The 72,089-nt window shown below is 36.7% G+C and overlaps 1 protein-coding gene and 1 long non-coding RNA gene across 2 annotated transcripts in view; one reads left to right on the forward strand and one right to left on the reverse strand.

Moving 5' to 3' along the window:
* Positions 1 to 8,268, forward strand: part of KLF11 (KLF transcription factor 11) — a 14,913-nt gene extending 6,645 nt beyond the window's left edge. The window contains exons 3-4 of the mRNA XM_051976110.1: positions 975 to 1,983; positions 5,492 to 8,268. Of these exons, the coding sequence (XP_051832070.1) occupies positions 975 to 1,983; positions 5,492 to 5,793 (1,311 nt within the window). The 3' untranslated portion in view covers positions 5,794 to 8,268. The remainder of the gene's footprint in view (positions 1 to 974; positions 1,984 to 5,491) is intronic.
* A 21,699-nt stretch (positions 8,269 to 29,967) lies between these two features.
* Positions 29,968 to 58,453, reverse strand: LOC127548624 (uncharacterized). The gene is made up of 3 exons (XR_007950443.1): positions 57,160 to 58,453; positions 36,472 to 36,521; positions 29,968 to 32,723 (listed from the first exon to the last, which is right to left on the reverse strand). It is a non-coding gene; the product is annotated as an uncharacterized LOC127548624 (long non-coding RNA).
* Between the last annotated feature and the right edge of the window lie 13,636 nt (positions 58,454 to 72,089).

Raw genomic sequence — 72,089 nt, forward strand, 5'->3', positions numbered from 1 at the left:
ATTCCAGGGATGTCCCTTCTGTACTTTCTGAAATAACTATTGAATAGCTTGGTAGCTCAACTTGTGCTAGTGAGAAGAGACTAAAGGATTAGGGTTATCCTTTTCTTTATACATAATGTGTATTTTAACTGGGATCTTCTGGAAATAATACTCTTTTTTTGTTTTAATTCTATTATTGATTGTGATGGTGGGAATTTAATTTAAACATTTTCTAAGATGTACAGCTCTTTCCAGAAGTGAGATTGGCCTTAAGTCCTTGAATTGGAGAGAAGTGCTGAAAGATTCAGCAGAAGCAGAAGCATAGGAATTGATGCCTCAGTAGTTGCTAGGACAAAAGCTATATGATAATGCTGAGAAACCTTTAAACTTGTACTGAGTGCAGAATAACAGGGAATTGATAGAAATCAGGGAATGGAAAAGTGACATAGGATGACCATTTTTCTGGAGAATTTAGTACCTCCGGTGTAATCATGTCTGTCTCAGAATATTGATGGAGTGAGGCTGCAATTGGAATTCAGTTTTTAAAGAATCTAAATGTAACAGATGTCATGAATTATAAATTCAATTGAAAAAATTACATTGATTCACTGTGTAAATCTGAATTTCCATTTTCTAAGAAAAGGGAACTGGTATTTCCTGCACTTATTTAAACCTGTTAAACTGGGAAAAGAGAATGGATACTATCTAAGTGGAAGACATTTGGAGAAGGAAGGGCTTTTGTAACAGTTCTTCCCATCCATGCTACTGTAAGATTGTGAGGGGGTTTATGCATCAAGACCTCTTTTTACTGAAATTTGTCAACTTGTTCTGATTTCTTTATACCATATGCTTTGTAGAATATTTAGATTATTTTGTTGACCTTTTAAATATATAGGGGAATTGTATTCTAAATGTATACCCTTTAAAATCAACCCAAAATCTCTATGATAGCCTTTTCATACTTTTGTCTTATCTGTTGTTTCTTTTCTTTACAGTGCATGACTCCCCCTCACAGTCCAGATCTTCTTGAACCATCTGCTTCATTGCTTCTTCCCTCCCACGTCACTGCTTCCCAAACAAAGGCAGGCCCAGCCAACACATCGATCTATTCGGCTCCTTCTGCAAACACAGCCTCTGTTTTGGTAGCCAAATTGTCAAGAATGAAGATGGAGTTAGGGCTGCCCAGTCAGAAGGCAGAGGTGCCAGAACCAGCTTCTCTTCAGCCCTACAAAGCCATGGTAACCAGTGTGATCCGGCACACTGGAGACAGTTCTGCTTCCTCTCACATTCCTGCAACCCAAGGAGAAATGGAAGGCATTTCAGGCAACAGAAATTCCATAGGCCTGAAGGAAACTCACCACTCAGGAATTTCGGAAGCTTTTCAAGCCTTGCACCTCGAAAGTGGTTTAAACCGTGTTAATTTAATCCCTTGTCCACCTCGTTTACAAAATTCTGGTTCTTCTCTTCCGGATAAAGGACTACAGGGGGTGTGGCCCATTGCAACACAGACCTGCACACCAAAGAATTGTGATAGTGATGCCCCAAGGAAAGCTGCCTCTTTTATTTCTGTTCCTGTTCCTGTCCATCCTCCCTCTGTCCTCTGCCAAATGATCCCTGTGACTGGTCAAAGTGGTGGAATGGTTTCAGCTTTCTTGAAGTCCTCTTCCCAGACAAACCCAGCACCCATCAAGCCCATTTTACCCCAAACTGCTCCAGTCTCTCAGCCTGTCCTGATGGGAACATCGGTGCCTCAAGGAGCTGTTATGCTGGTCTTTCCCCAGGCTGCTCTCCCACAACCGGCATCTTGCCAACCAAATGTCATGACTCTAGGAAATACCAAGTTACTCCCTCTTGCCCCTGCACCAGTCTTCATCACTCCTAGTCAAAATTGTGTCCCTTCAATAGATTTTTCCCGAAGAAGAAACTATGTGTGTAACTTTCCAGGATGCCGGAAAACTTACTTCAAAAGTTCGCACCTCAAGGCCCATCTTCGTACTCACACTGGTGCGTATGTATTTTAAAAATGTTCACTGCTATCTAAATTTCAGGTCAAATGGTTAGGAAATTGCCCTAAATTTATTTTGATGGGAAAATGTGAACATATAGGAGAATGCTATATAACTTGTGTCTGACTTGTAGGTCTTGTGGGAATATATGATACTGAAAAATGATACTGAGGCAGTAGGGCATTCTGATTTAATTTTGTTAACCATTAGTAGCCGGATAAAAGCATAGAGTATAGATCTGAGGTTCTTAACCTGGAATCTATATATCCCTAAGAGGACCACGGAAAGATTTCTAGGACTCCATGAATTTGGTTAGGAAAAAATTAAATTTTCATTTTTACTAAACTCCAATTGAAACACTTAGCATATTATTCAATTATTTAAAAACATTATTCTGTAACCAAGTCCATTTGGCATCACCAATTAGCCAAAGAGGGCTCTGTGATAAAACAATTGTTAGAAGTATGGATTAGACTGATGCCTGAAGTTCCTTCCAAATCATTTTTTATTAATGTTCCTAGGAGTTAGCAATTTTCAAAGTGGTACCAAATACCATTATTGTTGTTATTATTATTTTAATATAAATTCACCATATATTAAATGCCTAGTTTGAGTATAGCACTGTGCTTGGTGTTGGGAGAGAGAAAAATATATAAAAGATACAGGTCCCTACTCTCCGTGGAGCTCATTATAATTGATGATTCAGAATGTTTCAGATTCTCAAGGCTCTCATTATGATAGTTTTAGTACGGGAGTAGCTCCAATTGATAGGAATAGTGAACAGATTTTTTTTTTTTTTTAATATACTTGATATATAGCACATGAAATGCTGTTTTTTTCTTCCAATTAACTTATTGCCATCTTGTGAATATTTTGCATTTTAGAAAGCGTACTCTTTGCAAAAACAGCCTATGTCCAAGAACCAAAAAAAAAAAAAAAAAAAATTTAACAAAAATAAGGTAAAATGTCATTGATTTGGACATGAGCAGGAAAATCAGTCAAAATTAGACTTTTAAAAGGGCAGTGTAATTTTGTAATTTCATCATGTATATTTCATAGATCAGAGTTATTGGTGATTATCACTATGAAAGTACCAAGCCAAGCCCATAAATTGATTTTTATAAATAGATACAGCTAAAATGTTTAGGTGCAAATTCCTCTAAAAAATTTTGTGTAAGTAAATTCCTTCTGAGATGGTACCAAAATTCACCTCAGCTCAGCTTCTGTCTGAATGAACCCCACTGAATATGGAATTTATGATAATGAGGATTTGTTATACATGAAACCAGCATTCATCAGTGGCAGCAAGAAAGTGACAGAGGGTAGGAAGGAAATAACAATAAGCCCTCCTCTTGCTCTCTTCAACTTAATTAAAAACCTCTCCTTTGGAGCATATGCTTACATAGGAAAGTTCCACATCCCAATTAATGGTCCAACTGTTCAAATCATAATACTGCATTGGTAAATTTTTCACTTAAATTATTTCAAAAGCACATTGTGTTCAGTTTGATAATTGTATTGAATACCAAGTTTTTCATAAGAAATTAAAACTTTGATTAAGAATAAATATTTTAGGGGCAGCTAGATGATGCAGTGGATAGAGCACCAGCCTTGAAATCGGGAGGACCTGAGTGCAAGTCTGGCCTCAGACACTTAACACTTCCTAGTTTGTGTGACCTTGGGCAAGTCATTTAACCCCAATTGCCTCAGCAAAAAAAAGGACTAAATATTTTATGTTATAAGGATTTACAAGATTAGAAACTTCACAGCAGAAAGACATTTTGGGGATGATCTATTCTAGTTCTTCATTTTACAGATGGGATTGATCTATTCCAGCGTGCTCAATATTGTCCTACCCCACCTAACATAAAAATAATAAAGCAAAAAAGAGACTTCTCACAGTAATCAGACAGCAAGTCCAGCTGCTTAAAGCAGAATTAGTAAATTTATTCATTTTCAATATGAATGAGCTTACTATTTTAACAGAGCCTTGGACTTAGAGTTGGAAAAGTTGAATTGTTTTGCTGTTAAGTTTTTTGTTACATCTTCTGGTCTCAGTTTCCTCCATTGTAAAAGGAGGTTGGTGGACTAGGGTAATCTCTAATATTCTTTTCAACTTTACAGTTAATAGCTTGGAACTGCGTCCCTGGTCTTTCATTCCTTTGGACATTCTCTATGCCTCTTATCTGAGGTACATAATTAAAGATACCGATTGAATAGCATTGGAGGACAGAAATTTTCCTGGGGGCATTTAAGCTAACTTAACTACAGGAGACTATTGTCTCCTTCTCCTGACTAGGTCTTAAAGACTGGAGGAAAACTTGGAAAAGTTCCTTAAAAGACTTTTTTGTTTTTTGTTGTGCTGTTGCAGTCTTGTCTAATACTTCATGTCCTCATTTGAAGTTTTCTTAACTAAGATATTGAAGCAGTTGGCCATTTCCTTCTCCAGCTTATTTGACAGACTAGGAAACCTGAAGCAAACAGTGAAATAATTTCCCCTTGGTCACGTGGCTAGTATCTGAGGCCAGACTTGATCTCAGGGAAATTGGTCCTCTTGCCTTTTAGGCCAGTGCTCCATTGTGACATCTTGTAGCGCTATTATAGATTTTAGCTGTTTTAAATGTAGTTTTACTGATCTCAGTGTCAGTTTTGCCAAAATTTGAAACTTTGGAATCTCAGAAACATAAAAAGTCTTGTTTTATGTTCAGACAACATTCTCAATCAACCAGCAAGCATTTATTGAGCATTTTTTGTTTAAGGAATGAAACAGGAGCATAAATAAATTCTTGCTTTCAAGGTGTTTCCAGTATATTTGAAGACACAAGATATAGTAACAGTATAAAAGATAACATACAAACAAGAAACAACAAAAACTAGTCAGAAAGACTTGTCTTCCCACGTTCAAATCCGGCCTCTGACACTTATTAGCTGTGTAACTCTGGGCAACTCATTTTAACTCTGCTTACCTCAGTTTCATTATTTATAAAATGAGCTGAAGAAGAAAATGATAAACTACTATTATGTTTGTCAAGAAAACCCTATATTGGGGTTGTGAGAAGTCAAGATAAGGCTAAGATGACCCAACAAAAAGAAAGAATAGTACTAGGATTAGGCAACTAAGGGATAGGGTAGATAGAATAATAGACTTGGAGTCCTGAATTCTGTTTTTGCTATTTACTAGCTGTGTGAATCATTACCTAAGTGGGCAAATTGTTTTAACTTCTCAGCCTCGGTTTCCTCAACTGTGAAACAAAGATGATAATAACCTTCCAGGGTGGTTGTGAGGGTCAAATGAGAGAATGTTTTTAAGGTGCTTTATAAATCTTACACTGCTGTTTAATTGCTAAATATTCTTCTTATTCTCCCCATTTCTGTTGGATAGCTGAGGGGAATTTGTATGTTATAACATAAAAAGCTAGATGTTGTCCTGTTCAAAGGGTTTAATGCTTTCTTTTTTCTTTTTTCTTTTTAACTTGTAATTTTCCCCCTTTCCTTTCTATTCTTAGGAGAGAAGCCTTTCAACTGCAGCTGGGCAGGTTGTGATAAAAAATTTGCTCGCTCAGATGAACTTTCTCGACACCGAAGAACTCATACAGGAGAAAAGAAATTTGTGTGCCCTGTATGTGCTCGGCGTTTTATGCGAAGTGATCACTTGACAAAACATGCCCGACGTCACATGGCTGCCAAGAAGATCCCAAACTGGCAGGCCGAAGTGGGCAAATTAAACAGAATTGCTTCATCAGAGAAGCCTGGAAATACTGGTGTATCTCTGAGCCCATTAGTCCCCCTGCCATCATGCTCTGCCTAAGGAATCATTCAGGACATAATCTGTGTCTGATATTTCCAGAAGGCCTTTTATTCAGAACGCTTACTATAATGACTAAAACACAGAATTGACATTTTTTCCTGGGTTTGGGGGCAGTTTCTGATGAAAGCATCTTGTTAACACTTTTTTTTCTTTAATTGAGGCCCTGTTCACTATTACTCTTTTGTAGTTTGAGAAACTTGGGGGGGGTTGTTTGTTTTTAAAGGAAAGTGTTCAAAAAATTGATAATCTGAATCACCAGCATTGAAAGAAAAAAACATCTTAACCATGAAGTTTACAGAATCTTGACTCACTTAACCTTTGTATTCATAATTTTTTTTACAAAATGTTACAGGGTACTAATTTTTATACTAGTGTTTCTATAAAGGTATTTATATCATAATTACTTTGCAAGCTGTTTTTTATTAATAATGAAAAACATTTTTTATAATTATCCAGCTTGGTAAATTTGGAACATCATCCAGGCAAAAGAAATCATTAGTTATAGTTCGTCCTCTTTAAGCCTAAGAATTGTTAAGACCTGTAAATAATTGACTGAGGGCCTTTTAAAGAAAAAAAATTGCAATTACCTTTTCAAAACATTTCAAAAGTTTGTCTACTCATTTAAAGTAGATATCCTGAGCAACAAATATGGTTTGGGAATCTAAAATGTCAGGGGACCAAGACCTGCCAGTTTCATACAGAGTAGCCTATGTGCTGTTGAGTAAAAATCTGCCTCATACTTTAAATTTTCTTCATATGAGACAGTTACTTTTATATTGAGATTGCAAACCATTCCCACTTTCTTACCTCTCAGATCTGAAAGGTGTGAAATCACTCATTTAAACACTTTGAATTTGATTCTCTCGATGGGTGGCCTTAGCATTTTTGTGTGTCTTGTGTAAATTGACCTTTTCTAGTAAATTGAAGTGACCCATTGAATGATTTTTTTCCTTTCTGTTCACCAAAGAACTTTCCTTTAAACGTGAAATACGTGTGTCAATTGGCCAACTTTGATTCTTTAATTTCCTTACACATGAGGAGTAGAAAACAATATTGTAAATGTCAGTTATAAAAATAATTTATTATTCAACAGCTTTTGTAATTGGCTTGGGAAAATGAAAATGGTTTTTTGGAAGCAGCAAAGAAAAAGGTTTATAAATGGGAAGATAGGAAGGAGAAGATAGAGGTTAGTTGACTGTTTCCTTTGCAATTCACTGCTTACCATTTGTTAAATTTTTTTTTTTTTTTTTTTTTTTTTTTGTGGAGAGGGGGCACATATGTTTTCCAGAGCCTGGAGGAATTACTCTGTTTTGTCCATCAAGGCACAAAATCTTTTTTGTTAAGCATTGCACTGTAGTTCTAGACAATTAGACAATAGGGATTGCATTGTATGTTGCACTACTACTATAATTTAGGAAGCTTATGTATTTAGATTTTTACATATGAGCATAGTTATTGGCAGTTTACCTTTATAAAAATTATGGTAAATTGAAATGTTAATTTTTGTGTTACAAAGTTTTGTGCCTAGCTTTTTTGATGTTAAGGCCGTTATTCAATGATATTCAGCTATTCCAACCCCATCTACTCACCCCCTCACTATCATTAGTGATCTTTATACTACCTAATGTCACTATATTATTTAACCTGTATGTAAGTGATGTGATTGGAATTTACCTATTAGACTGTTTTGATACAGTTGTAGAGGTTTTGATACAGTTATAAAAGTACCAATTTCATATGTTTTTATTTTTTTTAATTTTTTCTCCCCCAACCCTTCACTTCCAAATCTACTACAGTAGCACCAGCTAGCTACTAAGTCAGCATCTAAAATTTCTTGACTGTCTATTCTCTTTAAGGCTCCCGATTTGTGTATTTTTCCTAATAGGACATACAAAATTATGAGTCTTATTATTAATACCCCAGAGTATGGATGGATTCAAGGGAATTAATTTTTCATTGGTTGAAATTTTCAGATTGTTTCATTACCCTGAGAAAAAGGACTTAATGGTTGACTCTTTAAGACATACACACAAATTTTAGTTGTGCTGAAAGTGGTTTTTTGTAGCTATGCTTTCATTCTTGAATTAAGCTGGAAAAGCTATAGAAGTACCCTTAGTAAAATTTCTTGGTTCTCTTATTTCTTTTGTCCCTTTTTGAATATATAGGGTTGGGAAGCAAGTCCCTCATGAAGAGAAGTTAATCCATGAATCAGAACTTTTTGTTATTTTTTCTAGGTTCAGAGGCCTTCATCTGAAATCTCTGGGTATTATGGATTGAGAATGATGAGGCAAATTTTCCCTGTGCACTTTATTGCCTGAGTAATTTCTCTTGATTTTTTGAGCCTTTTTTTTACGTTCCAAGAATAAAATGTAAAATGTTTCATAATTGTTTTTATAACAGATTTTTCAAACTATTATTTAATGAAACTGTAATGTAACTTTTTCCTTTGAATCATATAAAACTTTTGAATTGCAAGTTGTATGTTTTCTTTTTATTATGTAGGATCAATATTTTACATTCAGTATTTGTCATAGGAAAAAACTTCAAATTCCTCTGTGACTTTGAATCCCAATATAGACCCTTCACAAAAACAAAGATTTTGGAATCTTGTTTTGCTTAGTATCTTTTAGCATCTCTGGAAGCTTCATCCTGATGAAAAAAAATATATGAGCAAAGTTGTTTCTGTATTGGGAAACCCAGAAATCTTCCTAACTTTTGAAAGTAGAATGGTAACTTGGTGGCCAAAAATCAGAAATGAGTTTGACTAAAGTTCTCTGGGATCGAGATGGGTAGTCACTGTCTTGTCTTAACTTCATGTCTTACATTCTTTGACTTGATATTTGAAGAATGAAGAAAATTTCCCAAAAGTAGAGTATCACAGTATTGTAGGGAAGAGGGTCAAGAATCAGTACAGTCTCTTTCTAAAACTCAGATAGTTACTGCAAAATGAAAGTGAGGTGGAGGGGGGGAGAGGGAGGGAGAAGAGAAGCAATATTTGATGCAGTTGGTTGGGAAAATAAGTCAGTTTAGAGATTAGTTTTAATCGGATCTCCTCTTGAATTCTGCTCTAGGATCGTTGCCAGGACTTTCAGAGGATGTGAAACTAATTTTCTCTGTGAGAATCCTATATTCATATTCATTAGTTTCTCTTGGCTCTGGTAGGACAGAAGGGGTTAGATATTCTCTTCTGCCAGCTGAGTGTTTCAACAAAGTGATATGTTGTGATGAATTACTTTTTTTCTAAGAATGAAAAATACAAGGATTGTAGGATTTGATGGTGTTGGAAAGTACCACAAAGATCATCTAATTCTATCCTTTCATTTTGAAGATGAGAATATTAAGGCAGGAAAGTTACATGTCTGAGGTCTTCTAGACAGTAAGCCAACAAGCATTTATTTTACATCAACTTCATTCATGGTGTTATGCTGAATGCTAAGCATACAGAGAGCCAAAAGACAAGTCCCTCCTCAAGGAGTTCCTACTAGGGGGAAAACAACTTTGAAACAATGATGTACAAATAAGATATATAGTATAAATTAGGGAGAAATCAACAGAAAAAAGGCACTATCATTAAGGACAACTTGTAGAAGCTGGAATAGTTTATATTTTTTTAAATTGGCAAAATTTTTATCCTCTCCCAACTATGTTGAGAAAGAAAGAAAAAATAAAATCCCTGTTATAAGCAGTCAAGCAAAACAAAATTTTACATTAGTTATGTCCAAAAAAATAGTTGTAAAGGACTCTGAGTCTTTCACCTTTATATCAGGTGTTAGGTAGCATGTTTCATTATCAATCCCCTGGAATTGTTGATCATTACACTGATCAGAGTCCTAAATCTTTTAAAGCTTTTACCATTTTGTTATTGTATAAATTGTTCTTTTGGTTCTATTTACTTCATTATGCATCAGTTCATGTGCATCTTCCTAGATTTCTCTGAAAAGTAGAATTTTAGCTAGGAATTTGAAGGAAGCTGGAGGACAGATGGGATTCAAATCCCTAAAGCTGGGAGGAATATCAAAGGCCATTTTATCCCATCCCTTCATTTTACATGTAGGGGGACTAATCAAACCTCAAGCTCTCCTAGCTAAATCCAGTGTTCTCTACTCCATTCCATGCTGTTATGGACACAGATTAGACTTTCTTGCGTAGAATCCTTTGCTTTAGTGAGTTATAACACTCAATACCTCTTATGAATATTGTTCAGTCATTTTTTTGATTGTGTCCAACTCTAAGCCTATTGACTAAAGAGATGCTTTATTTGAGGAGCATTGTATTGGGTAATCTCTGGTGGCTCACTACTGTCCTGTTGTGTGCCCTTCATTTTTGAAAAGGACCAATGATATCACAGGATGATGTCTTGACTTAATTGGATTTAAGTGAGGCAGAATTGCATACTCATCAGTCTCGTTCTCCCAGAGTTATGAGGTCCAGTGACAAGACAAAAGTCAGCCTGATTGGAGATGGGCCAGAGTGCAGTGGAGGACCTTGTCAGACCTAGCTCTCTGAGCCTTCCACAGTATCTACTTCAGCCACTTTCATGGCCTTGGAACAAGTTGCTCTCATTCATCCCTTCCAGGTGAAGTTTCTATGTGCTTGAGGTAGACACCTTTTTACAGTGGGCTTGAGGCCTCTTAGTTACCCTTAAATCTGGTTCGGGCCATCTATCCAAATGGTTTTACATTTGCCACTGAATCTCCAGCTTTTTGTAGCCACAAGTAAAGACTGCACAAATCAGGCAGACACCTAAGGTGAATGGGCAGTCCTCAAAAGGGCTTAGCAGCCAGCATTCATACAGAGAACCTTATCTTCTCTGAACATCCCATACACCCCAGTGTGGTAGTACCACAGAGGAACCCAAGAGGTGCACAGATCTTGAGACATCTACATCCCAAATATTCCGAAGGATTATTATTTCTTGCTAGTTTTACCAGGGTGTAGCTGTTGTGCTTGCTGTAGCTTCTTGGAGTACATTGGGAATCTTGGTGGAAAATGAGAGAAAAAGGATGCATGATTTCTGCACCTAAAAAGCTTATAATGGAATGACAGAATATATTCTATGTGAAATTGTAAAATCAAGCAGCTTGAAGTATAACTTGATAGGTGTTGCAAGAAGGCAAAATAATGAAATTACATTAATCAAAGAAGTTTCATGGAGGAGCTGAATGAACACTTAGTCATAAGAAAAGAAGTGGATGGAGAGAGATCTGGAATTCTGTGGAGGCTGGAAATAGGATAAGTAAAGATAAAGAGCAAAAATGGGACTATGGAGACACCTGCCTAGCCAGAGGAAAAAATATATGATGGAAAGAACCACTTTTTGTTCTAGAGCAGGACGGTAATTTCATGAAACTAATATCTGAAAGTTTCGCTAAGAGGTTAAAAGATTTTAAGAATGGTAAATTGCATAGTTGTTGCAGTTCTGCAACTCTTAACTCTTGAAATGGGTGAAATCTGATTCAGAATGCTCCCTCTCCCTCTTCCCTTCCCCCAAATAAATAAAATGTGTTTGATTAAAAATTACTTTGGCAGCTGTGTGCATATTGGCTTAGAGCTGGGAGACCAGTTAGCAAATTGTTGCTTTTTATCAATTTGTGAGGTGCTAAGGGCCTGGCCCAGGGTAGAGACTGTAGAAATCCCTGATTCACATATGTATTTTTCTATATCCCCAAGCCCTTTCAAGTCTGAGAAACTCTTAGATATAGAGATTTACTTGGGGATGAGAGTTAATTTGTAAGGATTCAAGGTCGTGATGTCTTGAGTATATGGTTGGAAATAATCGGTAGAGCGTTTAATAAAAATAGCAGTTAGTGAAATGTAAGATTATACCTATAGATTTATTTGTGTTGATTTGGGAAAAAAATCAGCAAAGATATTTAATGATTTGTAACAACTCTTTGATGGAAATAGATGTCAAACATCAGCATTCAAGAACGGGTGGGGAGAGGCAATTCCCCACAATAATGGTAGACAAAAGGGAGGGAGGGAGCAGCATGCTGGTATTGTCACCTGATGGGAACACCTGTCAGGAATTCTGCTTCAGGGGTTTCAGCAATTACCCATTGAGCATAGCACCTGGACCCAAGCAGCAGGAGGCTGCCATTAATTTAAAACTAGCCCATTGACTGAAAGTGAATCAGGATAACCATAATGCACTACAATATAAATGTAAGAGAAAAAATAACCTGAACACTCTGTCATTGTAATGACCAAGCTCAGCCCCAGAAAGAGCTGAAAAAATGCACCTTCCTCTCTGCAAAGGTGGGTGGATGGAGGACTATGAGTGTGGAATATTGTATATGCTGTCACACTTGATAATATATTGCTTTTGTTGAGCAGCTCCTTCCTACCTTTTAAATTTTTTTATTATAAATTTGACAGGGAGGAGGAATATATTTGGAAATGAAGGTGATGTGAAAAAATTTTAAATTAAGAAAAGAAATAATGTAAATACAAAAGATATCAGTAAAAAAAAAAAAAAAAAATTAAGGTACTGGCCCAATGTTAATTTGGAGAAGCAGCATATAAAGCAGAGCAGACTTTCTGTTAAGACAGACATGCAGATGAGGTCATAGTAACAGCAGAGTCTTGACTTCTTACTTTCACAAGTGAGTGCTTTGTGGCTTTCTGGGGACTTGATTTGATCTGTTGGACACCTGTCATGTCTTCCCTGTGAGCATGGATTCCAGGAATTTTATGAATAACTTGTAGTTGTCTGGAGCAATGTGAACATTAAGGGATATGTCAGTGGCAAAAACAAGTTACCTAGTCTTTAATATGTTCCACTTGGCTGAAGCAGCTTTACTGAAGCATTTCTTTCTCACTTAGAACAGCATTCTCATGTTGTTTCTCTTGATGGATTCTGATTCCAAGGTGTTTTTTGAAATTAATTAATTAAAACTTAAATACAAAAGAAAAATAGAAAAAGAAAAAAATTGTCATGTACACAGCAGAACACAAGACAGGATTCAAAATATGAAGCAATTTCCATTTCAAGAAAACCTATATAATAAACACTACACATTGTTTTCAGAGCTATCTTTGCTTCTTTATTTGACTCTAATATAGTGATGTCATTGGTCTTCTTTGAGGATGAAGGATAATAACCAGCCTTATACATATGTAGAAATGTACCTGCACTTAATTGTACCCTTTGGGGAAGGGAGTGAAGGAAGTAAAAAGAAATAACGAAAGAAAACCTAGAAAGAAGCAAAGATAGCTCTGAAAACAATGTGTAGTGTTTATTATATAGGTTTTCTTGAAATGGAAATTACTTCATAATTTGAATCCTCTCTTGTGTTTTGCTGTGTACATGAAAAATTTTTTCCTTTTTCTTTTTCTGATCAGACCAGTAAGAGTTCAGAAAGCTCTTCGACAGATCAGCACAAATAGTTCCCATGAATATTGGGTCAAATTCTACAACTTGGTGCATCTCAAGTGTTTTCTGAGCTAATTTACACATACATACACATATGCATATAGATATTTATAAGCATACACATATATGCACATATTCATTCACATACATCTAAGTAAGGCTATATGTACTATGCTTGTTTGATCTCTTTCTCTAAAGATGGATATTCTTAAGTACAAGTCTTTCCATATTTTTCTACATCTACCAACTCATTATTTCCTGTACCACAGCAATACTAATTTCTTAAAACACATACCAAGTAAAATTAGTGTTTCTATATATATATGATAGAACAGAAAAAGGAGATTGTACATTAAACTTTGAATATCTGTTATGTGCAGTTTGCTTTTCTGATTAAATATTATAATAAATTATATATGTGTGTTAATTTTCAAAACTATCATTTTTCTTTTTTTTTCTTTTGGTTCTATTCTCATTTGTACATTGAAAAAAAATTCAAATTACCCTCTTTTCTTTTCTTTTTTTTTTTTGGCAATTCTAGCACTAGTTTCCCTTTTCCTTTCCTCCCCAGTTGAAAACAAATATGCATAATGGAAAAAAAACAACTTCCCAGATTTGGCCACTTTCAAAAATATGTCTCCTTCAACTTAAGTCCATTATTCTTCTGTCAAGAGGCAGGTAACACACAGCCTTTTCAATCCTTAGAATCCTCCTTGGTCATTACATTGAACATAGTTCTCAAGTCTTTTGAAATTTTCTTTATAATGCTGTTATATCAGTTATTCTCTTTTGATTATTCTCACTTCTCTCTACATTAATCTGTTTTCTTAGAAACAATCACTTTCATAATTTCTTATGGCACAGTAACATTACATTGCATTCATATATTACTGCCACACATCACCCAATTGATGGACACTTCCTTAGTTTCCAAGTCTTTACTAAAATAAAAAATGCTGCTATAAACATTCTTTTTCTTTTCTTTTTTTTCTCTTTCTTTCTTTTCTTTTCTTTTTTTTTTTTTTTGCTGAGGCAATTGGGATTAAGTGACTTGCCCAGGGTCACATGCTATAAACATTCTTAAGCACCTAAGTACCCTTCCTCTCTCTTAGATCTCTTTGAGATATAGATTCAGTATTGGTATTACTTAGACAAAGATGATGTCCAATTAGTTCCAAATTACTTTAAAGAATGATTGTTGGTTTGAGGTACTTGTCGATGAACATTTTGGTCTTTTTTTGCCTAATCTCAAATGGCTTTTCAAAATAATTATACTTATTCAAAGCTTCACCAACAATGTCCTAGCATATTGATCTTCTCATGATCTCTTCAGCATTGTTTATCTCCAATTTTTGTCACTAAATTTTATAGGGTGTGACATAACACCTTAGGGTTGTTTGATATACATTTTTTCATGTTATTAGCAGTTGGGAACATTTATTCATAAGACTGTTAATAGTTTAAATTCATTTTGTAGAATTGTCATATCCTTTGACAACAACTTATCTACTGGGAAATGGCTTTTGGTTTTATGTCTGTATATATCTTTATATATGTGTGTGTATATGTACACACATATAGATTGTTAATTCTTATACATTTTGAATACCAAATTCATATCAGAGAAATTTAATACAATTCCTCTCCTTCTCTTCCCAAGTCAATCAATTGTGTCCTTTCTTATCTTACGTGCTAAATTTAATGTTGTTTGTGCAGAAGCTGTTCAATTTCATGGAATAAAAATTATGTGTCTTATCTTTTGTAATGGCCTCTATGCTTTGATTAAGAATACATATCCTATTGCAAGGGATGCTAAAAAATGCTAAAAAATTACCCATGCACATGTTCTGTCAATAAAAAGCTATAATAAAAAAAACAAAACAAAACATATCCTACCCATAGCTGTGAGAGGTGTATAATCTTCTCTTCAGAGTTTTCTTTTTTTTAGTTAATTTTTAAAATTTATTAGTTATTTAACATCAAGATTTCATATTAATTTAGAAAGTATTGTAGAATGTGGTATAAGGTGTTAGTCTAAACCTAATTTCTGCCAGACTGTTCTAATCTCTTTCCTGGCATTTTTATCAAATACGGATTTCTTTCTTAAGTAATTTATGTTTTCTTGTTTATGGTACACTGGGATATTGAACTCCATTGTTCTGATTGTCCCTAGCTAATCTGTTCTCTTAATCTACTCCTGTATTGTTTAATTAATACCAGATGGTTTTGATGATTGATGTTTTATAATATACTTTGAGGTTTGGAAGCGTTATTCCCTTTTTGTCCCTACCATTTTCCATTATTTTATTTGATATTTTGCATCTTTTATTTTTCCAAATGATTTTTATTACTTTTCTTTAACTAGCACGTTGTATACTAATATTCTGAATGCTTTGGAAGATATTTTACATATTTTGTTTTTTAAAATAGAATTTCTCTTTATTTTTGTAGAATTACCAAAATGCTATTGATTTTTGAAAGTTTGTTTTGTAGTCTACACCTTTGTGGAAGTTATAAATTGTCTCAAATAGGATCTTTGCTAATTCCCTAAGATTTTCTCAAGAAATCATTATATCATCAGTAAATAGGGATGGATAATTCCAAATCCTCTGTACTTATCTTTATGTCTTTAATTTCTTTCTTTTGTTTTTTTTGCTGTCACTAGCACTTAAGGACTACATCAAATAAAAATGGGGAAAGTGAATCTATCACATTACTTTTATATTTATTGAGAAAGGTTCTAGTGCAGTGGTTCTCCAACCTTTGTTCTCAGTATCTTCATGGTGTAAAAAAACTATCGAGGATCTGTTCAAAGAGTTTTTGTTCACGTGGGTTATATTTATAGCTATTTACTATGTTAGAAATAACAAATAATTTTGAATTTGTAGACCCTCTAGGGTTTCAGAGACCCCAACAATTCTTTGGACTACACTTTGAGGACCACTGTTAGTGCATCCCAATTGCATATGATGTTTACATTTGCTTTAATTGGGTACCACTTTTTTATGATATTGGGAAAAGGTCCTTCTATCCTTATACTTTGTAGGGGTTTTAGTATAAATACATGTTAAATTTTCTCAAAAGTCTTTTCTACATCTATTGACATAATTATGTAGATTTTAATGTTTTGATTTAAATATGATTATATTGATTGCTTTCCTACTGTTGGTACTATCCTTGTATCCTTGGTATAAATCTATTGATCACATTGAATAACTTCCTGGATGAATTGCCATAGTGTTTCAGGATTTTATTTAAAATTTTTGAGTCAATATCCACAAATGATACTGATCTCTAATTCTTCTGTGCTTTATCTTTCCTTGGTTTAGCTAGTAAGGCTGCAACCATCTCATAAAAGGAATGGTAGAGTGCTTTCTTAGTGTTTGAGAATTATTTGTATAATATTGAATTAATTGTTATTTAAATTTTTCATAGAATTTCTCCTGTGAATCCATCAGGAACAGTATTCTTCCCTTCCTTTCCTTTAGTCGTTCTTTTTAAGCTAGTTCTATTTCCTTTTCTATTCTTTCTTTTTTAATCAGATTATCAACCTTATTACTCTCTTAACCTCTCTGTGCCTTATTTTCCTTATCCTTAAAATGTGATTATAAATGATACTTATAGTACCTTCTCCTTTATGAAGATCATGTCTAATGTTTAATAATGATAGCTAACATTTATATAACATTTTAAATTTTACAAAATGCTTTAGATTTGATTCTTACAAGAACATTGATAGAGAGGTACTATTATTATCCTCAGTTTATATATGGGTAAACTGAGGCAGGCAGATGTTAAGACATTTGTTGAGGTCACATAGATTATAAGTGTCTAGATCAGGATTTGAATTCAGGTCTTCCTGTCTTCTGACTCAATGCTCTTTTCACTGCACTGCTTCTATTTCATGACATACGGAAAGTACTTTGTAAACCTTGAAGCATTATTCACATGTCATCTATTATAATTAAGCAATACTGTAATTAAAATCATAAACAGAAGTGATAAGAAATTTGTTCATATTTATACAACACTTTAAAATTGGCAAAGTGCTGTGTATACATCATCTACTTTCATTCCTCCCAACAACGCAATAAGGTAGGTGGAATTAGTCTATTGCTGCTGTTTAATCGTTTTCAGTCATGTCCAACTCTGTCACCCCTTTTCTGTTTTTTGGTTTTGTTTTGTTTTGATAAAGATACTGTAGTGGTTTGTTATTGCCTACTCTGGCTCATTTTACAGATGAGGAAACCGAAGCAAATGAGGTTAAGTGACCCAGGATCATACAGCTAGTGAGAGTCTGAGGTCACATTTGAACTGACTCCAGTACCAGTTCTCTATTCACCTCGCTGCCCTCATTATGCTCATGAGAAAACTGGGAGCCCTGAGCACCACCTGCCCAAACCCCAAAAGAAAACCATCTCCCTCTGGTCTTCTCAGATCTCAGACTCCTCTTTCTTTTTGGCATTTCTTTTTGTGATTATTGTCATCCCTTGTTTTCCTTTGAGCCACCCCTGGAGGGCCTCCTCACTCCTGGCCTGCTCATCCCCTTAGTGCCTCTGATAAACTCTCCTCCTCTTTGAAGGCTTAATTACAGAGAGGATGTTCCAGCTGGAAATGTCTCCACCACCAGCAGACTGAATGATAGCTTCCTGTTCCTAAGCCTCTCCAGAAATTTGATCTGCTTTGGAAGCTCCATTTTTCCTTCTTAACTTGAATCCTGGCAACAGGAGTCGAGTTCATATCTGGTAGGAATAATTTGTCCCAGAGATTCAGCAGAAAGAGCCTTAATTTGGGAATTAGAAGGCCTGGATTCAAAACCTGACTCCACTGCTTATTACTTTTACAATATTGGTCAAGTCTTTTTCCCTTTCATCCTTCCCTTTCTTCAGTTTATTTGCATAATAAGAAAGTTCAGCAAGATTGGGGGAGAGAAGGGAAAAAAAATATTTATTTGCTGAATCTCTAGGTCATGCCTTCTAACCATAAGTGCTCTTCAAGATTCTATTCTGGACCCTCTCTGTAGTACTATAGGGTGATCTCAACAACTACCATTTTTGTACTGATGGGACAGATTGGATGAAGTTTTCTCAGTATTGAGACTAGGCCTAAGTCACATGATCCCTATTCCTAGTCTTAAACACCTAGGTTGCAGGGAGTCACGTGGTCTCTAAAGGTCAGACCCTCAAGAAGTCACGCCCACAGGAAGTAGACAACATTGGTCAAGGATGGGTATTTCCTTTTAGTCTATCCAATGAAAAGGCTTGGATCTTTTCCTATTTAACCCGGTGTTCTACTTCCTGCTGGTCATATTTAAGAGTTTATGGCAGGAGTTGTGAGTATGGGTGTGTTTGGGCCTCTCCCTGCAGGGATTAAATAAATCCTTTCTCTTTGTACGTGAAGATGTCTCTGATTAGTTAATTTGGGAAAGGGGGCTCAAGCACCCTCCCACATAGTACTTATATTTACTTATCCTATCCCATTCTCTCTGCTGATCTCCAACCTTGAACTCCAATGGCTTTTCAGACATCTCAAACTGGATGTTAAGTAGATATTTTAAACTCAATGTACCCAAAACAGAACTCATTATCTTTCCTTCAAACCCTTCCCGCTCCTACTTTCCCTATTGCTGAAGAGAGATAATACTATCCTCCCAGTTCCTCAGGCTCACAACCTAGTATTCATCCTGGATTCCTCACTATCTCTCATCCCCATATCCAAGTTTTTCTGAGAGCATCCTGTTCATCATTTCTTACAGCATACAGTTTGTTCAGTAATTTCTCAACTGATGGGCGTCCCCTCAATTTCCAATTCTTTGCCCTGAGAAAATAGATGATAAAAATATTTTTGTACATATAGGTATAAAGGGAAGGATGATTGATTTAAACAGGGTGTTAACTCAGAGGAATTGATAAGACAATCGTTATCTAGTTTAGCATAATGATTGACAGTTCTCTAGTTCAGTACATGTACTTAGTACTTAATATAGTTCTACAAGATTGACACCTATTCTACAACATTCACACCTATGATGATGTAATTATAATAGAGTATATAAGAGCCAACAAGGACTGGACTAGAGGTATTCACTCCATCTCCTAGCACCATGGTGGTTGGCCTGTTCTCCTTCATTTCTTCACTAAGACCAAGGCCCGTCTGAAGGGCCTCCAGAAAGCTAGCCCAGGCCCCAAACAAGGAGACAGACTGTGGAGTAGACAATAAAGAATTTGGACTTTGTCCCTGGCTATTCTCATGGATGAATTCTCAGCTGAAAAGAAGGCTGGTCCAAAGACCTTCAGAAAGCTAAACCACAACACTACATATAGGTCTTTTTACCTTTTTTTAAAATCTCTTTTGGGACTCATGTCTAGTAGTGATATTGTTAGGTCAGAGGAATGCATGATTTTATAACCCTTGGCACATAGTTCCAAATTGCTCTACAGGGTGATTGAATCAGTTCACAATTCTATCAATAATGCATCAGTGTCTCCTTTTTCCCACATTTCCTCCAACATTTGTCATTTTCCTATTCTTGCCTATTAGTTAATTAATAGGTAAAAGATAGTTCCCCTCCTTCCCCCAACCCTCTCCCTCAGATCGCAGGTTGACCAATACATGTTAAATATGTTAATGTATATGTTAAATATAACATATGTATACATATCCAAACAGTTATTTTGCTGCACAAGAAAAATGAGACTTAGAAATAAGGTAAAATTAACCTGAAAAGGAAATCAAAAATGCAAGCAGACAAAAACAGAGGGATTGGAAATGCCATGTTGTGGTTCACACTCATTTCCCAGAGTTCTTTCGCTGGATGGAACTGATTTGGTTCATCTCATTGTTGAAGAGGGCCACATCCATCAGAATTGATCATCATATAGTATTATTGTTGAAGTATATAGGATCTCCTGGTCCTGCTTATTTCACTCAGCATCAGTTCATGTAAGTCTCTCCAAGCCTTTCTAAAATCTTCTTGCTGGTCATTTCTTCAGAACAATAATATTCCATAGCATTCATATACTTTTGCATTCCATTTTTGTTCATGTTTACCTTCCAGGCAGATGCTGGCCAGCAAGTGGCCCCCATGTACAATTTCCAACTTTCTTCTGCAGCTTGCTAGGGTTAGGGCCAGTCTGTGGTGGAATCCTGGAATGGGCTAGGGTCAGATTGCTCCTTAGCTATAGGCCTTCTCTTCATCCAAAGTGAAAGAATAGTTGGGATGATCCAAAGCTCTTTCCAAAGTAAAGAGAATCTGGAGGTAGGGGATCATCCTTATAGTTCCTATTACTGAGGAGCCTGATACTTGGGTGGCTGATCCCTTCACAAGTTTTAAATTAAATGGTAAAGCCAAAACTGAGTGGGCATCTGCATTGTCTATTACGAATTCAATGAGGGGCAGAGAGCTCCCTAAGAATGGGTGAACCTGGTCCAGTTAGAAACAGAGCAGGTCAAAGCTTGTTGGCTAATCAGCAATGGAATGGGGTACTTATAACATGATAAACACCCAGCCTGGATGAGATTAAGATGCCCAGTCTCAAAACAAACACCACAAAACAAAGAAAGGGACTCTCTGGCTGGCTCTCCATTGAGTTCAGCTTTGGCTGTGATAGGTGAGAGGGGAATAAGTCAGTGGGTTATAGTGCAGAATAGTGGGAGAAGATTGGAAGGAAGAAAGGCTTGGGAAAGGAAAGGAAATAAAGCTCAGGGTAAGAGTTTTTAGTAGACAAGTAAAGAAATTTCAAGAAGTAGCCCCAAATTGATAAAAATTTCTTAATCCAATAAATTTGGAACCTTGGGAAACAGCATAAGAATGGTGATAGAACTTAAATCATCCTACTGCTAATGACATTTATAACAAGGATAGTTCATATTGCACAATTTTTTTTTGTAAAATGTTTTATATAAGACTTTAGTTTTAAAAAAAGGAACAATTTTTACATATATTGATTCATTTGAAACTTAATCACAAGCCAGTCAGAGTATCATGAGATTTAGATCTCAGAAATCATCTAACCTTTTTTTAAAATTAAAGCTTTTTATTTTCAAAACATATACATGGATAATTATTTCAACATTGATTCTTGCAAAACCTTGAGTTCCAAATTCCCCTCCCTTTCCTTCTCCCTCCCCTAAATGGCAAGTAATCCAATATATATTAAACATATTAAAAATATATGTTAAATATTTAACATGTATTGGGTCAACCTGCCATTAGGGGGAAGGGGTGGGGAGAAGAAGGGGAAAAGTTGCAATAAAAGGTTTTGCAATTGTCAATGCTGAAAAATTGCCCGTACATATATCTTGTAAATAAAAAGCTATAATAAATTAAAAAATTAAAATTAAAATAAAATAAATATATATGTTAAATCCAATAAATGTATACATATTTATATAATTATCTTGCTGCACAAGAAAAATCAGATTAAAAAAAGAAAAAAAATGAAAAAGAACACAAAATGCAAGGAAACAACAACAAAAATAGTGAAAATGCTGTGTGGTGATCCATACTCAGTTCCCACAATCTTCTCTCTGGGTATAGATGGCTCTCTTTCTCACAAGATTATTGGAACTCACAGCAGAAAATACAGTGTTTCCTCACACAAATGAATGTTTTCACTACACTTTTTCTATTGCCTAAATATGCATCAGTTAGAGATTTTTTGGGGATAATAAGCATACTTAAAAATTTTTTTAAAACACTTTTTATTTTCAAAATGTATGTGTTATGGGCCAGAACTTGAAACAAGGTACTAAGTGAAATTGAGGAGACAATGGTTAAAACTAGTTTTACATTGATTTAATCCTACAACAAATAATGGTTTCCTAGTGATATAATGATTGGTGTATACACAGTGTACAGCATATAATCAAGAAGCTCTCAGGGCAAGCTCCTAGAAGCTCTAGAAGGCTGAGACAGATTCATTCCATTGTCCACCTTTGTGGTGGCTGGAGGCTGAAGCACAAACCTTTGGATTCGGAGAGATTCAGGAAGTCAGAGAAGGCAGGCGGAACTCAAGCTCTTGGAACCAAGGAGAGAGATAGGCCTCTGAGAAAACTAATTGGGTCCCAGGAAAGGAGACAAGACTTTGAAGGAGACAATAAAAGATTTGGACTTTAAACCGTGGCTGATGTGGTGATTACTGAACTGAAACGAAGGCTGCTTCCAGAGACCCCAAGAAAACCAAAATAGAGAACATTACATATATGCACAGATAATTTGACAATATTGACCCTTGTATAGCTTTATGTTTCAAATTTTCCCTTTCTTCCCTCCATCCCTCCCCTAGATGGCAAACATTCCAATATATGTTAAACATGTTAAAATATATGCTAAATCCAACATGTATAAATATATTTGTACAATTATCTTGCTGCACAAGAAAAATCAGATCAAAAAAAGAAAATAAATGATTAAGAAAACAAAATGCAAGCAATAAACAACAAAAAGAGTGAGAATGTTATATTGTGATCCACATTCAGTTCCCACAGTCCTCTCTCTGGGTGACAAGATCTTTGGAACTGGCACCAATCATCTCATTGTTGGAAAGAGTCATGTTCATCAGAATTGATCATTGTATAATACTGATGTTGCCGTGTACAATGATCTCCTGGTTCTGCTCATTTCACTTAGCATCAGTTCATCTAAGTCTCTCCAGCATCTCTAAAATCATTCTCCTGATCAAGAAATCATCTAATCTTATTCATTTGTTTTTCCAAGAAAGAAATTCCAAAGGGAAGAAGCAATTTACTTCAAGTCACACAGAGATGGTATTCAAAACTTAGGCCCTAAATTCAGAATTCATTTTATGGTGTCATGTTGCTTTTCCAGTTTTATTCTCCATTCTATAGGAAATTAAAATCCAAAGAGTAATGATTGCCCAAATCTACAGAGGAAATACTAGGTTTGCAGAAAGAGAACCTATACATTAAAAAAAAAAAAAAATAATCCCTCAGTCAACAACCAGTTCAGCAAAAGATAAAATTAACTTCTATGGGTATTGGACTTTTTGCCACAGTATTCTGCAAGAGGTTCACATTGGTTTCCAGAGAAGAGAAACTTTTAAGTCAGTAAGCCTAACTCTCTGACACTCTGGTAAATGTTTAACCTAAACCTTCAATTAATCCTCATCTCTTCAGCCAAGGGATATGGTAGTGTTTGTTCTAGAGGTACCCTACCTTACAATTAGCAAGGGCTTCTGAGTTTTTAGGCAGTTTCTGGACACTGATTGACTGCTGTATTTTCATCTAGTCCTGCCTTCTCTCACCTCTGGGCATTGCTCCAACCTGTTCCTCATGGGCTGAGAAACCTTTTCTCCACATCTATGGGTTGAAGCATTAATCAGACTTCAAGGCCTAACTTAAGTACTGCTACCTTTTCCTTGAAAGTGGATTCAAGAGGGGAAACAACTTGTCCTAAATCAAATGGGTCATAAGAAAGAGAGAAGGAACCTTGCCAGGAATGCTTTTTCACCTCCTGCAGGCCTCTCAGAATTTCCAGTTTCCTTCAGATTCAGCTCAAAGATTACCTCCTATTAAAGACCTGGAACAGGTAGGTAGTACAGTGGATAGAGTGCTAGCCCCAGATTCAGGAACACCTGAATTCAATCTAGCCTCAGATACTTGCTAGTTATGTGACCCCAGGGAAGTCACTTAACTCTGTTTGACTCAGTTCCTCTTAGATAAAATGAGTTGGAGGGGGAAATGGCAACCCCCTCCCCAGCTTTAGTATCTTTGTTTTAAAATACTAAATGTAGTCACAGAGAGTCATTATTGTTGTTGTTTTCCTCTAGGACTATCACCTCAGGCAGATGTTGCCATGATATGCAAGTGAACTGGATTTAAGTGAGGGTTTTTGTTTTTTTGCAAAGTTACCAGTCTCACTTTCTCCTCCAGAGCCATCAGAGTCTAATGGCAAGATGTAGATCAAGATGACTGGAGATGGCCCTGGATGCAGTGGGGGACCTTGGTTTTTTAAGCTAAAATCCTCAATAGGTCTCAGTTTGATTGAAGCATACCTAATTAGTAATTAAGATTAGATGTCTCAATTTCTTTTGCCATACAGCGTCAACCATCACTAAAAGGAATGAACAATTAGAGACTTGCCCTGGTCCTCCTGTCCCCTTCCAGTTACTAATGAGCTAGTCCCATCTCCAAATTATTTTGTAGTTATTTTATATTTGCTATCTGTGGACAAGGAGTTGCCCCTCCCCTCCTGTCACTGTACACACAAAGTACACACCTATATGGCAGGGAGTGTTTTGCCTAGAATTTTGCTTTTGGTCCTCTAGGTCTGAGATTTCATAGGTGTAGAGAGCTCCCTGTGGGGAGATTCATTCTAATCTAATCAGTAAACCAATAGAATTTAAATGCCTACTATTCATTCTCAAGCAATTTGCTAAGCACTAGAGATATAAAAAGATAGTGCCCATATATTGCATAAATAGGAAATAGTTAACAGAAAGAAGGCACAAAAATTAAGGGGGGGAGGGGTTGGAAAAGTCTTCTATAGAAGGTGGAATTCTTGTTGGGATTTAAAAGCAACTATAAGTGGAGATGAGGAGGGAGAACATTCCAGGCAAGGGAAACATCCAGAGAAAAAGCCCTAGCTGAGAGATGCGAGAGATGGTTCCATTTGTAGAGCTGCAAGGAGGCTGATCTCTGCAGATAAGCAACTATTTTTGCAATTTATAGTCTTTTAAGAGAGTTGCCTGAGGAGATTGAGAAGTTAAGCGACTGCAAGAGTTGCCCAGCTGAGACCAGAACCTGATTATAAAGCCTGATAGAATGACTGAAAGCCTGAATATCTGGCTGTCTTTCAAGTCAGGGAACTACTTTGAATCATGCTACTTTTACTACCTTTGAGATCTTGAATGTCTTTTCCTTTGCTCTAGGTTTCCTTTTTGTATAATAAACCATAGCTAGCATTTATACAATGCTGTAGAGTTTTCAAAATAGTTTACATATTCTCCACTGATCCTTAGAGTAACCTTATAAAGATAGATATTGTTATTATCCCTATTTTACAGGTGAGAAATCTGAGGTTAAATGACTTTCACAGCTACTAGGTAACTGAGGAGGGATTGGATCTTAAGCCTTCTTACCTCTGCCAAGTTCATGAAGTGCTCTAGCTTTACCATGCTGCATGGTCTACTTTGAGTTTAAGGTACTACTGATATTTTTCTCTATCCGGCCAAATTCAAAGCAAAGGAAGCTCTGGGGGTGATACAGTGGATAGAACATGGGTCCTAAAATCAGGAAGATCTTGAGGTCAAATCTGGCCTAAGTACTTACTAGCTGTGATATCTTGGGCAAGTCATTTACCCCTGTTTGCCTCAGTGTCCTTATCTGTAAAATAAGCTGGAAAAGGAAATGGCAATCACTCTGGTGTCTTTGCCAAGAAACTACTCCAGTACCATGAAAAGTTCAAAACAACTGAACAACAAAAAGAGAGCTCTTAGCATGGTATCTGGCACATAGTAGGTGCTTAATTAATATTTATCAACTTACTAATTGATTTAAAAAATAGTATAGCAAGAAAGTTTGCAAAATAAAAAAGCTTGCAATTTCCCCCATAAATCTAGGGTATACTTATCCATAAATATACACACCATTAATGTGAGCACACAAAAAGCTGAACTGAGTGGAAATACCTGTGAAGGTGCATTTCAGATCTACATAGCTAATGTTCTCAAACTTCTCTCACTGGTCCTAATTCTGATAGTTCCCACTGCTTCCCTAGTGGCAGCTAATTAAATAGTCTACACTGGGCAAATTCTGTGGGGACTGCCATGTAAGCAGAGATATTATGCTGATCTAAGTCCTCTTGGCCACGGCGTTTCCACCAAACAAAAGTTGGGCAGTTAATTTCCTAAATGTAGGTCTTTTCCTTTCTACCCAGTCCCCTTTGTTTGAGTGAAGATCAGACTTTTATTATAGATAACTATTTTACTTGAGGTTAGAGACTTAGATAGTCTTGATGTCTTCTTCAGATTAGTGTGCAAATGGATTCCAGCCAAAACCAGTTGGACTAAGGAGCAAGTTTTGCTTTTATCATTTGGCCTGCAGAAAAACTTGAGTCTCCCTACATTTGTAAAATGAAAGGAAAATTTCAGGATATCTATGAATGTGGATGAGAAAAAAATCTTTACTTCATTTGGTTTTCTTTGTAAGCCTATGCATTTTATTTCATGCATTTAAGAACATTATCCTGAGAAGGGGCTCATAGGTTTCACCAGACTACAAAAGATGTTCCATGGCACAAAAAAATGCAGAAAACCCTGAACTAGATGATCTCTAACATCTCCTTTAGCTCTAAGCTCTAAGATCCCAAGTACTGGTTGGGGATCCTTATTCCCTTCTTAAAAGATTAGAGAGGTATATTCAAAAATTAGCTTTTTGAGGTTAGAAATGTCTTAATCTATGCCTCTCTTCCAGAATAAGCTTAGGACTTCAGACACTAAAGATACTTAACAGATGTTGGAGAATATCCTGCTTGATTTGCTCATTTTAAAAATTGCCTTAAAGCCTTTTGTGTTCGGTCTTAAGCTCTTCCTTCCTTCTCAGTCACTACTTTTCCAATCCAATTCAAGAAGCTATGGTACATGCAGCGGCCATACACTGGCAAAACCATCTCAACAGAAAAGCTAAACCAGGTTGTAGGAAACTAAGAGACTTTAGACCCATCACTGAGTTAGGGGATTGTCTCCCTCAAGCATGTGAGGACTTCCCCTTGTGCAATGAGCAGATAGGAACAATTTATTCCAGTGACCACAAAGACAGATGAAACTTAGGTGCTGTGGAGCACTTAGAGCTTGGTAAGATATCAAAGATACCAAATTCATCGCATTGCAATAGTCTTCTGTCTTTTGTTTTGTTACTGGAACTCATTGGGTCTGGAAGAGGCTGAAGACGTTGCGCAACTGTTTCACTTAAATTCTATTCAGTGCAAGTTGAAACATCACCCCATCTTGTCATTGGTCCTCTTCAAAAATGAAGAATGAACAACAGTCCAACTCCCAGGAGATCATAAGCTCCTCCAGCTAGAATCATACCATATTATATTATTGCATTCTCACTGTTGAGCACAGTAAGCTAATACATGTTTTCGTTGAAAGCAGATTTCCCTGTATGACAAAAGTAAATGCTCAGCTCTTCTAAAGCCATGTCAATACCATTTTATTGTCTGACCCCAAAATAAATATTAGGATTAATTTTTTTTGGTCACATATATTTCTTACCTCTTTTCAGAAAAGTTTTTTTTCTAGACATATGATTCATGGGTATATTTCCTCATATTTACTAAGGAGATATATGTAAAATCTGCATTGTAGGGCACTTTACAATTTTTGAGAGTTTCTTAGGACACATTAAGAGATTTTACTAAGTTATATGACAACTATGTACCAGAGACATTAACTGGAAGCCAGGTCTTCCTGACAACAAGGCTAATTAAGCAAAATTAAATATATCCTAATTAGCATTCTTTTTTTTTTTTTTCCTAAGGCAATTGGGGTTAAGTGATTTGCCCATGGTCACAGCTAGGAAGTATTAAGTTGAAGTAGTTCTCAAAGTGTGGTGCAGTGAATCCTGGAGGGTCTCTGAAATCTTTTCAGAGGGTCTACAAATTCAAAATGAGTTTTTTTTCTATTTAATCTATTATGTAACCCATATAAACAAAAACTCTTTGGACATATTCTTAATAGTTGTTAATACTGTAAAGATACTGAGAAAAAGAGTTCGAGAACCACTGAATTTTAAGTGTCTGAGGTTAGATTTGAACTCCTGTTCTCCTGACTTCAGGGTTGGTGCTCTATCCCCTGTGTCACCTAGCTGCCACCTAATTTGTATTCTTAAAAGACTTACATTGGAAAAAGGTAGGGGGACCAACTTTTGCTAGCAAAAGCAAAACCAAAAAAAACATGCTAATCTATTGTTTGTGCAAAATGTCCAACTGTCATGTTAGAAAATGCCTGTGAAATCTGAATTAGGGCGGTAAAACCTGAAATGAGACATCTCTTTTCACAAAGAAGATTTTTATTACTAAAACAGTAATGAAAAAATTTCAATTATACTTAGTACAATTTAGTTATGCATGATTCTTTTACCCATTGAGGATAGCAGGTTCTTTTCCCCCTCCAAGTTGAATAATTTTCTAATTAAAAAATAGTCCTATTTCCTTTCCTTTTACATTTGTTATATGACCCAGATATATAGATAGATGATGCCTCTCATACAAATTGGCTCAACAGCTAGAACACTGGCTTTTCAGAGAAGGCACAGACAAAAGCCAGAGAGCATCAGAATCATTGGATTGAGAAAAACCTACATCTTTGCACCTCACTGCTTCCTGAAATAGCTCTAACTAAAATAAAAGAAGTCCAGATGATAGAAGAGCAGAAACTGGGAGTGTATATATATATATATATATATATATATATATATATATATATATATATATATATATATATATATTTTTTTTTTTTTTTTTTTTTTTTTTTTTCTAAAAGGAGGTTGTCCCTCAGGCACTTGAATAAAAGTAGTCCTCAACTCTGGGGATGTTTTGAGACAAACTCAGAGCTTTGGGTGGTATGCGCATATTCTCTCCATCTACCAGCTCCCTGGAAAAAGACTGCTGGATTTGGAGTCACAGAAGATGGGATTAAATCTTGTCTCTATTGAATAACTTGTGTGGCCTTGGATAACTCCATTCCTTTCTGTCAGTCTATTTCCTCAGCTGTCAAATAAGGGGGTTGGGACTTGGATCAGAGAATAAGGTCCAAAATCAAAACTGTCCAAGAAAAGTTAATAAGTCGATTTGCCCATTACAGCTATGACAAGCACTGGAAATCAAAGACCATTAGGCTTGGCCACTTTTGTGAAATACCTGTTAATAATTTTCAGGTAATTGTTCTTATTTGGATTTGTTTTTTATAATTTCCAGTCCGGCAGTGCCTCCTCATCTGTTTTTTTTTTTTTTTTTTTTCCAGTCTTCCTAGGTATTATAGGCAGTGTGCTACTCTTAAAAGAGTTGATAAGAATGAGATTTGTGTTTCAGCTTTGTAGTTACTAAAGTATGTAAGCAACAGGTGAGTGCCATTGTAGATAGCAGGGAGAAAGGGAGGGCTGGCGGGTTGCTTGGAAAGAGTAAAGGTTGGCTTGGGAGGGCCCTGGGGGAAGATATCACTAAGCTTCCTGTCTATGTGAATATCATAAGCCTTCACAATGGTTAGTGAAGCTCTTCCTTGTGTAGGCTTCTGAAGACAAAGTTGGCCTGGATTTAGGGGTGAGAGTGGGAAAAATTCTAATCATTGTTTTTGCCATGGGTCAGTAGTGAGCAATGAATCACCTAGTGGTGAGTCAGTGTGTTGTAAGAGAAAGAGAATACTGAATTTGGAATGAGAGTACTTGTGTTCAACAAGTACAATTTTGCCACTTACAATATATTCAACTTTGTACAAGTTATTTCATTTCTTTGGGCCATGGATTTCTCTTAGCCAAATGAAGGGGTTGGACTTGATTAGCAACTGGTAACCTGAGGTCTATGGATTTGTGAATTTGGATGGGGAAAAAAATTGCATCTTTATTTTTAATAACTTCTAACTGAAATTTATCATTTCCCTTAGTAATTGTATATATAGTATGAATCTACATGTATGTATGTATATACATATATATATACACATATATCTATATACATCTCTATATATGTGTATATATATATACACATATTTATATACATGTTTTTATATATGTGAATATATATATATATATATATACACACATATCTATATACATGCCTCTATATATGTGAATATATATATATATGTTCTGAGAAGGGTTTCATAGGTTTCCACAGATTGCCAAAGAGGTCCATGGCACAAAACAAGTTAGGAAGCCTTAAATTAGATGTTCTCTTAAATCTCTTCCAATTCCAAAATCTATGACCTTAGATGTAGCTGTGGCTGGGCAAAGGAAGGCAGAGACTCTATCTTATGTAGTCAGCACCTCTAGTTACCATGGGACATCAATTTGGTTTATTGATGTAGACAATTTCAATTTCACTGAGTTTGGAATAATCTCCAAAAAAAGCAGGAGAATACCCTCCTATAAGGCTGAAGGGGATCAGGAAGCCATATCTTGCCTCATCTAGAGAGGGAGAATAAAAAATCAGACAATAGCTAGAAATATTGTATTCAGTTTTGGATGCCATCATTTAGAAAAGGAATTGAAAATAAATTGGAGGATATCCAAAGGAAGACAGTCTGAGTAGTGAAGGACCTCAAATTCATGCATATAAGGATCCATTAAAAGAACTGGGAAAGTTAATCTTGGAGAAGAAAAAGCTGAAGAGAAAAAGTTGTGTGTGTGTGTGTGTGTGTGTGTGTGTGTGTGTACAAATGTGGTGTCTTTGAAGTATTTGAAAGACTTTCCTGTTCTACTTGGCCCTCTCAGAGGCTAGAACCAGGAGGGATGAATAGAATTTGCAAGGAAGTAAATTTTGCCTTGATACCAGGGGGAAATGCCCCAACTTCCTAGGATTAGAGTTTTTCCAAGGAGAAATGGTGGACTTCCCAGCACTGGAGTCTTCAAAAACTGTCCTATATCAGATATGCTGTGGTGGACATTTTTTCCCCCCCAAGTATGAGTAGACCTCAATGGCTGTTTAGGTCCATTCCAGCTCTGAGACTCAGGGACATGTGATCCTGAGAGCTGGACAGCAACTCAGAGGGGAAGGAATCCACTTAGCTTCAAAACTCACATAAATATCTTCTACCTTATCTCTACATTTGGTAACAGAGTTTCTTAGAATAAAGTGTTGTTGGAATTCATCCTCCCTTGTAGTATACAATGTGACAACTGTATTTCAGACACAATGGACAGTTTATGTTGTAATGTCTTAAAGCACAAATTCATTTCAATTAGAATTTAGAATTCACACTCCTCACCTCATCTCTGACAATAAGTAGCAATTTGGATGATGGGACTAATAATAAATAATTAACATTTACATATTCCTTTAAAGTTCACAAAGCACTTTCTCATAATGACTTTGTGGGGGTAGGCAGGAATCGGTGATCACATTATTATCCTCATTTTACAGATGGGGAAACAGAGGCTGAGAAAAGGGGAGTGTCTTACCCAAGGTCTAATTGGGAATAAGGAGAGAGTTGAAATCCTCTACTTTTAAATTAAATAGCATTGAGTTGCCTCTCAGTCTTTATGTGTTTCATAACCAGGGATATGTTTCAGACATGAGAGAAATATTTAGATTCACAGGAATATCTGTGGTAGAAGGAACCAGTCCAAATTATTCATTTCATAGGCCCCCAAGAAGAGTCACATAGTCTCCAAACAGCCACAGTCCCTTTCTTAAAATAATGTCCCCCCTTCTTAAAAGAATGGACAAAGGAACAAGTTACTTATAGAGTACTCTAGTTTCCCTTCACTATGCCAAATATTCAGAGTACACCATTACAGACCATAGCTTAGAGCTGGTGGAGATTTTAGAGACCAATCACTTCAACCCCCTCATTTTACAGAGATACTAAATTCTCCTGAGATAGCAATGGATAGAATGCTGGTCTCCGAGTCAGGAAAACCTGAGTTTAAATCCAGCTTCAGACACTTACCAGTTGTATGAGCCTGGCCAAGTCACTTAACCCTGTTTGCTTCAATTTCCCCATCTGTAAAAAAGGTTGGAGAAGGAAATAGCAAACTATTCCAGTACTTTGTCAAGTAAATCACAAATGGAATCAAAAGAGTTGGACATGCCTGAAAATGACTGAACAATAAGTTACTTGTCCAAGGTCACATGCTACTAAATATGAGCTGAAATTTGAATTCAAGTCCTCTTATTCCCCAGAGATGGTGCTCTTTCCACTGTATCATGTAAGAATGATTCTCACTGCAGTCCTTGACCAGATACTGCAGACTACAATGCAGGATGGCTCACCATGCCGAAAGACTATCCTTTGGGACTGACTTCTGAAAGATCACATTTTAAAAAGCCAGCTATTAAAGGGAAGGTAGGATAGTACAGTAGAATGAATACTGGCTGAATAGTCAAGAGATCCAATTTCAAGTTTTAACTCAGCCAATTAGCACCTTGTGTGATCTTTACATCTCTGGAACTCAGCTTCCTTATCTGCAAAATACAAATGTTGGACCAGATGATCTCCAAGTTCCCTTCTAGGCATTATAGTCTACAGATCTACAAATAAATGGTGGTTGTCTTGTAGAAAGACTCTACACCTTCCTCGGCACTGATCTATTGCTTGCTAGAGAGAGGATGCTCTTAGTAACTTGACCGATGTATTGTTCAAGCTTCTGATTGATGAGGAGCAGAGACAGAAATTGACATTGTCTCCCTTCTCCATGGAGGATGTGTTTTTTTCACTGCTCAGGGGCTGTCATCCAAAGCCAAGTGTCTTCCCTGGTTCATGCTAACCCTCAGCGGCCATATTCCCGCTCAATGCTCGCCATCAACTCCTCTTCTGAGCAGTCATACAAGATGGGAGTTTGTCTTTCAGGCCTCTTGCTGCTCCTGGTGGAAGTCCTGTGGGCAAAAAGACATAATAAGGATGCTTAAGAGCAAGAGCTGTCAGACAGAACAATAGAGTCTCAGAGAGTGGAAATCTCAATTTGGTCCCATAGTATGGGCTCAGACACACATACTGAATGTATATCCAGAGGCTCCAGGGTCTAAGGATAAAGAGAATTTTAAATAAAAGTAAGTCTGATACAAAGCACAAATACTATACATCATAGGACCTAAGAAACAGTGATTACCTTGTCCAGTCTTCTCATTTATAGGTGAGGCACAAATAATTTGTGTCATAGTCAGACACAATCTAGGTCTTTAGATTCCTATTTCTGTGCTCTAGTTACTACACCCTGATTCCTACCCAAAAGAATAAAATAATGATAAAGCTGAAAAAAGTCTCAGAAGTCATGGGGGCCATTTCCTTCATTTTACAGATGAGATTCTGGGTAATTCATTTAATTTCTCTGAGCCTCAATTTCCCTGTTTGTAAAACAAGGATAATTAATCATTCTTATACAATACTTACCTCAAATTTTAGAGTGCTTTATCAATGTGAACTATTATTATTGGGAATAGGGAAACTGAGGTCATGGGAAAAGTTATTCAAGGCTACACTGTTGATTTGGGGGTTGGGTTTTTTGTTTTTGTTTTTGGTTTACATCTGGTATTAGTTACTAGCAGTATGACCTGGACAAGTCACTTAACTCGTTTGCCTCAATTTTCTCAACTGTAAAATAGGGGTAATTACAATATCTACCTCTCAGGATTGTTGTGAGGATCAAGTGAGATAATATTTACAAAGAGCTTAGCACAGCACTTTACTAGATGCCTGTTTCCTTTCTTAGAACTAAAGTTTGTTATGAAGTATCCTCAGGCTCAGTTAAGTACTCTTTCCACTAAAATATGTTGCCTAAGAGTTCACTTAGGCCTCTTTGTCCATCTTCTTGGTAAAAGGTGGGAAGCTCATGGTATGGAAGGGAAATCATCTTTTTGCCTTTGGTTTCCTATAATGAATGAATGGCAAATATTTATTAAGCAATTAATATGTATCATGCACTGTACTAAGTGATGGTTATACAAACAGAAAGAAGAGAGTCTGTTGTCAAGGAGGCAGTGAGGTGGTGCAGTAGATAGGGCATTGCACCTAGAGTCAGGAAGACAGAATTTCAAACCCTGGCTCAAATGTTACTTGGGAAAGTATCATAACTCCTCTCAGCCTCAGTTTCTTTATCTGAAAAATAGGGATAACAATAGCACCTACCTTATAGTGTTGGTCATAAGGTTCAAATGAGATGACGTGTAATATGTTCTGCAAATCTTATAGCTATATATTTTTTCCTAGTAGAGGAAGACAACACATTAAGGAAAGTTTAGCTTCTGAGAATATGAAAAGGCATAGAATCAAAAGGGTGTAGCTACAGCAAGGTCTGCATATCTGATCCACCACCACTGGGAAAAGTGGAGTGAGTTTGTGAGTCAGAGTGGAGAGAGATTATTGAATTTTTTCAGGCAAGGATGGGAATTAGGGTTTGTGTGTGTGTGTGTGTGTGTGGACTTAGATGGGGCAAAAAAGAAAGAAGTCAGCTTGTGCCCATTATCACCTATTGTAGTTTCTTTTAATAACTGCATAGACTCTACTTTACAGCCTGGCTGACCTGGTTGTGGAGTGTGACTAAGGTCCTTAGAAGCAAAATTGGTGATATAAGAGAGGCTGAAATGCCCATCTTACTAATGTGAACTTCCCAAGGGTGGTGACCAACTATAGTTCATATTTGGTTCTGAAATTGTGAGATATAGTATTCCCAAAATAGGTTCCCATAACCTCCGACCTTGGTATGCCCAAGAAAATAGGGGAGTGCTTGGGAGTCATTGCCAATGGCAAAACTATTACTGATATTGGGACAAAAGAGTTATTTATTGCCACCTAGTCACTAGATGATCTTATGATCATCTTATAATCTCCATCAGCACTTGTTGCTGAAATGGGAAAAGGGCAACAAATAGGTGAGAAACAGAAGTTTTACAATATTTTCATAGCAATTGACCCTAGTGATCAGTGATAGTGGAACCATTATATTAGAACACTACCACATCTATTTCTAATATGCTGCATTGGGTCTAATTCAATGATAATGTATTAAGCATCTACTATGTGCAAGATAGTGGTTTTGCAGTTGGTTAGTCAACTAGCATTTTATTAAGTACCTACTACGTGTCATACTATGCTAAGTACTGGTGATACAAAGAAAGGAAAAAAAGAGTCTCTGCTCTCAAGTTGCTTCCAGTCTAATAGGGGAAGTTCAGATGAGATCAGTTTATAGTAAATTCAGGTATCTGATGCCTTTAAGCAGTAGTGGGTGAGGACTGATGGGTTGTGAATGGCAGGATAAAGGAAGCAGCATGGCTAAAAGGAAAAGATGTGGCTTTGCCAAAACCGTTCCCTAATTTTATGGAGCTACTCTCTATGGGGAAATAGAACATAGAAGCAGATAAAGTAATATAAGGTAACCTGAGAAGGAAGACAATATTAACAGTGAGTGGCATCCAGAAAAACTTTGCATAGGAGGTGAAACTTCCTATGAGCTGAATTTTGAAGAAAGCTGAAGATTCTAAATAGCAGAGGTAAGGAAGAAATGTTTTCCAGGCATGGGGAAGTAGATATGGAAACAGAATGTTGTTTTTGGATGGCATCAAGGAGATTTGTTTGGCTGGAGGTAGGGTGGGGGTGTGTGTATGTGACAAAGTCAGATCTGTACTTTAGAGAAAATATTTTGGCAGCTGCATAGAGGATGGATGAGAAAAAAGAAGAGACCAGAAGCAGGAAGAACTAGGAGGCTAGCCTAATAATAGCCTAGACCTTAGATAATAAGGGTCAATAAGGAATAGAGAGAAAAGAGGGAGATGATGGAAAAGATGTATATATATATTATGGTAACAGAATGGGCAGAGACTTAGATATTGCTTGGATGAGTAGTATAAGGAAGAGGGAAGAACCAAAGATGACTTGCAAATTTGTATGACTAGAAGGATGGTACTGTCAAGGGTATGTTGCTAAAATGGATAAGTACTGGGCTATTTGGAAAAAATCAACCACATATACTTTAAATTGAATCTATATTATTAATATTTTCTTAAGTGTAAATAATCATCAACAAAAATAAAACAAGCTCTGATTTGCAGAGATTAATGATTTCTCACATATACTCATAGTTAAAATCTAATAATTCTTTTTTAGGGATGGGAGAGATAATGAATTCTATATTTATTATTTGTATTAAGTTTGAGATAAATATGGGACATATAGGTGAAGATATCCAAAAGGGTTGTTGTTGATTTAAAAAAAAACTCAAGTTTCATAAGTAGGTATATATATATATATACATATATATATATATATATAGATATAGATAGATATAGATAGATATATATAGATATATATAGATATATAGATATAGATATAGATACATACATACATACATATATATAGTTTTTTTATTTTTTGGAATCACCTGAATAGAGTTAATTAATTCATGAGAATTGATGAAATCTCCAAGTGGATATAAATATACATTTAGGAACTAGGAAAGTGACTCCAAGTGGGTTTGGGGGTGGGGATAAAAGTGACCGAGGGGCTTATGCTGATATAATGATAAAAAGTTTACTAATTGTCTGCAGAAGAACAATCATGTTCTAAGGATTAGGGACTCATTGGCTAATCCCCCTTTATAGTGGTAAAAAACAGGATTTCCATGATACTTACTCAAAGTTGTTATTATTCTCTATATCTTGGGTGCTTTGAACTGGAGATACCTTGGGAATAATAGAATGAAAAAGCATTAGAGAGCTATCAGAGTGGTAGATGCAATATCCAAGCCAAATACTTGCTGTAAGATGCTGATAACTTCACCTTCAAACATATAACATTAAACAACTGACTAAAGTCAGTACCTGACTTTTAAAATTATTCATTTATTCAGAAAACTTATTTATTAAGAGCCTGATATATACAGAGCACTGTGTTAGGTATAGAGAGTGACCCAAAGTTTAGACAAGATCTAATGCCTGCCCTCACATAATTTATAGCTTACTAAGGAAATAAAATATAAACAGATATCAATATTGTATATTATGTGATAACTAAATTAGAGGTTTGCCCCCCCCAAAAAAAAACAAAAAACAAAAAAACCAAAAAAAAAAAAACAAACTCGAAACAAAACAAACCACATGCTGAGTCTGGGATTGAAAATCTTTAATGACTTGGAGGATCAGGGGATCAGGCAAGGCTTTATAGAAGAGGTGGCATTTGGACTGGGCTTTAAAGGATAATTAAAAATTCAATATATGAAGAATCATATATTATTCTGATTATTTTGGGGGGATTTCAGGCACACAGAAAGAACAGCATAAGTAACAGCATGGAGGTGGGAAAGCAAAAAGCAATTTTAGAAATCAGTGCATGATCATTTTACCACAGTATAGAATACAGAGAGGGAAAGTTTTATGATATAAATTTGAACAGATAATTTTATACTAGAATGTTCTTTGATATCAGGGACTATGTTGTTTTTTTCCTAGCCCCAGAGCCTAGTATAGACCTGCACATTTAGTAGGTACCATTTTTTTGCATTGTTTTTCATTTTTGAACATATTTTCCTTTGTGCTATCTTGCAGCTGATCCTATTTCATTGTGGGCTTGAATGATCTTTGAAACCCTTGACTTCACCCAACCAAAAGTTATTGTAATATCATGTTGGAAATGTGTGCTACAAATAGCTACACATTTTACATGATTCCTTCAAGTAACATTCATTCTTTCAAACTACAGAATTAAGAATGCAACAAAAGGGACCAATGAAACCACTGTCTATGGTATGAAGTTCATTCCATCATGATCATGATTGTCACAAGACACAAACATATTAAAATTATTACTTGCAACCACAAGAGTGTCCGTGATGCTGAGATAGTCTGGGACAGTCTTCAGCAGGTGGTTTTGGGAAAGCCAATTTGCCAGAATGAACTAAAAATTACAGCCTCCTACACGAAGCCACCAAAGTATTCAGCCTTTGGAGATGAGACTTTTTTTGAATATACAAATGCAGGAAATTGTCAAGATTGCCACTCTCTATGATGATGTTGAATATAAAGACTGTATATGTTTATTATGTAGTACCACCAACAGCAGACTACCAAAGTATTCTCTCCATGATACCTCCTTCCTGAAGATATCTTATCAATACTTGTGAATTGGCTGCTTTCAGATAGAAATGAAATGTTTTCTTTCTAGTTACAGGTCAAAAATCTTTTCAGTTCCACGCTCTCCACAAGAGAACTGTCAATATGCGATCACTAGGTTGAAAAAAAGGGCTATTAGGCTTTCCATAAGTTTTCTTTTTGTCTCTTTAGGCAAAGTCTGTCTCAAAGATCTTACTTTCAGCCTGGTCCAGACATCAAGCCTCCCTGCAACAGATTTGAAAGAGCAGGTGTACAGATGGGATCTCTGGACATTTGGAAGGAGATTTAACATTTCTATTTGTTTTGTTTTGTTTTTTTCTTTTTCTTTTTCTTTTTTTTTTTAATTACCCAGGCATGGGTTCTGTCAGTAACACATTTCTATTTGTTAAAATGGAGCATAGCACTTTTCAAAAAATTTATTTCTTGTTCCAAGTAATTAGTATACTACTTAGAGGTCTCTCTCTCTCTCTCTCACTCTTCTTTGAAATGCATTTGTATTTTAAGTTTATTGGAAGATAGGTTCTATATTGCTTGTACTGGTGCACAAAAAGTGCTAGGTAATAGCATAGAATCTTGAATATCAGGTTAATAAATTTGAACTTTGTCTTGTGGGAAATGAGGAACTAGAGGAGTTTTTAAGTGGGGGTGGTGGCAATGTTATGTTGTGTTATGTTAATGATATTATGAGAATAAACCTCTCCATTTCCTGTAAATCCAGTTGGTGAACCTTCCAGATTATGACATTACAATATATAATTCTTAGGCTCAGTGACAATATCCAGATCCATATTGGGGATTCCTCCCTGGAGCCAGCCTTCAGGCTCTGAGTGCAGCCCAGTGGAGAAATAGTAATGAAAACAAGGTTAAATTTAGAGTTGAATAAATAACAACTAGAATTTATATGGTGCTTAAATATTTTCAAAGTATAACTTTACATGTGTTCACTCATTTGATCTTCATCATAATTTGGTGAAGTAGTTATCCCCATTTTACAAATGAGGAAACTGAGAGTGAGAGGTTAAATGACTTGCCCAGGGACACACAGATAGAAAATGTCTGAGGTAGGATTTGAATTCATGTCTTCCTGGTTCCAAGTCTGATTGTCTATGTACTGAACCTTCTAGTTATCTCTAATGACAGGTTCAAATCCTAGCCCTGCTGCTTATTACCTTTGTGACTTTGTACTAATTATTTCACTTCTCTGGGCCTCAGTTTTATCATTGTTAAAATGAGGAGTTTAGACTAGATGATCCCTAAGGTCCCTTCTAGTTTTGTAGCTTAGGATCTTAATACTTAAAATAAAACTCATGTGACTGGTTCAACCAGTTCAATGCCTTCTCTCATCTGAAAGTTCAGAGAACACTACAGCTTCTGTCAATTCAGCAATCCTGAGCAGTTCTTCTCAGAAACTCTGCCCCTAGACACCTTCAGCCATACCAGAAGGAGGCCACTAGGCTCAGAATTATTTTGCTTTGGCAACTGAAATATTGAACTTGGTTGGGTACCACCTAGTGTTGTACTAGTACCAAGAAGGATTACTTGCCAGCTGGTCACAGATGGCAACCCAACTGATGTACCTGTCTTTTTGTTTATCTTATCTCAATTTTATTTACCAAAGTCTTCTGTTAGTTCATCATGGCTGAAGATCATTCTGGGCTGCGAAAGGTTTGGACAGAGGGAAATAAGTTCTGTTAGTTTCTATCAAGCTAGAAGAACTTCAGATTTGAATTTGGGAGTTGACTGTATGTCTATTTTCTGGGGAATTCATTTGATCCTCATCATAATCTGGTGGTGTGGTTATCCCCATTTTTCAGATGAAGAAACTGAGGCTGAGAGGTTAAATGACTTGCCCAGGGACACACATGTAGTAAATGTCTGAGGCAGGATTTGAACTCATGTTTAAAGCCTCATTAAAGGAATGTTAGTCTATAGAGATGGTGATTTTTTTTGGGGGGGAGGGGTTGCTTATAAAAATCATCTACTGATGGATTGAAGATGAATCAAGTCAATGAATAAGGTGCCCACGTTGATAAAACCATTGATTCTTGAAGTAATCTCCCAGTTCTATTTCTCCTTCATTAATACAATATTGTTCTTCATGATTCTTCTTAGGAAGGGAATCTGGAGACTAACAAACATGATAGTGGGGCTTTGGAAAGATCTGGGAATCTAGAGATAAAGTTTGAATCCTAACTCTGTTGATGACTATCTGTGAGACTGTGGGCTAGTCATTTCCCTTCTGCTGACTCTCCATGTCCTTTCCTGAATACTGTTTTATAAGGTCATAGATACAGAGTTTTATGGGGCCTCAAAAGCTATTCAGTCACCTCATTTTTTTTAAATGAGGAAAATAATGATCAGGTAAACTAAGTGATTTTTCCAAGATCATACAGGTAGTAAGAATCAGTGGTGGGATTTGAAACCAGATCCAAGGCTCTTTGACACTGATTCTTAAAGTCATTGGAGTCTTCAGACTCTGTAAGAAGCCATAGTAGCTTCTATGGAACTGGAAGGCACCTTAGAATCCAACCCTGCTATTTTGCAAGTGAAGAAACAGAGGTCCCCAGAGGTAGATTGATTTGTTCATGATTGCCTAGCTAGTAAGCATCAAAACTGGGATCATAACCTAAATCTTCTGATTCCAAATCCAGTGGTCCTTGCACTAAATCTCACTGCATCCTCCCTGATTTTCAATTCAAAGAGCTACTGTTCCAAGCAAAAGGAGTTGGGTTCAAATCTCACTCTGATTCTCCTCAATTTCTGGTGACCTTCTGAAGCAAATCCCTTAACCTCCCTGATTCTCAGTCCCTTCATCTGTAAATTCAGAGGGTTGCATACTTCCCGTTACTCAATGCAAAGAACACTGGTTCTGAAGCCAAAAGGCTTGGATTCAAATCCCCCTCTGATTCTTACCATCTGGATTCCTTCTTCCTTTCAAATTTCATTCTATAATTCTATAATCTTAGAATCTAAACCTTTTAACTTCCTATTACCTTTTGGATACAATGATTTATGGCTTCCTTGTTACCAAGGTAAGTCAGTAGTCATACCTAAGAAGTTAGTAGGTTAGTGAAGAAAGGTTGGGCACTGTGACTGGGTGACTGTTCTTCTCTACAAACTCTTTGATGCACTCAACGGCTGTTTCTTTTTTTCACAGAGACTAGCTGGAGAATATTCCTTTAAACCCTAGCAAACCAATGATAATGCCTGAGACATGGTCTGAGAAGAGGATTGGATAGAATATTTTTATTAATGGAATCTAGCATGGCCTTACTTTTTTTTTTCTTTTTGACCACCATATTATACTACAGACTCATGTTGACCTTGTTGTCCCCTAAAACACTCAGATACTTTTTACATTTGCCATCAGTCCCTTCCTTTAAGATCTAACCATGCTAATACTATCCTTTGAATTATCCACCACCATGCGGCTAACCATTTAATTTAAATTTTGTACTAGCAAGAAATTTTTACTGTCTACACTTGAGTATAGATTGGAGTCTTAGAGAAATAAAGTGATTTGCTAATATTCACTAGGGTAGTAACTGTCAGAGTCAGGGTTCAAATGTAAATTTCCTGATTCTAGAACCCATGTTCTTTTCCCTACTCCACTTATATATTCTCAGAACTGTTAGGGAAAGAGATGGGATAGCATCAGGATTTTTAAATCTAGTTGTAGAGATAATGAGATAAATAAGTGAATATTACTAACCAGATAATATAAAATAAAATGATAAAATATAAAATAAGAATGCTGGAATATCATAGTTGTGTTGGTGTTTCCTTTCTGGACAATGAAGTCCATGAAATCAGGGATCCTGCAAATAGAAACTTTTGATAAATGTTGCATCAATTGGCTTAATGAAGTAGTATTTCAGTCAACAAATCTTGTGCAAATTCTGCCTACTAGAGTCACATTTCTTTGAGTTCCTAAGAGCAGGAAAAAAGATGAGAAGTTTTTGTCTAAAAGATATTTATAGCTAAGTGATAAGAACATAACATGGATATCTTGCAACAAAGGACCCTTCAGGTGTATAGGAAAAGTTTAGAGGAAGAAATTTTACACAAGCAAAGGCCTGGACATTGAGGAAGGAAGCTCAAATAAGTCCATTTAAAACACTTGAAAAGTTGTTTCTTTCCCACCCAAGAAGGTGTTTTATTCAACTGCATCCTGGCCTACAAAAGCCATGCACATACATCAGATAACTTCTCAGAGCTCATGGTCATTTCAACGTTGGGTCCATAGGCCTCTATTTTCTTCTCTGTGTATTTTAACTATAGGACAGCAACCCAAGCAACCCCATGCCTGACTAGCAGCTAGGTGAGAAAGTGAATTGAGCACTGGATCTACTGTCAAGAAGACCCAAGTTAAAATCTGGCTTCAGATACTTTGTGACTCTGGGCAAATTACTTAATCTGGTCTATCTCAGTTTCCTCAACTGTAAAATTGGGATGATAATATCACCTACTTCCTGGGGTTGTAATGAGGTTAAAATAAAACACTCTGTATAGAATCCTTTGAATTCCTATTATGATTACGCCGATCTTTATGAGTTGTCATGTACAAAAAAATTCATCATTTGATAGCAGAGTATGTAAATCCATCTTTCTTTCTGACACTTTCTAATGGGCACTTTTAATTGTTCTCTTTTTCTTGTCTTCCTCGTGGAAAATAGTGACCTTCTACTAGGTATTCAAGTTTGAAGCTGGATAGAGTGATAATGATAGACCTAGTGAATGTGTTTTAGAGATTTTATTCTGAGGTCCTTTGTGATTCTGCAATTCAGTGACTAAAATTCAGATTAGCCTTTGTGTTTACTAAGTGTCTCTTCCTTATTCTGTGTCTCTTTTTCTTTATAAATTGAAGGGTAGAGAGGAGTGGGTAGATATTCCTGTGGACAATGAATGACACAATATCTCCCTCTTGCGGCCATATGGCAGCACCAGCCTTTCCCGGAGCTATTCAGGACAAGCGTCAACATTAGCTGGAATCCCCACTCAGGGGCAGGGTGGCAGAGATCAACCGGAACTTGGTTGGACCTGTTCTTGATCCAGCAAGGCTCAGGATGTTTGTGGCTTTAGTTGCTGTCCCTGGAGCATGTACTGCATTATTTGAAAAAATCTACAGAGACCAGGAAGAGCAAAAAGAAATGCTTACCTGCTTGAACGTACTAAGCAAGAGCTATTGACAAGAATTCAGAAAAAGTTTCTGTTCAGGTATGCTTAGGTTGCTCAGACTGAGGTGTGTGCCTGGACACACACACACACACACACACACACACACACACACACAGCCATTTTCAAAAATCTCAAACAGACCCTACCCAAGCCCACAGAAAAGCTTCATTTAAGACTTAAAAAAACAAACAAACAAAAAATAAATGGATTCTTTTAGGCAAGAAAATGTTTGAATTGTTTAGGAATATGAGCTAAATTAAACAAATATTTATTGAATCAAGACTAAAAACTTACTCACTTCAAGAAAGAGAAATTAAATTCAGAAGTTTTAACATTAAAAATCTTAAAATTTCTTGCTCTTTGTGACTGTTGCTAAAATACTGAGTCAAGCATTTTTTCAGCATGAGAATTGGTCCAATCAATTAATCTGTGGTTTTGATATACAGGACTTCATGTAATATTTCAAAAGATCCATGTTCATGTTGGTGTGGGTATTGTACTGCTTGCTGTCATCCTCACCTCCTCACTTATACTCATCTCATTTATCCAGATTAGCAAGATCTGGGCAAGTCATCTAACCATTGTTTACCTGTTTCTTCAACCTATAAAATGGAAATAATGTTAGGACCTACCTTCCGGGGTTGTTGTGAAGATCAAACAAGATAATTGTAAAAATCACTTAGTATAGTTCCTGGTACATACTAGGTACTTTATAAACTTTAGCACTCTTTCTTTCTCCTCTTTCCTTCTTCCCTTCCCTCCCTCCTTTTACTCTCTCTTTCTCTGCCCTTTCCCTTCTTCCCTCTCCTCCTTCTCCTTTTCCTTCTTCTTCTCATCTTCTCCTACTTCTTCTGCTTTTTCTTCCTCCTCTTTCTTTTCCTTTGCTTTTCTTCTTCCTCCTCTTCTTCTTCTCTGTGTTCTTCCTTTCCTCCCTCCATCTCTCCTCTCCCTCTCTCCCTTTCCCTTTATAGCACACCACTCTGGTACTCTTATGACCTCAAACCTGAACAATTGCAATAGCCTCCTCTTTGGTCTCACCACCTCAGACCTCTCTCCACCTTCTCCAAATCATACTCCTAACTAAGCTGCCAAGATGATTTTTCTAAAGCAGAGATGACTCAAAAAACTCCCATTATTTCTTTATATCTCCAAGATGAAATATAAAAATATAAAAGAGCTTTTAAAGCTCTCCACAGCCTCATGCCTTTTACCTTTATCTTCTACATAATCTACAATCCAGCAATATAGGTCTCCTTGCTGTTCCTCATATATAACATTTTATTTCTTCACTCCAATGCCTTTTCACTGCATGTCTTCCATGTGCAGAATGTTCTTTCTCCTCACTTCCATCCTCTACTCTTCCTTTAAGACTCAGTTTACATCCCATTTTCTGCAAGAGAGCCTTCTCTCTGGGATTCCCTTTCATTTACTCTGTATATCTCGTATGTACAGTTATTTGCCATTGTCTCCCTCATTAGAATGTTACCCTTTAAGGGCAGGAACCATATTTTTGCCTTTCTTTGCATCCTGGGCACTTATCACAGGGCCTGGCATGTAGTTTGCCCTTAATAAAGGCTAATTCATTCTAACTACAATTCACTCTAATTCAGGTAAAAGTAAGAGATGGGGACTTTCCATGAGAAAAATAAGTTTCTGTAGTATAACAGTTGGCCTGAGTGGCCCTTTTGGGAATCAGTTGACCAGAGGCTAACGAAACTGAAGATATGTTGATTAGTCTGAGGCACGTGGTCCAGGAAGTTTACTCTGAAACAGAGATTACAATTTCCAAAAGGGGCAATTGGAAACCAGAGCAGGGTAGGTCCTGAAGCTAAGCAAAAGACAACAGGGTAGCTACAGAGAAGCTGAACAGTACAGAATAGCAGCAATGGGTGGATTGAGCAGATTTTGGCTACTACAGTAAGGTAGAGAACTTCCAGTCCACAATGGAGTCCCTGGACCACACCAAGTAGCCTTAAGCAAAGCTTAACAGATTCACGTGGGAGGAATTTCCTGGGTGCAATGCAAAGCACTTAGGCCAAAACCCCAGTTCCTTTTTGAGGTCTGGGGAGTCATTCTTTTCCCACTGAAGCATGACTATGTGGGAGATTATATCTGTTAGTGTGTCTGGGAGTGAGGTAGAGACCTGATATAGATCTAGTGCTTTATTTGCCCTATTTATTTTGCTATCCTGTCTAGATAAATATTTTGCTTTAAGTTATGATTCCTGGCCTGCTGTAGAGAATGTACTGGATCCTTGAGGGCATTAGACAAATATTGTCTTCTTTCCCTTATTGAACTCAAGAAGCCATATGATTCTGGAATTCAGGGGATATCCATTCTATATGCAATACTGCCATCAACCCAAGTCGAATGGGTTTCACTTTAAACAAAGAATTGGGAAAGGTAGAGGAAAAAGTCCTATGAGCTTAGTGTAATGGTGTAGTGTAGACCAGATCACTGAATTGGAATCAAAGGACCTGGATTTGGGCCAGTACTTTCTCCTGCTCAGGTCCAAGTTTATTTATTTGAAAAAAAGAGACATTTAGATGTAATGTTGAAGGTCCCCCTTCCAGATATAAATCCTATCATTTGTGCTCTCTCTGATTCTATCAGAGTCTGTCTCTGCCACAAGAGGGCAATATTACACAGTAGGTAATCATTAGAAATGCCTAAAACTCCCCAGACTGTGGGTGTGCCCCCAGAGCTAGTGCTTGCCGCCTGGTTTGCCACTGAGATTGACAAAGTTTCATGGAGTTTATCTGATCCCTACAAATCCAGGACTCACAGAATAGTTGAAAGAACATTAGGCTTAGAATCAGCACACCCCCATTCTCATGCTGACTCTCAAAATAACTTATCTTTTATCTTTTGTCAAGCTGATTCCCCTTTCTGGGTCCCAGATCTCTTCTTTGTAAAAGGGTCTCTCACATTCATTCCAATTCTAACATTCAGCATGCTAAGGTTCCTTCTGGCCCTGATGGTTTGCATTCTAAGATCCCCTCCAGCTCTGATATTTTAGGTTCAATCCCTCTTCTGAGTAAATGCAGACCATGTTGGGCAACGTTCAGCAAACATACCTTCTTGCCTATCAGAAAGGCAGTTTTACATAAGGAAAATAAGGGGAATGACCCAGTCAGACCCCTCCCTGTTGCCATACCAACTGTCCACTCATACTTCCCATGAGGAGAATATTTTCAAAGCCACAGATATTTTCTCCCCAGTGGAGAAGGGAAAAGGGAAATCAGAAACCAAGTTTAGGCTCCTGAAGAAAACCATGGCATTTAAAAAGAATGGATAAATCTTAGTTCAGCCCAAACCATCACATTGACATTGCTCACCAATTACCCTATGAGCTCCCTTCTTGTCAGCCCTGAGTTCTTTGCACTAGAACCTATGATGCTTCTCTAGGCAGGGGAGTGACTATGTAGATTGGAAATCCTCTACTGATTTATTCTGGGGCTTTAGCTTGTTGCTGGGTTATCTTCATTCCAGTTTAGCAATGGCACCCCCAAGGAGAGTAAGGAAAAAACTTCCTTTTGGAGGCCACAATATTCTCTGCCAGAACACAATTTAATCTTTGCCAAAATGCTAGAAAAGGGCTTTCTTTGCCTAAGGAGAAGCAGCAGGTTCTCCAGAAGCTTCCCAGGAAATCTGGCCACAGACTTAAAAGTTTATTTGTTTGATTTTTCCCTCCATTATTGGAGCTATAATTTAAGTGATTTGGGTGAAGAACTTCCCCTATCAAAGCAGATCTGCTCTCTTAGAATCTCAGACAATTGCCCAGAGTTCCCATTTCTATTTTAAGCTTTAGGGTTTGAAAAATGCTTTTCTTGTAACCACTCTGAAAGGTAAATAGTTTGATTATCCCCAATTTATAGATGAGGGAGACATTGAGAGATTACCAATAACTCCCATTGGCTTTCATCACAATACAGGATGGGTCATACAAGGTATTCTTTACATATGAGCAAACTGAAACCTAGAGTAGTGAAGTACCTTCCCCAAAGTCACATAGTAAAGGAAAGGGCCAGGGTTCATATTCTGCTCTTTTGATGCTAAGTCCAGGGGTCTCCCAGTGAACTAAATTGACCCTTGCTTTGAGGATTTAATTAATTATTTTGATAGAAGCCATAAATGTATCACATGCCACTGAGGGAAAATAGAAACTTTCTGAAGAGAGGCAGCTAATAGCCTAGTGATGTCAGCATTGGAGTTGGAGTCAGGAAAACTTCAGTTCAAATCCTGCTTTAGACTCTTACCAGCTATGTGACCTTATCTAAGTTACTATTTAGCCCTCTTACCTTACACTCATAAAATCATCCTGTGTCTCAGTCATAAGATAGGAATAATAAAAGCACTCATGTCCTAGGATTGTTGTGAAGATAAAATAAGTAGTCCTGGAGTCAGAAGACCTGAATTTAAGTCCTGCTTAAGATACTAGTTGTCTAGTATCTGGGTAAGTCACTTGCCTCTGTTTCCTCATCTGTAAAATGAGCTAGAGAAGGAAATGGTTCTGGTATCTTTGTCAAGAAAACCTCAAATGAGGTACGAGACCGAAATAACAAAAACATGTGTAAAGTGCTTTGCAAACCTCAAAATACCATATAAATGCTAGCTATTAGTTTCATCTTTATCACCATAAGTATCTTCATCTTTGCCTCTGGTTTTTCCTGGCTTCCTTCAGGATGCAGCTGGTTTTAGTTGTTGTTTGTCCTTTGCTCCTCAAACAGGGCCATGACATCAGGAAGGTGCTGCCATGACATTCGAGTGAATTGGAGTTGAGTGAGGGAGGGCTGTGGCCTGCCTCACTTCCCCTCTAGAGCCATCTGGGTCCAGTGGTCAGATATGGATCAGGAAGCCTGGGGATGGCCATGGATGGATGCAATGGGAGAATGCGGCCTTTTTAAGCTAAAGTCCTCAACAGGTCTCAGTTTGATTGAGGCTGCACCCATTCAGTGATTAAAGCTGGATAAGAAAGAAATGAGTCAAGGGATGGTCTCTTTTACTCAGTCTTTAAAAAAAAAAAGGAATTAATCTAGGAGGGGAAGACTCTCAGGGTTTCTACATGAAACCTTATCTGACTTCCCTTCAAAGCTAGTGCTTTCAGGAACTGGAAACTGAGTGGATGCCCATCAGTTGGAAAAAAGCTAAATAAGTTATGGTTTATGGAATATTGATGTTATGGAATATTATTGTTCTGTAAGAAATGATTAGCAGGATGATTTCAGAGAGACCTGGAGAGACTTACATGAACAATGCTAAGTGAAGTGAATAGAACCAAGAGAATATTGTACACAGCAGCAAGAAGATTATATGATGATCAGCAGTGATGGATGTGGCTCTTTTCAACAATTTGATGATTCAGGCCAATTCCATGATCTTATGATGGAGAGAGCCATCTTCACCCAGAGAGAGAATTGTGGGTACTGAATGTGGATTGCAATCTAGTATTTTCACTTTTTTTTTTTTTTTTTTTTTTTTTTTTAGTCTTCTTTGCTTGCTTTTTTTTTCTTTCTCATTTTTCCCCTTTTTGATCTGATTTTTCTTATACAGCAAGATAAGTATGGAAATATGTATAGAAGAATTGTACAAGTTTAACATCTATTGGATTATTTGCTGTCTAAGGGAGGCAGTGATGGGGAAAGAGGGAGGAAAAAATTTGGAGCACAAGGTTTTACAAGGGTGAATATTGAAAACTATCTTTGCATATATTTTGAAAATAAAAAGCTATTTTTTTTATTATAGCTTTTTACTGACAAAACATATGCATGGGTAATTTTTCAACATTGACACTTGCAAAAACTTCTGTTCCAACTTTTCCCCTCCTTCCCTCCACCCCCTCTCCCAGATTTAACAATACATGTTAAATATGATAAGTATATGTTAAATATATAGGACTGCTTGCCATCTAGGGGAGGGGGTGGAGGGAGGGAGGGGAAAAATCGAAACAGAAGCGAGTGCAAGGGATAATGTTGTAAAAAATTACCCTGGCATGGATTCTGTCAATATAAAGTTATTATTAAATAAAATAAAATTTAAAAAAAGATAAGTATATGTTAAATACACTATATGTATACATATTTATACAATTATCTTGCTGCACAAGAAAGAAGGTAAAAATAACCTGGGAAGAAAAACAAAAACGCAAGCAAAAAATAAAAAAGAGTATAAATGCTATGTTGTGGAATAAAAAGCTATTATTTAAAAAATCCCCAAAGTTAGTGCCCTCCCTCCATTGATTCTCACTTATATTAGATAGAATTTATTTGTACATGTTTACTTGCATGTGTGTTGTTTTTCCCACTAGACTGTGAACTCCTTGAGGGCAAGGACAAATTAAGTTTGTTAACTGACTGAATGATTTATTCAATACCAATAGCTTATTGAGTGTCAAAGATGAATTTTATCTTAGGTCTTCCCACAGTGGAGAGTGCATTATGGAAAATGCTTCATGGTCATTAATCCATTTGCTCCTCAGGAATCACTTCCTACAAAGGGCATTACTTGAATGTTTTCTCTCCTTCCACAATTTGTTGTGGTTATTTGTGTTGAGTCATGGCTGACTGTGATTTACTTAGCAAAGAAAGTGGAGTGGGTTTGCCATTTCCTTCTCTAGCTTATTTTACAGATCAGAAAACAGACCCAAATAGGGTTAAGTGGCTTGTCCAGGGTTACAGATAATTAATAATTGTCTGAGGACATATTTGAACTCAGGTCTTTCTGATTCCAGACCTCGCTCTCTCTATCCGTACCGTCCAGTTGCCTTTTTCCTAAAATTATTCTGTACATTTTGCACTGACTTAGTGATACATGTCTATATTCTCCCAATGTAATGTAAGCTCCTTGAAGACAGAGGCAGCTTCTTTTTGCTGACTTTGTATCCTGAATTTCTAATCTAATGCCTGGCACATTGCAGACATTTCATGTGTCTGCTGTTCAATTGTTGAGAAGTGACTCACCAAGTCAGGACAGGAAAAAGAGTTTAAATTCCCACTATCCCCAAGTCTAGGGTTCTTTCCTCTGCCTTCAGGACACCTCAAACTTTCTGGTTGAATCATCATTATGAAGAAGCCTCAGTTTCTTTCTCTGTAAAATGGGGACCAGGTATTTTAGGGTTCAGTTCCAATTCTGAATCTGATCTGTTGGAATTATTCCCTCAGGGAAGAGCTAATGTGTTGATCAAAAGAAATTCTAGGGAAATGAATAGCCAGAGAAGAGAGGTTTTTCTTAAATTAGCAACAACAAAAAATCAACCCCTCCTCCCCACAAGAAACCACAACAGACTTGGGGAATTTTAAGAAGCCCAACTCTAGGATCTTTAGCCTATCCTTACATTATTCCTTTGCCCATTTCCAACACAAACTCCCAGAAGATCCTGATGAACTGACAAGTAGTGTAACCAAATTTGGTGAAGGAATTCTGCTTTGTAGAGCTGAGTCTTTTGAAGGTTCAGAGTTACAATGGTTTCCAGGGTCCCTCCTCTTGTTGGCAGCCATCCTGTTTCTACTACTTCTCATAGTCACAGAAAAAGAACATAGACACTACATAGACCAGATTGGATTCTAATTAGATTTCCTCTGCCTTTATAACTAAGAAAGCTGAGGTCCAGTGTCAAAGGCACTTTTTCAAAGTCATAACCAATCAGCAGCAAAGCCTAGAGCAGAACTTGGGTATTTATTTGGCCTCTGAGACCAATATATTCCAGTTTAATTGGCGGTCTCATTTTGGTTCTCTATTCCGAGGAAAGATCCTCTAGGACCTCTTTAAGTGTCCTATAGCATGGATACTTCATTCTATGTCTAAATATTAATATTAACATTTCCCCAAGACAAATTCTTTGTTCTGGTTTCTGCCCTAACTTGAAAATGGGAGCAATTTGTCTCAGCAAACACTGTACTATTGTAATGATCCCTCTAGGCAACCTCCCCAGATTGCAGTCATACCCCAGAGTGCACTCTCCAATGAATATTTAGCAACCTGGTTACTTTGTCAGGTTCTAAGCAAAATCCTATAGGTAGCTGCTCATTAGAACAGTATTGTGAGGATGATAAATAATAAATGGGATATCAGTAACCTGCATATGAGAGATGTGAGTTGGCTTATCTATATGTATTCCTTATATGTGTAACTTACACTAGCATAGTGTCTTCCTAATGATGCTTTATATCCTTGGGGAAAGCTGTATCCTTTGCTTATGGGGATGTTTTACAGCTACTATTCTTGACATTTCATCACAGTAATGCCTTTGCTTTAAGCTGATTATGTCTCCTGGTTTACTATTAAAGATAAACTCAGTGGTGGGTGCTTGTGAGCTAGAGTTATTGAAATACAGACCCACAAGTTAACTGGGGAGCAGTCTGAGAGGAGATGAACTGCTGGGAACCCAACTTGCAAATTGGTGAGTGTCAAAGATGTTTTTACTTAGTTCTTTCTCTTTATCATAAGGTTGTATTCAGTCAATTTTTCTTCTTTTTCCAGAAATAACTGTGACATAATAATCACTCACCATATCAGTAAGCATTTATTAAGCATCTTCTACGTACCAGGTTCTACACTAAGTTCTAAAGAATACAAGTTCTTGCTCACAAAAATGAAATAGTTTCTGTCCTGAAGGAGCTTACATTATATCAGAGAAAACAATAAACACACATATGTATGTGTGTATGTATACATATATGTGTATGTACCTACATGTGTGTGTATATATCTGTATACACATAATACATTCAATTATAAATTGGGGAAGGGGAACAATCAGGAAAAGCTTCATGCTGAAGGTATCATGAAAATAGTTTTAAAGTCAATAAGGCACTCTAAGAAGCAGAGGTAAGAGCTGAATGTATTCTAAACATGTGGACAGATGGTTCAAAGGCAGAAGACAGTTTTTCGTGAGAACAGTAAGAAGTCTAGTTTGACTGGACCATAAAATGTGGGAAGGGGAGTAATGAATAAGAAAATGTAGATTAAGGTCAGCTTTTGGAGGGCTTTAAAAGTAAACAGAGTCACTTATATTTGATCATAGGGAATAATTTAACTTGAGTAGGGGAGTAACATGGTCAGACTTAAAACCTCAAGAAAATCACTTTGGCATTTGTGGGGAGGATGTACTGGAAAAGGGAGAGACTAGTGAAATAATCTAGTAGAGAGGTGATTAGAGTTTGAATTAGGGAGGTTAACTCACTATATGAGTAAACAGAAACTGTGGGAGAAGAAAAGAAGAAATGTGACAACTAGTGATATTAATGAAGTGAGGAGTCAGAATTAACACTGAAGTGAATCTAGGTGACTATAATGTGGGGGCTCTTGTAAGAAATAGAGACTTTCAGGAAGGAGGTAGTTTGGAAATGGAGAAGAAAATAATGAATTCAGCTTCTCTGAAAATACAAAAAGCATTCATAAAGATGTCTTTTCAAATATATGTCCCTCAATCAAGGAATAGATAACTTAACAATTTGTAAAAATGAATACAATGAAATGTTGCTGCACAGTAAGAAATGATGACTAAAGAATTCAGAGAAATATGGGAAATGAATTTGGAAACACTTGTGTGAATTGATTTAGAAAAAACAAACCAAGAAAACTATATATGTATATGTATGCATAGATTTATATATGCATTAGTGCAATACATATATTTATACATTTACACAATGACTACACAATATAAGTCAATATAGACAGTATCCAAAACTAATCAAAAATGCTAGTATCAAACTGTCAAGTTAAATGGCTCACCCATCTATTAATTTTCAATAAAGAAACTGTATTTTAAGAAATATGCCTTGCTTGAGTGTTTGTCAGAAAGTGTTTGTTAAACCTGAAGACAAAATATATCTATAAAATTTTAAGCCTAAAAAAAAAACGAAAAAGGTTTTCTAGGACAAAATTGATAGAAGCTTTAAAATTGTTTCACTGATTTAGAGGTAAAAGCCTTATATATCTGAGAAATGGTCAAAAACTAGGAAGAAAGCAAAAGAAAAGGAAACAAGCATCTATGTGCAAGTATTCTGGTGAACGAGATTAGGAAAAGATGTATGTATATGTATATGCACACACACACATATATATATACACATAGATACAAAATAAATGATGTATGAAAATAATGTACAAAATTAATTTATATTGATAAATTGGAAGGAACACCTATCTTCAAGGATGTTTGAGAGGGTCTCTGTAAGCATTAAAATACTAAATATATGTGCCAATATTATTACTACTATTATGAAGTCGGTGGCTTTCTTCGAATATCAGCTAGGGTCTCTCCTGCAAGAAGCTTTTCTTGGCCTCTTTATTCTTATTGCCTCCCTCTGGCAATTATCTCCAATTTTATCCCTCTTCTCCCCCTCCTTCCCCCATGTATATATATACAAATACATGCATATATACACACAATGTATATATACATACACACATGCACATATGTATATATACACACATGTATGTATGTATACACACACAAATGTACCTGTATACCCTGGTACAATGGACAGAGTAAGACATGAGTTCAAATCCTACTAAAGGGACTTTGTAGCTGTGTGACTCTGGCTAAGTCCCTTAACCCTGTTTGCCTCAGTTTCCTCATCTGTAAAATGAACTGGCTAAGGAAATGGCAAACCCCTCCAGCATCTTTGCTAAGAAAGTCCCATTGTGGTCCCAAAGAACTGGACATAACTGAACAAATGATAAATCGAGTTGTCTGGCTGTGTGTACCTCATTAGATTGTGAGAACAAGGATTGTCTTTTGTCTCTCAGTATCTCTAGTGCTTAGCACAGTACCTGGTACATAGTAAGTATTTAATAAATGTTTGTTGATTTAGTGGGTGTGTAAGTGGGCAAGTCACTTACCCAAGGGGGAAAGTGCCTACTTTTCTGGACCTGTTTCTTCATTGATAAGATGAAAGAGTTGGACTAGCTGGCCTCTAAGATGGTCCCTCCTAGCTGTCTGACCTTGGTGTTATTACTATTATAATGATGATTATCATCCTCTCCTGAGAGACATATGGTGGCTTGGAAAGAACCCTGGCAGGGAATGTAGTTCTGTAACCTCAGAGAAATTATCTTACCTCTCTAGGGGCTAGCACTTCTTTACCTGTAAAATGAGCAGCTCCGGCTTGGATAACCCAAGCTCTAAGGTCCTTTCCAGGGTAAAGATTCTATTGTGTCATGTGACGTGGGGCTGCTGTTGCTAAGGATACACTGTTTAAAGGTGTAGTCTATAAAGAATCATCTCCAAACAGATATTTCCTCAGGACTGCATTATCTTCCTTTAAATGCCTCTCCATTGTCCTTCTATTTGGGACTTCAAGGGCCAAAAACAAATTTCAGTGTTTCATCCTCTTTATCTAATCAGACTGAAACACATACACGTACACACACACACACCATTCTCCCTTTTGTCCTTCCTCAGTTACCATCTGAGTTGACCAGAGGCCTTAGGAAACAAAAGAACATTAAAACCTGGCTCCCCACTGGGAGATCAGATTCACTTCAGGAGAGAGGTTTCTTTTTTCTCCCTCCCACGACTGTTACTTTTTTAAAGCTTTATATAATTAAATACTGATGCAATTTTAAAGATTAATTGTTATAATGATGGATAATTAACATAATCATAGCTAGAATTTATATAATGTCTTACAAATATTTTCATTTATTCCTTGCAATAACGCAGAGAGTTAAGTGATATTATTATTATTACATATACAGCTATAGAATTGGAGGCAGCAGTTAGGTGGCTTGCCCAGGATCATACTATTTGTATTTGTTTGAGTCTGAATTTGAATTAAAATCTTCTTGACTTCAGATCTAGCACTGTACTCATCAAATTCATTTAAAAATAATTGTCAAGAGAAACCTCTGAGTTACAAATAAATATTTAGGACTCACTTTTCCTGTATCCTTAGACCCTCCCTCTGTTGATCCTTCAGGAGGGATGTTTGACAACACTCTCAGATCAAGTGATTCTCCATGGTGTTAAAGACCTGAATTCCCTGTTCATTGGGAGGGAAAGGTCAGCAAAAACCTTCAAATCAAAGTGTTTTAAAAATTTTTCTTTTACAGTTATTATTTTAAATGGCTGGGAAAGGAAACGAAGAATGTAAAGCCCAGTTTTGCTATAAATTTGCTTTGTGACCTTGGATTAATGCAAGATCCTCGGTTTTTGTGTGTGTGTGTGTGTGTGTGTAAAGTCTATCATGTAAAGATACTCTCTAAGGTTCTTTTCAGATCTGATTTTCTATAGTGGATTCCAAGATTACACCATAAGATCCCAACTTCCTTTGCCTTTGGGCCTTAGCCTGGAACTTCACCATACAAGGAAAACCACATTTGGTTTTAGTAGTCAGAGGTCCTAGCTACTATTTAGCTCCTTTATTAGGGAGGAAAGAGAAAGGGAGAGGTAAAGGGAAAGGAAGAAAGGCAGAGAGGTAGAGAAAAACAGAAGCAGAAAGAGATTCAGAGAAAGATAGACAGAGATATAGACAAAGCCAGAAGCAGAGAGAAACACAGGCGGACAAAATTACAGAGAGATAGAGGGACAGAAACAGAGACATGGACACACAGAACAATTGTAAGATAGAAAGAATCACAGAATCTCAGAGTTCAAAGGGCTGTCAGCATCAATCCAGTCCAACTATATCCCCAAAGCACTCCTTCTACAACCTACTTAACAAGTATTGATCCAGACTGTCCTTGATGATCTATAAAGAGAGGGGTGGCACAACCTTACTGTTATCAAGCCCAAATTTACCTCTTTGTAACATCTCTTACAGCATCTAGTTTGAGGTCAAGCAAAATAAGTCTAATCTCTATATTATATGATGACCTTTTAAATGCCTGAAGATATTTATCATGTACTACTATCTACCTCCCTTCTTCTCTAAAATCCTCTTCAATTTGGATTGCCCTCTTCTTGATGATGAAGATAATAATTAGCACTTATGTAGCAATGCCCTTTATAAATATTATTTCATTTTATCCTCTGGAAGGAAGATGCTATTATTCCCATATTACACTTAAGGAAAGTGAGGCTGAGAGGATAAATGACTTGCTCAGGGACATAGCTTTTTAAAGCAGAAAACATTTTGATCCACTGTACCACCTACCTTATTATCAATGTCCTTTTTTGAAATGTGTACAGACATACATTTCTAGATGTAAGACAACCAGGACAGAATACAATGGGGCTATCAGTTCCTTAATATTGGAAACTCTGGTTCTTAGGAGAAGCATTAAGATGGTCTTAGGTTTTTTGTTGCTTTTGGTTTGATTTTGGCTGTTTGACTTATTAAGGTTGTAATCCATCACCAACCCCCTCATTTTTTTTTTTTTTCAGATGAACTGCTAGCTAATGATGGCCTCCTCTCCTCTGTGTTCTTGAAATCAATTTTTTTGAACCAAAGTTTAAGGGTTTCTATGCATTCTTATTAAATTCCCTTTTATTAGCTACAATCTGATGTTCTAGTCTGTCAGGATCATTTAGGATCCTAACTATGACTTTGTGGCAGAGAGAAGACATGGAGAGAGGTGGGGGACATTTAGAAGGAAGAAAGGGAGGAAGAAAAAAGGAGTGAGGAAGAGAAAAAAACGTAGGGGAGAATGGGGAGAGAAACGATAGAGAAGAGAAGTGGAGGGAAGAAGGAATGGAAGAGGAGAGTGGAGTGAAAGGGAGGAGAAAACGAATTGGGACGGGGTGGGGGGGCCGAGAGATTTCAAGAGAAGTTTTCAGACAGTGAAATCTTCAGCTTGTCCCCGAGCCCCTAGTCCCCCTCGTGTCCCTGCCGACGATGTCTGAGTTGAAGGAGAAGGAAGGTTCTGCTTTGCGACCTTAGGAAAGCAGGGAGAATGGAATTCCGGGCAGAGTGAGGGAGAAGCGATGGGAAAAATAACTCTCACAGGGGCTGGTAGGTCAGAGGAGAAGAGGTTTTGGGGGACCCGGAAAGTCTCTACTGAAGCCGAAGAGAGGCGAAGGAGGGAGGCGCAGGTTGAGGCCGGAGACTGAACAGGATGGGGGTTGTAGCGGATTCTTATCACTCACCTTGCGCTCGCCACCGCAGCTGAGTTTCGACTGAGAGGGGGGAGCCCCACCCAGGTGTGAGTTCGGTCCCGGCCGAGAGTGGGAGGCCCGACTCGGCCAGGGTTCGAATGTTGGGTCCAGGCCTCCGACTCGGCCAGTACCTGGTCCAGCAGCAGTGACTCTGACTCCGGTTCCTTCTCATTTCCATTTTGGGGCGACTCATAGTCTTGGACAGCGCAATCCCCGTGGGCCCCTTTTCTTGAGCCTTCCTGCTGCCCATCCTTCCCGTCCTCCTCCTCCTGGCAGGCCTCAGTGTCCCGCTGCCCATCGCCCAGCTTCTGGACACCAGGGACCCCTGGGTTCTTGTTAGGGCTATGCAGCTGTCTCCGCGCCCGCCTGCTCCTGCTGCTCCCGCTGCCCATGGCCCGGCTCTGGCCTCCCCGGTGGGAGAAGGTTGCTGAGCCTCCCGCCTTAACGGAGAGCTCCGGGTATCCCGGCTAGGGAAAGAGGAAGGGAGGGAGAGGGTGGGACTGGGAGGGGCGGACGGGCTGGCGGGCGGTGAGCCCACTCTCAGGCCCTCCCTGCTCTCCATTCCCTCAGTCGCCCTCCCTCCCTCTTTCCACTCTGATGTATTCACTCATTCCTTCCCTCGTTTTGCTTTTTTCTGTTCATTCTTCCCTTCCCATCTCTTCTTTCTCTTCTTTTCTATTCCTTATCCCTTCCTTTCTTTGCTTCACTCATCTCCTTCTTTTTGTCCTTTCCATTTTTTATCTTGTCATTAATATTCCCCTCTCCTTGCTCTTCTTCCCTCTCCTTCATCTCTTTCATTTTCTCTTTTCCTTTTTCTTCATTTTCCTCATTGCTCTTTATTTTTCCTAACATTCTCTCCTTTCTTTTTCCTCTTTTCCTTTATTTGTTCTCTCCCAATTCCCTCCTTCCCTTTCCTTTATCTTCCTCATTCCCTTCTTTATTTTTCCCTACCTTCTCTCCTTTTTCCTATTCCTTCCTTTTATTTGTCCCCCCTCTAATCTCTCATGTATTTTTCTTCATCTCCATCATTCCTCCTTCTTTCTCCTTTGTTTTATTCCCCTCTCCCTTTCTTTTCTCTCTACAGTCTCCATTTTAACCTCAATTTTTCACTTTTCCCCTTAGCTTGGGCTGCTTCATGAAGTTTCAGGGATACCAAGGGAAAGGGAGAGGGAAGAGAAGTTTTCACATCAGAACCCAGCCTGTGTTTCCACTGAACACGCCTTCCTTTTTCCCAAAGCAGTACAGCTTTCAGTTGGCAGGGCTTCCCTAGATTTCCTCCCCCTCCTTCTCCTTCTTCATCTGAATTTTAGTGTGTGAAAGTGGGCCCAGTTAAAAAATAGTCTGTAATGATTTTTTTAAAAAGAAGAAAGAATAGAGGGAAGGAGAGTGGAAAGAGAACAAGAATGAGGAAAGGAAATACCAATATGTAATGATCACAAATATGCTCTTGGTTCTGGACATTGGACTAGAATGAAAACAAACATAATTTAAAAAATCAGACAAATTCCCAAATAAATGAAACAAGAGAAGATAGATCTGTAATTGTCTCAGAATTAAACTGGGATTCAAGAAATACAGCTTCTATGTTTTACTTAGTGGGTTTGGGGGTAAGCACATATATTTGTGTTTCCTTTTCTCACTCACTTTCAAATTCAGCCTTTTCAGGGCAGGACAACTCAAATGCCTGCAGCTGTAACTGACATATTTTGACTTGGCATTGACTCTGGTCCAAAATAGATTGCAGAATAGTTAATGTTTGTGGACTTTCCTGACCTGGGAATGAATTGAATATTTACCATGTTAACCCACTAGGTAAGGAAGAAAAATCAGAGAATCAGGATATCGTATAATGTTATGATTAAAATGCATTTGTGTTTAATTGTCAAGGGAACAAAGCATTACTTAATTACATCCTTTCCCCGCTTCTTATTGGTGTACTGTGGTTAACCAGCCAGATGGATGAGATGGAGCCAAAGAAATGCATGCTTTGGCTTCAGTTGGGGCAAACTAAGTCTACAGATGTATCTCATTTGGAAGATACTGATGTAGATTTTGTTTGTTCTCTTAGGAAAAATCATTGTCTTGAAACTCTTTAAAGCTGAGAGGGGAAAAATACTTATCAAAAAAGGGGGGGAGGAATAATTCTTGAACTGAGATCAACCTGTTAATCATTTAAAACATGTTTTATTCTTTCCCAAAAAATATCTAGTCATATGATTTGGAGTTTAAAAATATCTCAGTAACATACGTTTCTCTCCCAAACTCACATAACCAAATTTCCCATAGACTAGAATTTGTGGAACTGGGCAATATTTTAGAAATTTATTTCTCCTTCCTGTCTGGATACCTCCTTCACAGCTTCTTCACCAGACTTCTCATTATCTTGAATGAACTTTTGTACTGGTTCTCTGATCTTTTGATTTGTGACTTCCTCTTTCACATTGCTATTTCAAGAAAGCCTTACTCAAAGTCACCTTTCTCTATTTCTCTTTGTCTCTCTTTCCTTCATCATCCCCAACTTTACCCCTTACTATTGTTTCTGCCTGTATCTTTCTCTCCACCACTTTTCTGGATCCAGGTACCTCTCCCTGGTCACTATTTCCTTGTCTGTGTTATGGACAAAGGCAGGAAATATCTTTGCTTTTATATTACTTTCCCTAGGGCTTAGCACAGCACCTGGCAGATAGTAAATGCTCAATCCCTTCATTTTACAGATTGGAAAACTGAGACTCAAGGAGGAAAAGGGGATTTGTTCAGCCACTTAGCTGTTTAGAGGCAGAGTTGGAATTAATAATAATAGCTAATATTTACACAGTGCTGTGTTCGAGGCACCATATTAAGAACTTTATTTTATTTGATCTTCACAACAACCCTGAGAGGTAGACACTATTATTATCACCCCCACTTTAACAGATGGGGAAACCAAGGATACATAGCCTAAATGACTTGCCCATGGTCACATAGCTAGTAAGTATCTGAGATGGGATTTGAATCCAGGTTTTGTTCTTTGCCCTATGCCTCCTAGTTGCCTCCAAATAGAATTTAGGCCCTAAAATGCCTTCTGAATCATCAAAGAAAAAACAAATTATGCGTATTTGCTCTTGATATCACTAGTTCCAATGCATCTAGTTCTCATCCATTTAGACACTTCCTAAATCTTTATTCTCTTGTATCTTTCCTGAGCTTTAGTCCCACATTGCTAGTTGTATACTAATTCTCTAAACTTGGAGGTTCCATATGTACCTTAAATTCAACATGTTCAAAATGGATCTTAGTATCATTTCCACTAAGTTGATCCCTCCCTTTAACTTCTCTATTTTTGTCAAGGGAACCATCATTTTTTTCCCCATTTTAACTAGTTTTAAAACCTAGGAGTCATTCCTACATTCTTTACAATCCTTTGCTCCCCATAACCAGTTAGTTGACAAGTCTTGTTAATTCTATCTCCTCAACATCTCTGAAAATCATTTCCTTTTTTTCTATTCATAAGATTACCACATTAGTCCAGACCTCATCATATCTCAACCCAATTATTAAAAGTTTTCTAATTAACCCCCATATTTAATTTCTCTCCCCTCTTTGTAATTACCCAATTGAGTTTCCTAAAATACAGATATGATCATATTATTACTTGTTAATGAAACCTCATTTTATTAGGATAAAATCTTAACTCTTTTTTTTTTTTGTCATGGAATCTTAATAATATTGTTCTAGCCTACCTTTTCCATATCACTCTGCCTCATGCCCTCTCAGCTTCCAGACAAAACTGTCCTACTTATAGTCCCATCTTTTCCCTTTCTGTCTGAGCCTTTTCGTAGATTGTTGTCTCCCATATCTGGAACACTATCCCTCTTTCCCTCTGCTATTAAAACTTTGTAGGGTGTTGTCTTCCATTTCTATAATGCTTTCCCTTCTCCCCTCAGTGTATTGGAACTCCTTTCAAAGCTCAACGCAGGTGCCATCTACTTCAGAAAGAATTCCTCTCAATTACTAGCAAACCTTCCATTCCCAAGGACTATGTATTTGTTTTATGTTTATCCCCTACGTATTCTTATGTAAACATCGGATCCCCAGTAGAATGGAAGTTCCATGAGGACAGGGACTGTCTCACTATTTTTTCACACAGTGCCTACTGTAGTGCCTGGCACACAGTAGGCACTTAATTAAAATACTTGTTGATTGATTGTTTCAGCATGATTGTATTGCTATGTAATTTCACAGATTATAAGACTGATGGAAGGAAAAAGCCTTTAAGATCACTTTATTGTTACTTCTGGATTGATGCCTTTTCTTCTATCACACACCTAGATGATTTAGGAGAAAATAGTTTTTTCCCTTGTGCCAATGGGAAATAGATGCAGAAGTTTATGCTGCTTCAGAACATAAGTTTTGCTTTTCAAATGAACTATCTTTGAAGGCTCGGGAAAAGATGCAAGACATGCTGTAGTTTCAGATTTAAGTTCATTAGAAAATTTTCACAATGAGCAAATCATCTAAGCTTTTTCAATATGTTTAACATCCACTGATTGTCTCTCTGGAGATTAGCATGTTGACTTGTCCAGGAGTATTAGCTGAAGCTCAGAAATGTTTGGCATTTAAAAATAGGAACCAAACCCTTTGCCATGAAAATAATAACAAAAATATTATAGGATCATAAATGAGGACCCATGGGGACTCTTAGAGTTCATCTAGTCTAGTTCTCATTTTATGGAACAGGAAGAGAAGTGAAAAGATTTGTTTGAAGTCACAAACATAGCAACAATAAAAGCTTAGCCTAAGGTTTACAGCATACTTTACATAAGACATACGTCATGTTATTTGATGTTTCCAGAATCCCTGGCAGGTAGATGCTATTGTTATCTACATTTTACAGGTGAGAAAGTTGAAGATAAGAATTTTGCAACATCACAAAGCTAGGAAGTGATGGAGGCAGGATTTGAATCTAGTTTCCTTACTCCTGATCCAGCACTAGCTACTATGCCAGCTAGCTGCCTTTGGTCAATGGCAAAGTTGGGATTCTCACTCACCTCTTCCTACTACAAATCCAGCTGTCTTTATATTATATTGTGTTGCTTTCCCATATATAGCAAAAACCCATCCCTTCCCAGCAAAACCAATCTTGTGAGGGTGTTAACTCAAGTATTATCACCCCATTCTATGTGGACCTTATGGAAATGATCTCCCTAAAGTGGGTCTTCCTTTCATATGTGCAGATTACATCCCATCTATGTCTTTTCATCTTGCACATTTTTGTCTGCGAGTTTCCATAGGGGATTCAGCCAATGTGCTAGAAGTTTTCTTCTGGCTCTTTTACATTTTGCAGTGGCTATGCAACCCTCTTAATGTCATCTGTTCCTCATTCTTCCCGGAGGCTGGCCCACCTCCTTTTCCAGTCATGAATTTCCTTGGCAATGTTTTCACTCTACTTCTTTCACAGATTATCATTGCTAATATCCTTCAGTTTATTTATCCTTACCATATAACCCTATTTATCTTTTCACAGGCCTATGGATCACCATCTGAAATCTTGTGGTTTTCCATGATTCCCTGGCATATAGCATCACCATACTGGTGTTAAACAGATGGGTTTTTTATTGGTTAGGGAATAGCTAAACAAGTTGAATGCAATGAGATATTGCTGAACTGCAAGAAATGATGACTGATAAATAAAGGGAAACATGTGAAGACTTAAATAAATTATTGCAATAGTGTGAAATGTAGATGATGGGAAAATATCAACATAGGTTTTTTTTTTTTTTTTTTGTTTGTTTTTTTTTTTTTTTTTAGTACGGCCACCAGCTGTAACTTTATTTTTTTATTTTTTATTATTTTTATTTTCCCCAGTTACTTGTAAAATCATTTTTAAAAAATGTATTTCCACATCAACCATGTTGGGAGAAAAAAAATAAGAACAAAACAGAAAAACCATGAGGAAAAAAACAGTGAAAATAGTCTGGTCTATAGTCAGTCTCCATAGCTCTCTTTCTGGATGTGGATGGTACTTTCCATTCCAAGTTTATTGGGATTGCCTTGGATCACTGGATTGCTGAGAAGAACCAAGTCTATCATAGGTGATCATCACACAATCCTGCTGTTTTGCTGTATATATTTCTGGTTCTGCTTGTTTCATTCAGTATCACTTCATGTAAATATTTCCAGGTCTTTCTAAAATCATCCTGCTTATCATTTTTTATACTACAATAATATTCTATGACTTTCATATAGCATAATTTATTCAGCCATTCCCCAATTGATGGGCATATACTTACTTATTTTCTAATTCCTTGCTACCACAAAAAGCTGTCACAAACATCCTTGTACATATGAGTTCTTTTCCCTTTTTAAATTTTTTTTGGAATATAGATTCAGTAGAGACACCACTGAATTAAAGAGTATATACAGCTTTACAACCTTTTGGGCATAGTTCCAAATTGCTCTTCAGAATGGTTGGATCAGTTTGCAACTCCACCAACATGCATTGTGTCCCAGTTTTCCTCACATCCTCTCCAGTGTTTATCTTTTCCTATCTGATAGGTGTGAGCTGGTATCTCAGACTGTTTTAATATGCATTTCTCTATTCAATAGTCATTTAGAGCATTTTTTCATATGACCATTGATAGCTTTAATTCCTTCACCAGAAAATTGTCTGTTCATATCCTTTGACCATTTATCAATTGGGGAATGGCTTGTATTCTACTAAATTTGACTCAGTTCTCTCTATATTTTAGAAATTAAGCCCCTTATCAGAGATACTGGCTGTAGAGATTGTTTCTCAGTTTTCTGCTTCCCTTCTGTCAACATAGGTTTTTAAAAGTGAAAGATGGGATTTGGCAGCAGGAAACAGTGAAAGCTTTGTACAATTTCCCAAATGTAATCCAGCCTGATCTCCTACTGAATTATTTTATAGAGGAGGAAACAGAGGCTCAAAGAGATAAAGTAAAGTGCTAACAGTTGTCTAAACGGAACTAGAACTCAGGTCTCTGGCTTGTTATTGTTTGTTGGTCAGTCATTTCAGTCATATCTGACCTCGTGTGGAGTTTTCTTGGCAGGAACTAGAGTAGTTTGCCATATCCTTCTCCAACTCATTTTACAGATGAGGAAACTGAGGCAAAGAGGATTACAGGACTTCGCCAGGGTCACAGCTAGTAAGTGACTGAGACTAGAAGATAAGGCTTCCTGAATTCAGGCCAGGCACTCTATCCCCTATGCCACCTGCTCTAAGAACAATATTCTTTATCACTACCCCATGTTGCCTCACATAACTACATTACTTGGAAAATATCGTCATGAATTTGTAATAAGTAAAGGGTGAGTGAGAATTTTTTGTTGTCAAGACACAACTTGAAAACTATCTACTTGAAACTTGGAAAATCAGAATTGATTTTTTAACAAGTGAATTACAATTTGAAATAAAATAGCATTCAGCCTAAGAAGCTGGTGAATTTTTGCATTTGCCTGAGATTCTTCAGGAGACATACTCCTAAGCAATTTTCCAACCCAAAATCTGGAGGGAAATATTTTTCTTGGCAGCTGGGGCTTCGCTTGTTCATGTGGAAGTGAAAGTTGATCTTCTCTCTCTCTCTCCACTACCATGGACTATTCATCCTTTTCAACTTTTTGCTCTAGTTCTACAATCCATCTTCTCAACAGACACACTCCTTGCTTTTCTTCCTTGATATTTTTGATTAAGCTCTTTCCTACCCCTGTAATGTCATCCTTTATCTCTTCTTAACTCCTCCTGTCTGTCTCTCACCATGACTACTGCCTATTTCAATGCATCCATCCTTCAAAGACCAGTTTGAAATGCCTTTTCTTCCGTAAAACCTTCTCTGCTTTACTCAGCTGACTCAATGATAAACATCATAAAATGCTTTTTAAAAACTCATTACTTAAGTCTACTTAAGCCACTGTACCATCTAGCTGCTCATACATACCTAGTCTCAAACCACATTTTTTAAGATTATGAAAAAATCATAGTTTTAGGCTTGGAAAGGAACTGAAATATTGCCTAACTATAACTCATTTTACAAGAAAACTTTGGTCAAGAAGGGGAAGGAATTCACTCAAATTTGTTCTAGTACTAAGATGTTTGTCTGTACCATATTGCCTCTATTAGCTTAATCTCTTTTTTCCCCTTTGAAAGTATAAGTTCTTTGAAGATTGTAATGTATTCAGTTTAATACCCTTCAAAACATCCACTGCTCTACACATAGTAGGTCCTTAATATTCAGAGATACACTTGTACTTATATTTCTAATTCCTAACATACTACTTACTACACAGTAGGCATTTAATAAATGCTCATTCATTCATTCATTCAGCCATGTTCATGCCAGGGATAGTAGGATCTTGACATTATGATAGCCTGAGCAAATATCTTCACTGCTTTGGTACTCAGTTAACTTATTCTATAAAATTAAGGACTTGTATTAGAAGATCTAAGGCCCCATCCAATTCTGGAATTTTGTGATTTATCTCATATTAGGGGAATGGAATGCATATGCCTAGCAGATGTCTCCCAGAATGGCATATTTGGCTGATGGTCTTGTGAGATACATCCAAGAATATGGTTAAATGCTGTTTATGCATGAAAGAAATGCCAGTTAATATTAACTTCCAAGTTTTTCAGTAACTTATTCTTAGCTTCTCCCACACATGAAGTACTTTCCCAAGAGAGGCCCCAGGAGAGATTGTGAATCCCAAGGTAAAAGGGTTCTAATACATAATTCAATATCCTGGCTTTCTAAAATTCTTGTTTTTATGGAGACCGAAAGCAAGAACTAAAAAAACCTCATCTTTTCCTGGTATGTTTACTGCTTGTTTGTCCTTTCAATTAAACTTTTAAATACTTTAAATAATACTTTTCCCTCTTTTAAGACACAAACGTGTAAGTTGGAAGTTTTTAGTTTTAAGGTCTTTGGGACAAATAGTATCAGTAAAGTATTAAGAACCTCTTTTGATGTAACTAAATAGTAAATCCATAACATATATACACACACACTATTATGTAATTTATATATATGTATATGTTTTCATGTATACTTTACATGTATAGATAACACACACACATATATATGTATGTACATATATATATATTTACAAATATATATATATATGTGCTGGGTGTATGTATCTATAATATTCTTATAGGAAGGTAAAATAGAACAATGGAAAAAACTGGATCAATAGACACCTGACTATAACGATTATTTTGTCACTGTTTTGCTTTGTGTGGACTAAAATAACTATCTTTTCTGTTCAGCCTCAGTTTCCTCCTTTCCTATTAAAGTAGAGTGGGAGGAAGTTAGATTTCTGAAGTTCCTACTCTTAAATGCTATGATTCTGTAATTTAGATAATTAAACCAGAAGCATGTCTTTGTTGTTAAATTATTCCAATTGTGTCTGACTCATCATGATCCAATTTTGGGGTTTTCTTGGTAAAAGATTCTGGAGTGGTTTGCTATTCCTCCTCGAGCTTATTTTTACAGATGAGGAATGGAAGTAAATGGGGTTAAGTGACTTGCCCAGGATCACACAGCTAAGCAGTATCTGAGACTGGAAGGCAGGTCTTTCTCACTCCAGGTCTTGTACTCTCTATCCATTGCACCACCTCGCTGGCCCTAGCTTGTCAGTGACCTCGAACAACTTGCTGAAACTTGAAGGAAGTACCTTTTATATCCACAGAGAAGGGAAGAAATTCTTGGCCAAAGGATTAACAGGATCCCAGCAGATAAAATGGACAATCTTGATTAAGTAAAATTGAAAGAATACTGTACAAACAAAAGCAATATGATTAGAATTAGAAGGCAAACATTTAAATAGGAAAAAATGTTTGCATCAAATTTCTCAGAGGTTTACTATCTAAGGTATATAGGGAATATATGAACATATAAGAACTTGAACAATTTCCCACATATAACTTAAAAAGATTATCAATAGGCTATTTTTGAAGTAAAGAATGCAAGGCATCAACAATATTTTAAAAAAATGTTCAAAATCAGTAATAATAAGAAAATGAAAATTTAAATATCTCTCAGGTTTCATCTGATACCCAACATATTGGCAAAGGTTGCAAACAAGAAAAATTACAATTTTGAAGGGCCTGTGGAAGAGTAAGCTCACTATACATTTTGGGAGATATGAAATGGTTTCACCATTCTATAAAGAAATTTGGAACTATTTCCTCAAAGTCATTAAATTCTATTTACCCTTTGACCTAGTGATATCAATACTATCCACCTCTAGAGAAAGAATTGAAGAAGTCTGAATGTACCTTGAAACAAACTTTTTATTTTTCATTTATTTATTTATTATTATTAAAGCTTTTTATTTTCAAATTTTATTTTCAAAACATATACATAGGTAATTTTTCAACAGTGACTCTTACAAAATCTTGTATTCCAAATTTTTCCTTCCTTTCTCCCACCCCTTCCCCTAAATGGCAAGTAATCCAATATATATTAAACATGTTAAAATATATGTTAAATCCAATATGTTCAATATACATATTTATACAATAATCTTGCTACACAAGAAAAGCCAGATCAAAAATGAGAAAGAAAAAAAATGCAAACAAATAACAAAAAAGAGTGAAAATGCTTTGTTGTGATCCACACTCAGTTCCCACAGTCCTTTGGCTGTAGTTGGCTGCATTCATCACAAGGTCATTGGAACTGGCCTGGATCATTTCATTGTTGGAACAAGCCACGTCCATCAGAATTGATCATTGTATAATCTTATTGTTGCCGAGTATAATGATCTCCTGGTTCTGCTCATTTCACTCAGCATCAGTTCATGTGAGTCTCTCCAAGCCTCTCTGTATTCATCCTGCTGCTCATTTCTTACAGAACCATAATATTCTATAATATTCATATACCACAATTTATTCAGCCATTCTCCAACTGATGGGTATCCACTTAGTTTCCAGTTTCTGGCCACTACAAAGAGGGCTGCCACAAACATTTTTGTCACACGTGGGTCCTTTTCTCTCCTTTATGATCTCTTTGGGATATAAATCCAGTAGAAACACTGCTGGATCAAATGATCTTGACAGGTTGATAATTTTTTGAGCATAGTTCCAAATTGCTCTCCAGAATGACTGGATCTGTTCACAATTCCACCAACAATGCATCAGTGTCCCAGTTTTTCCACATCCCCTCCACCATTTGTCCTTGTCTTTTCTTGTTATCTTAGCCATTGGGAGAGGTGGAGTGGTATCTCAGAGTTGTCTTAATTTGCATTTCTCTGATCAACAGTAGTTTAGAGCACCTTTTCATATGACTAGAAATGGTTTTAATTTCTTCGTCTGAGAATTGTCTGTTCATATCCTTTGACCATTTATCAATTGGAGAATGACTTGAATTCTTATAAATATGAGTCAGTTCTCCATATATTTTAGAAATGAGACCTTTATCAGAACCCTTAAATGTAAAAAATGAAACAATAAGCTTTTAAAAGCTTATTTTTCTTTTTTGGGTCTGTGTTTTCTTTTGCATCATGGCCAATATAGATTTTTTTGTATGATTGCATATTCATAATCTATATTAAATTGCTTGTCTTCTCAAGGAAGGGAAAGGGGGAAGAGAGAAGGAGAAATTTGGAATTGGAAAAAATTTACATTGGAAAAATCTACAACATTTTTTACATGTAATTAAGAAAAAAATAGAAGAATTAAACATATTTTTGGACATGTCAGAGTAGGAATTTGTTTTGTTTAAGTATTCATATTCATTACAAAGGTTTTGTTTTTCTTTTTCTTTAATGCATGGTGGTGGCAGAAAGAAACATGTTTATTAGTTGAAAAAGATAAACTCAAATTACACTAAAAATATATCACTTTTTTGTCTTAAAATAGTCTTCATGAGTTTAAATGATCAAAAAAATCATAAAAAATATCATAACTTACTTGTATTGAACCTGTTCAAACTTAGCTCAGCTGGTCCTGGAACATCATTAACTCTATACACACAGTTCTTCTACCTTGATGGAATTTGCTAGGCTTAAACTTATCTTTAATAGTTTCTTCAAACCAAATTATCTTCATTCTGTAATGATGTAGTTTCAGTGTAGATTCGTAGATCCAGTACTATGGGTCTGTGAGTTTCCTTCCCCCCCAAAATTATTAGTGGTTAACTCTTATATATTAAATACAAGATTGGAATGCAATGAAAATGAGTTTATTTAGAAACAAAAATTCATTATAAAAGTACAGACAATAAATAAACAAAATTTAAAGATAAATAAGGCCAGTTTACCTTGTAGTAGTAAGGCAGAGAATGGGGAAGAAGTAAAAAGGAGACTAATGCTGTAGCAAATTCCATCCAGAAAGATCACTCTTTGAGTAGATTAGTAAATCAGACAAGCTTTTAGTTGCCCATGATAATATTCAGTTAGGAGTGTCCTTTCCCTTGCAGTCAGCCCCTAGGGCTCCCAAGTTCCCAGACTTTCCCAGTCCAGCTAGGCTTTCATTCTAATCCTCCCTGCTTAAGTCTTTCCTTCCATCTAGGAAAATTACTTTTCATTATTAAGCTGGCCAGTATGTAACTATACAGACTCGAGAGAAGGTTTTTGGAGAAAAATTATTTATCTATATTTAGATTTTAGTAAGTAGGTCAATTGAAAAAACAAACAAACAACCTTTTAAAACTTGGATATACTTGTACTAATTTCAGCCTTCAGTGTATCCTATTTTCAATTAATCTCACAGAGGAATATTAGCTCATCTGTGTTCATTCATACTGAGCAGAGATTGAGCAAGAGAACTAAAAATAGAAGACTTGCCAGCGGAAGAGAAAAGGCATTGTTCATGATTTTTGTTTTGAAGACATGCCTTTCTGTAAGTGAGGAAAAGGGTATCTCCAGCCTCCAGAGATAAAGCTACAATACATATAAGACATCCTCTGGCTCTCTCAGAGAAAGAAAGTAGAGAGAGATGTTGAGAAATGAAGGTGTTATAAAAACAAAAGTTATCATTAAAATGTAAATTAAAAAAGAAACAAATAGAAAAAATGTTCTAAAAGGAAACCCTAGCTTCTTTTAAAAACATAAAAAATTAAATAAACCAACAATGTAAGGAATTATAGGTGAGGCGAAGCAGAGAGGGCTAAGGGACCATGATGGGAGGGTAAAGATAGTTGTATGCTTTTAAAATTCATTTTAAAAATCTATCTATCTATCTATTCATTCATTCATTTATTTATATTTCACTCAAGTGAAATCTTGTATTCTCAATGTCTCCTCTTGTTGAATGAGAAGGTTGGAGTAAATGATTTATATAAATCCATTAAAGCTCTGGCATTATATGACCTAAGCCAGTGTACATAGTTACTTGAGTTACCTATGAAGAACTGCCAAAAAGCAAAACAAAACAATCAGTGCTTTCTCATGTCTCACTCCTATACCTGTTTCAGAACTTTCAATCTTCTGATGAGGAGACTGGACCTAGAGTCAGGCAAAAGGTTGATTTTAAACACTTCACTTGGCTTGCCACAAGCCCCCTTACAGTTGCTTCCTTGACTGGAACACTTTCTCTTAGGTCCAGCGATTGTTGGACTCCTCATCTGAGTTTTGAGAAGTTCCACGCATTTCCAGCAGCTGCTAAACCTCTCTGGCCAGAGGACCAAGTTTTGGTTGCCATAGTAATTGATCCTGCTTGCAATGTTACAATAACAATTTCAAGCAAGACTGGAAGAAAGGACTGCTTGTTTTGCTGCAGATATTACAACTGGACAGCCAAACGGTCCACATTTCTACAGGGCTATATAATCACCTTCGTCCTTGTAGCTGTCTTGGGACTCAAAGGAGACTGCAAATGAATTAGAATGGTCCAAAAAAAGCAAGAAACTTTTATTAGTAACCTTTTAACTCACACAAGGAAAAAGGTTTGCGTCTATAATGTTCCTGTTAGAAGCCATCCTCTGACCTTAGAATATCTAGAATTAAATTGTACTCTCAGTTTTCCCAGGAGGATACCTCAGTTTACTGTCACTTTTTGAATGAAGATAAAGCTTAAGATGATGATGACAATGATACAGATAAATGGCACAATGGAGAATTCCAAGCCTGGAGTCAAGAAAACTGATCTCCCCGAGTTCCAATCTGACCTTGGACACTTACTAGCTGTGTGACCCTGAGCATCTTACTTAACCCTGTTTGCCTTAATTTCCTCATCTGTAAAATTAGTTAAGGAAGGAAATGGCAAACTATTGCCTAGAAAATACCAAATGGAATCACAAAGAATTAGACATGACTGAAATGACTGAATAGTGATGATGATAATATCTAGCAACTACATTAAGGCTTAAAAATATTTATTTTACTTTAAAATAAATTAATATGAGTATTTTACCTTAATATTATTTTATCCTTATAACAACTGTAGGAGAAAGGTACTATAATTATCTTCACTTTACAGATGAAGAAACTAAGGCAGAGATTAAGTTATTTGCTCAGTGTCAAGTTCAATGACAAACGTGAAGGATAGGAATTTTTTAGAGAAGATCTCCCCGATGTTATTTCCTTCCTTTGATATCACAGGATAAGTTGGTGCTAAAGATTGGCCTGCATGATCCCTCCTGTACCACGGATCACAGGATAATAGAACTATAGATTTTAGAGCTGGAAAAGAAACTAGAGTGCCCTTCCTCTGGCTCCTTTATTTTACATGTCGGGGGAAAAAACCTCAGCAAGGTTAAATTACTTGTCCAAGCTCACACTGGTAGCAGTGAGCTGGCTGAGTCAGGAACAGAACTCAGGAATTTTAATTCCAGATGTAAAACATTTATCACTGTAAAAAATAGTAGGATAGGAGGAAGAAACCTGCTTAGTGTAGATGGCAAAAAAGACTAAACTTTCAAAACCAGCGGCTGTTTTAAAAGGCCACCATCATTATGGTTTAGAGAAGGGAACTGATCATTTTCAGC

This window comes from Antechinus flavipes, chromosome 2 (assembly GCF_016432865.1).
Source record: "Antechinus flavipes isolate AdamAnt ecotype Samford, QLD, Australia chromosome 2, AdamAnt_v2, whole genome shotgun sequence".
Taxonomy (NCBI): domain Eukaryota; kingdom Metazoa; phylum Chordata; class Mammalia; order Dasyuromorphia; family Dasyuridae; genus Antechinus; species Antechinus flavipes.